The sequence below is a fragment of the Primulina eburnea genome, chromosome 14 (genome assembly GCF_022965805.1).
Source record: "Primulina eburnea isolate SZY01 chromosome 14, ASM2296580v1, whole genome shotgun sequence".
Taxonomy (NCBI): Eukaryota; Viridiplantae; Streptophyta; class Magnoliopsida; order Lamiales; family Gesneriaceae; genus Primulina; species Primulina eburnea.
In genome coordinates this window covers 20,124,196-20,196,284 of record NC_133114.1, presented here as the reverse complement: position 1 = coordinate 20,196,284, position 72,089 = coordinate 20,124,196, and the positions used below count along the sequence as shown (strand labels likewise).

At 36.6% G+C, this 72,089-nt stretch overlaps 5 protein-coding genes and 1 non-coding gene across 12 annotated transcripts in view; 3 read left to right on the top strand and 3 right to left on the bottom strand.

Annotated features, from left to right (window-relative positions):
- Positions 1-6,488: 6,488 nt before the first annotated feature.
- LOC140812204 (endonuclease III homolog 1, chloroplastic) lies at positions 6,489-12,953 on the top strand. Its single transcript, XM_073170426.1, has 10 exons — positions 6,489-6,663; positions 6,770-6,891; positions 9,122-9,185; positions 9,688-9,806; positions 10,430-10,496; positions 11,162-11,253; positions 11,436-11,573; positions 11,668-11,772; positions 12,281-12,364; positions 12,693-12,953. The coding sequence occupies exons 1-10, from the start codon at positions 6,534-6,536 to the stop codon at positions 12,831-12,833; spliced, it is 1,062 nt and encodes a 353-aa protein (XP_073026527.1). The 5' UTR covers positions 6,489-6,533; the 3' UTR covers positions 12,834-12,953.
- A 3,721-nt stretch (positions 12,954-16,674) lies between these two features.
- Positions 16,675-22,607, bottom strand: LOC140811845 (zinc finger protein CONSTANS-LIKE 9-like). 6 transcript variants are annotated; one of them, XM_073169948.1, is made up of 5 exons: positions 22,473-22,607; positions 20,792-21,484; positions 18,178-18,387; positions 17,245-17,537; positions 16,675-17,008 (listed from the first exon to the last, which is right to left on the bottom strand). In XM_073169948.1, the coding sequence occupies exons 2-5, from the start codon at positions 21,350-21,352 to the stop codon at positions 16,879-16,881; spliced, it is 1,194 nt and encodes a 397-aa protein (XP_073026049.1). In that variant the 5' UTR covers positions 21,353-21,484; positions 22,473-22,607; the 3' UTR covers positions 16,675-16,878. The 6 variants fall into 6 exon arrangements, with proteins under 6 accessions (XP_073026049.1, XP_073026053.1, XP_073026051.1 ...); XM_073169952.1 differs by having other exon boundaries at positions 20,792-21,477; positions 22,473-22,529; XM_073169950.1 differs by having other exon boundaries at positions 20,792-21,482; positions 22,382-22,513.
- A 10,911-nt stretch (positions 22,608-33,518) lies between these two features.
- Positions 33,519-35,373, bottom strand: LOC140811240 (uncharacterized). The gene is made up of 3 exons (XM_073169108.1): positions 35,295-35,373; positions 33,914-34,282; positions 33,519-33,607 (listed from the first exon to the last, which is right to left on the bottom strand). The coding sequence occupies exons 1-3, from the start codon at positions 35,371-35,373 to the stop codon at positions 33,519-33,521; spliced, it is 537 nt and encodes a 178-aa protein (XP_073025209.1).
- Positions 35,374-42,027: 6,654 nt separating this feature from the next.
- Positions 42,028-47,682, top strand: LOC140812312 (uncharacterized). The gene is made up of 6 exons (XM_073170552.1): positions 42,028-42,560; positions 42,643-42,788; positions 45,859-46,030; positions 46,543-46,641; positions 47,081-47,163; positions 47,248-47,682. Exons 1-6 carry the CDS (start codon positions 42,147-42,149, stop codon positions 47,378-47,380), a joined length of 1,047 nt encoding a protein of 348 aa, XP_073026653.1. The 5' UTR covers positions 42,028-42,146; the 3' UTR covers positions 47,381-47,682.
- Positions 47,683-63,558: 15,876 nt separating this feature from the next.
- LOC140813373 (small nucleolar RNA R71) lies at positions 63,559-63,664 on the bottom strand. The gene has a single exon (XR_012113908.1). It is a non-coding gene; the product is annotated as a small nucleolar RNA R71 (small nucleolar RNA).
- Positions 63,665-72,039: 8,375 nt separating this feature from the next.
- Positions 72,040-72,089, top strand: part of LOC140813253 (uncharacterized) — a 12,232-nt gene continuing 12,182 nt past the window's right edge. The window contains exon 1 of one of the 2 annotated variants that reach the window (XM_073171744.1): positions 72,040-72,089. This exon is cut by the window's right edge and continues 371 nt beyond it. The gene's annotated coding sequence lies outside the window, so the exon portion shown is untranslated. The other variant, XM_073171745.1, reaches the window with a different exon arrangement.

Genomic DNA, 72,089 nt, shown 5'->3' with positions numbered 1-72,089 from the left:
TATTTCCTCCATAATTTGTTAAATTTCACTTTACTCCATCGATAATGATAAAAAAAGATTGTACACACGCATCGCGTGTGCAGAGTAACTAGTATATATTAAGCAAGAGACCTTTAGAGTAACTAAATTTTGATGTCATGTTCTGTTTTACTAATTATATATATTATTAATGCAAGTCACATGTAGTTTAGCGGATAAAATTTTTGTTTCTTAGCCATGAGATTGTAGGTTCAATTCCTACTTGGATTTATTTTATTCCTTTTTTCTATTTATTTTTTTAGTTCATATATCAAAACTACAGTGTGGCTACTCACTATTTCTTATAAATATATTTTGATTTTCATTTAAATATAAACCAAATAAATTATTAAAAATATCGTACAAGCACGCAACGCGTGCGTCGGTGTACTAGTTATAAGAATTAGTAAAGTTGGATTTAACATCAACCAGCTCTAGTTAGACAGACCGAAAACTCATTCTCACCCAAAAAAATGATCCACGTCTGTCTTAAACACAATCTACTTTTCTCAGACAAGAATCCACTGGGTGAAATTTAGATAGCTAATTAGATTGAGTGCCAAACTTTTTGAGTATATCTTTAGTATATTTGGTTTGGCTGATGAAGATACCATTTTCAAGCTGCTTAATTTTTAATCAAAGGAAAAATTTGAGTTCTCTCATCATACTCATTTTGAGTTGTTCCTGCATTATCTTTGCCGAAATGTAGGAGTAAATTTTTTTAAATGTTCCAACATATCTAAAATCTCACTAAAGAATATGGAAAGTCATGAATGTTTTACGTTTTCCTCTGAATATGAAAAGTATAAAATCTAAAATCTTTAGTTTCATAGGTTCCAGTTGTGAGCTAAAGTCGAGGCAAGGGCTGGGACCACAGCTTGTGAGCGAGGAAGCGAAGGTGAGCGTAAGGATGCGTTTTACGTGTTGCTGGTGCGTGAGCTTCAGGGCCTTGAGCATCTGGTCTGAGTCCAAAAGGGCTTTACCATGGTCTTATTTATTGTCTAAGGAAGGGGTCTAGGGCCTGGTTCGTGGTCGTTTTGAGCCGTGGTCCGTTCGGAGTCGTAATTTGTCCGAACATGTCAAAAAAGAGCGAATTGACCTTAGGTTAAATTTTAACTCCATGTTTCTATTTTTGGCTTGGACTTGGGGACTTCCAGCAACTTATATTAAGTCTTAGGATGTTAATAAGGATCTAGTCTCGGGTTGATTCGAGTCGGGAGGGTAGTTTGGTAATTTGTTTTACCAAAACGCGAAAACGGTGGTAAACGAGCCATCCAGGAAGCGAATTGAGTCGTTTTTGAAACGTAGGTCCTAAGATTGAATTTCCAGCAATTTACTGGATATTTTTGGGTGTTTTTAAAGTTTTGAAATCCAATCGTCTCCTTGAGTCAAATTTTAAGGTCGTCCGGGTACGTATAGCATTGAATCTTGTGCGGTCGGTTCGAGTAAAGTCGATGGCGGTTTGCAACTTCCTAAAACAATTCTAAATCATGTTAATGTTATTTTCATAAGTTTTAAATTATATGCATGATATATGATATTTTTAGAAGTTTTAACGTATTTTGCACATACATGCTATTTTTAGCAATCTCGGTATATATGAATGATATAAAGCATCTTTTTGGAAAATTTTAAAAGAATATGGAATGTCATGAATTTTTTATGAAATGATATAGTAAAGGAAAATATTTTTGGGGAATGTGAATTGATCATGAAGAAAAGATAATAAGGGATCCGTTGAAAACGGGAACGTTGAACTTACAATGAAAAAGGAGTGAACCATCGAGAATGGGGGCGGGAATCTCAATGATAATGGATCCGTTGAAAACAAGAACTGTGAAGTTATTTTTATGATAGTCGGTAGGATCTTCGAAAAAGTGGACGTTGAACTCGGCAACCTAGTACTATGATTTATAAATTAATCAATCGAATAAAGGTTGTCACTTTCGAGGATCGGAATTCACACAGAAAGGATAATTTTAAATGTAAAATATTCATATCTACGCATGATTTCAAAAGTTGCATATTTTGAAGGTTTTATGATTGCATGGAAAAATCTATTTTCAGTAAAAGTAGTTTTTATGCATATGATTGTATATTTATGTACTTGCTATATGAGATTTGAGCATGCTGAGTCATTAGACTCACTAGGTTTGAATGGTTGTAGGTAATGATGATGTTGAGTCGTGAGGTGCGGACTATCGAGTTATCCGGAAGGCACAGTGCATACCCGAGGACCTAGAAATTACGCATATGTGAAAGACTTTTGATGATTTTATGGATAATCGCTTTTATTTATTGACTGTTAGGATGCTAGAATTTATTGAGTTGAATTTTAGAGTTTTATTGTTTTATTTACTTATTCTGCATGAGGGGTTTTGGATATTATGGAATTCATTTATTTGATTATTTATGCTAGTTTATTTATGATTAATCAATTATGCATGATTTAAAAAAACTACTGTAAATTAATCTAATTTGAAGTAGGTCGTTTTAGTTGGTATCAGGTGCGATGGTTTTTAAAAGGGTTATGCCTGATGCTGTTTCCGAGGATCTCGAGAAGTCACGCATCAATGTTTGTGAGTTTATTACTTTAATTTTTTTTATTATTTATCTTATTATTGATTTAATTGTTTAAATGTACTTGCTTTTACTGACTGTCAAAAATAAAATAACTTAAGGTATTTTAAGATTTATAATTGATAGAGGATGTAGAGTTAGTTAAAACTTTGATTTCCTTGAGACTAAGAAATTTGGTATAAATGTATAAAAATGGAAGACTGACATATCAGAGTACGCGGCGAAAGACGTGATAGAATGAAAAATTTAATCCAAGCGGATTAAACATGAAATGAATGAGGGAGCCTAAACTTTTCAATAATCAAAACTAGAAAAAATTTCGAAAACAAAATTTTATTTAAGGGAGGGAAATTATAATGCCCGAAAACCCGAAAACACTAACCACATGCATGCATGAAAATTTATTTTAATTTATTTAAATGAGTGGTCTAGAATAATGTTTTAGTATTTACATGGTTAAATGATTATTAATCGATTGTTAAGAATGTAAACTTTCTACAGTCGAATACGCGATGTACGGCAAAAGGTGAGAAAATCGGGGACGATTTTAATAAGGTTTCTATTTTTAGAAACTTGGAATTTAGTAAGTCCAAATTGGGATAGCGACAAATTTAATTATAGTAAGAGACGAACTTAATCGGTAGCAAACTTTCACTAGAAAATAAGAAGTTCAGGTTTACGAAACTAGAAACAAGTGGCACCGAATATTTTTAGATATTATTGGGACTTTTTAGTGAATTAAATATGTATTTAATTAACACCTTAATGAGCCTAGTTTGTTGGTGGTTAATTAATTAGTTATAGGGCTCATTATGAATAATTAAGCCCAATTAACAACTTAATTGTTTAATTAAATAAAACCCCACCCTACATCCCCAATAAACTCACGTCTCCCACATTTTTCAGCAGCACACACACTCATGCACACATCACACACACAACACTAGGACTCTAGAGGCCGAACCATAGAGGAGAGGAAGGAAGGAGATTTCGCGTCCCGTTCATCTCTCGTCGCGTAGTATCTCGTGTATCGTATAATTAAAAGATCAAGGCATGTTTTCAAACCTTTTTTCAAGCACCATTCAACATGTATTATTGCATGTATGCTGATGTGTATGAAAAATTTATAAAAGTGTTGTTTTTAATCTCATGCATGTGCATGTCATGTTTTCATAAAAGATTTTTGAGGTTTATTAAATTGTTGAGGGAAGGATGCAAACCGAGGGTTCCAAAGGCTGGTCTAGACATTTAGGAAGAGAATTTAATGGACAAAAGATGACCAATGAGCCACAAGGGGTTGTGCACACCTGCACGCCAATCCCATGAAGGCCGAGAGGGTAAGGGTGCGGCTTTGGGGTCCATACAGCTAAGGGGGCTGCATGGGGCCCTAGCCACGGTGATCATATGAAGGGCTAGGATAGGTCCGGTCAGGGCTTGGATGAGTTGGTTGAGTGCTGGAACCGAAACTCCACAAACATGCGTTGGTTGGGATGTTTTGGGGCGTGTGGTTCCTAGGGATAAAGGTGTGGTGCAAGGCCTGGTCTAGGGGCTAGGGACATGCCTTAGGGTCCTGGTGAGGGTCTAGTGTGAGCCAAAAACCGAGCCAAGGGCTGGGACCACAGCTTGTGAGCGAGGAAGCCAAGGTGAGCGTGCAGATGCGTTTTACGTGTTGGAGTGCATGAGCTTCAGGGCTTTGAGCATCTGGTCTGTGTCCAAAATGGCCTGACCATGGTCTTATTTAATGTCTAAGGAAGGGTTTTAGGCTCTGGTTCGGGGTCGTTTCTAGCCGTGGTCTGTTCGGAGTCGTAATTTGTCCGAACGTATCAAAAAAGAGCGAATTGACCCTAGGTTAAATTTTAACTCCATGTTTCGGTTTTTGGCTTGGGCTTGGGGACTTCCAGCAACTTGTATTAAGTCTTAGGATGTTAATAAGGGTCTAGTCTCAAATTGGTTCGAGTCAGAAGGGTAGTTTGGTCATTTGTTTTACAGAAATCGCGGAAACGGTGGTAAACGAGCCATCCGGGAAGCGAATTGAGTCGTTTTTTAACGTAGGTCCTAAGATTGAATTTTCAGCAATTTACTGGATATTTTTGGGTTTTTTTAAAGTTTTGAAATCCAGTCGTCTCCTTGCGTCAAATTTTAAGTTCGTCTGGGTACGTATAGCGTTGAATCTTGTGCGGTTGGTTCGAGTAAAGTTGAGGGCGGTTTTCAACTTCCTAAAACAATTCCAACTCATGTTAAATATTATTTTTAGAAGTTTTAAAATATATGCACGATATATGCTATTTTTAGAAGTTTTAACGTATTTTGAATGTATATGCTATTTTTAGCAATATCGGCATATATGACTGATATAAAGCATCTTTTTGGAAAATTTTAAAAGAATATGGAAACTCATGAATGTTTTATGAAATGATAAAGTAAAGAAAATATTTTTGAGGAATGTGAATTGATCGTGAAGAAAAGATAGTAAGGGATCTGTTGAAAACGGAACAGTGAACTTGTAATGAAAATGAGTGAACCATCGAGAACAGGAGGCGAGAATCTCAATGATAATGAATCCGTTAAAAAGGGGAATGGTGAAGTTATTTTTATGATAGTCGGTGGGATCGTCGAAAAAGTGGATGTTGAACCCGGCGGCCTAGTATTATGGTTTATAGATTTATCAATCAAATAAAGGTTGTCACTTTCTAGGATCGGACTTCACATAAAAAGGATAATTTTAAATGGAAAATGTTCATATCTACTCACGATTTCAAAAGTTGCATATTTTGAAGGTTTTATGCTTCCATGGAAAAATCTATTTTCAGTAAAAGTAATTTTATGCATGTGATTGTATATTTGCGTACTTGCTATATGAGGCTTAAGCATGCTGAGTCATTGAGTTGAATGGTTGCGGGTAATGATGATGTTGAGTAATGAGGTGCGGACTATCGAGCTATCCGGAAGGCGCAAGTGCATACCGAGGACATAGAAATTCCATATATGTGAAAGACTTTTGATGATTTTATTGATTATCGCTTCTATTTGTAAACTGTTAGGATGCTAGAATTTATTGAGTTGAATTTTATGCTTTTATTGCTTTATTTACTTATTCTGCATGAAGGGTTGGTCTTTGGATATTATGAAATTCATTTATTTGATTATTAATGTTAGTTTATTTATGATGAATCAATTATGCATGGTTTTTTTTAAAAAAAAACTAGTGTGAATTAAATGAATTTAAAAGTAGGATTGTTTCAAGTAACTCCTCGTTGTTGTCACATTTTAAGATTTTGTGTAACTACAGTTATTTTTCTAGTCATTGATGAGATAAATTTTAAAACGCATAATTAACTTATTTAAATGTTTATGATTATGTGTATTTTCAGTCATAGCTTTTACAAAAAAAAAAAAAAAAAAATCAGTAGAATTTTATGTAGTTGATGTTTCATCTTATACTCTCTCACTTTTTTTTGTTCATGAATAATTTCATTAGAAGGTTTAGTTAATACAACAAACCAAGTTATGTTAGTTAAACCCTAATGATTGAAACTCTTATTAAATTATTATAAATCTTATTAATATGTTCAGAAAAAACTTCCAACATTTTACAAAGATTTACTCTTGTATCAGCATTCAATAGTTTTCAATGTCGAATGGACTGCTCTTTAATTACTCGACTTTTCCAAATTTAATTTAATTTTTTTTTAAAACGGTCCTCTTTTGTAGGATAAAGGTTCTAGATCAATAAAAGATTTAATTTTGAGTAATTTGTTCGATAAATAATTTGTTAGATACATAACAAATTAAAATAAAAAATTGGTTTCAATTCAATTCCCATCTGACCTATTATAAATTCACTTCCAGTACATTATACTCGACTCGACTCGACTCGACTCGGCTCGACTCGGTGTGTATCCACGAGTGCATTCCCTCAGTTCCCCTCAAACAGAATGTCTTTCCCACTCCTCAAAAACATTACTTCACATCAACTAATCTTCTCCTCTTCCTCTGCGAAAATGGTTAGAAGATTCTCAGCTTCCGAAAGGGAAATCTCTTCGGTTGTTCAGTCGAAAGATTCAGGTTAGAATTTGCCAATTTTCTTTGCTATACGCCACTAATATTTCGTTTATTGTCCTTTTACTTTAGAAAGGGTTTGGACAAATTTGAGTTTTGATGATTCTTTCAGGCTCTAATGTTCTAGATGAGGGCTCCGAGAAAAAAATTCTTGTCTTTGTTCGAAAAAGGAGAGCCATGAAAACCCTTCAAGCTAAAGTGAAAGATGTTAAGCCTGAGTTGAATGATGAAAATGTAAGCTTTGATGATATCTTTCTTAAAATTAACATAGAGAGTAATTTTCAACACGTTCTCTTATGTGTACATAAACTATGATTTATTTGTTAGTTGATAAAGTTGGTTTCATTTGTTAGCTGAGTATTATTTTCCAGTCGCGTGTGTTGTTTGCCAGTTAATTCTTCGTTGCTAGCAGAGACCACTTGAAAGGACTATAGTAATGACAAGGGAAAGAAGTAGAGAGGGAGTTGAGGTGGGAAGTGGAATTCGTAGAAGATTAAAGCCAAAAACTGATCCACGTCTTGAATTACATACCAAATTAACTAACTGATTGTCTCAGATCATAAAAATAAGCATGGCGATGACCATGGTTCGCCGAAACGGGAACGGAACGGGCGTTCCGGAACCGGAACGTCAGCAACCTTGACGAGGTTCCGGGTTGTGTAGGTTGATGGCTTGTATCGGCGTTTCATATACTGAAAACGGAGATATAACGGTGGAAAACGGGGATATAACGGTGGAACGGAACCGGAACGCAATTCGCGACGGTTTTGTTTTGAACAGTCGCTACTAGCGACGGTTTTATGTATGTAGCGACGGTTTTTATTCAACCGTCGCCGATTTAACATTGGCGACGGGTTTAACTATAGCGACGGTTTTATTAAACCCGTCGTCAATGTTAAATCGGCGACGGTTGAATAAAAACGGTCGCTAAATTTAGCGACGATTTTTCATAAAACCGTCGCAAATTCGTAATTTAAACATTAATTTCACTAGGGACATTGGAAAGCAAAACACATCGGTTGATGTGAGATAGTGAATCTTGAGTCTTCTTCCCGCTGCATCCATCAACGAAAGACTAATAAAGAAGAGACCGCAAGTTAACTATTTCTATTGAGAAATTTTCATTACAAAATGTGAAAAAAACTAAGTTAATTATAAAATATTTCTATTTTAATTTATGTTAAATAATTTGTAACATCACTTTATATAAGATTTGATGTTTATTATTAGTCCATCACTCTAAATTGATTAAAATTTGTGCTAACTTATATATATCCAATCGAAAATATTTTAAAGTTTTAATTAATTAAGTACAAATAATTTTTAATAGTATATTTAATTTTTGATATGGTTGGAAATATTTTAAATATAATGACAATATAAATTGTGTTCAATAAATTGTTTATAAAATTTTAAAAATATTTAAATTTCTTATTTACATCAAATAATCTATTTAAATGATATTTATTTTAATTTTTATATTTCTAAATATTTTCCAAAATTTTTAATTTTTATATATTTATAATATTTTTTTAAATACCCGTTCCGCGACCGTTCCACGAAATTTCATTGTAACTGGAACGGTAGCATTCGTTCCGATCTCCGCGACCGCGACAGCGAATCATGGTGATGACTGGTTGCTGAAATGATGACACGTCTGCCAAGTTTGTTGTCATTTTCAAAGGGTTATTGTTTGTAAATTGGATTGTCCTTTCTCAGATGAAAGTTGTATAGGATAGTGTCACGCATCCCCTTGATATATCATCAAATTTGTCTTAAATCAAATGTATCGTATAAGCAGCAAAGACCTGCCATGATGGCTCAGTATGTTGTACGTTTTATGAATATTTGTTGCTATATTTAGCTTTTAGAGGACAAGGTCAAGTGTGTCATATAAGCAGCAGTGACCTGCCATGATGGCTACCGGCTACGTATGTTTTATGAATTTTTGTGACTAAATTTAGCTTTTAGATGAAGGCATTATATAGTGCTTTTATTAATGTACTCAAATATCTCATCTATCCAAAAAGTTGTCTCCTGACACGGATGAATTTGAGAGGCACTAGTTTAAGTTGAAAAACACCAAGGAGTAGCATCTAATATCATGTATTAAGAGCTAAATTAGTCTAGTTTTTCATTTGTAGAATTTTGGATTATTTAATGTAAAAATTAGCTTTGGAAAATCATGTATTCGCGATCATCATAGATACCAAAAATACTTTAAGATACTATTTTGTTCCCTCTTGTTTGAATTACTGATACCTTCTCACATTTACTCGCCTTAAGCGTTTTCTGCCTTGTATGAATAAATCAATCCAAATAGGCAAGTCATGTGTCTTTCGAAGTCTGCACGCTGAATGCCACTTAATATTTAGACATGTCAACCATGTAATATGCCTTTATTGACGGCAGCTGTGCCTTAGATTTACTCTTACTTTGAACATGATTGTAACACTTGATGCAGCCTTGCAGCCTACCTGAAATTGAAGATTTTGCATATGGAAAGGCTAGCAGTTTTTCCTCCTTGAGTATGTATCTGGTGTGAATTTGTTACATAATCTATTTAAATTTTAACCACAATAATTGTATTTATTTATTTTAAAGGTTTTCTATGATATTTAAATTCGTGACTTCTTGGTGTCATTGAGTAATTGGTGGTAAAAAATTTCCCACATTTGGAATGACTTTCCCTTGGTTTTAGCTTGAAATCAATCCATCTTTCGCAATTTTAATTAAAACTGGGCAACAATTTTATAATGGTTATATTTTTTATGCTTAGGTTAGTTCTTAAAAATAACTGATAGATTGAAAGATTTTGTAAATATTAATGACAGTCTATGATTTAAAGTCTAAAAAAAATTTGGATGCTTTTAATGTACTAAGATAGGTTATCTAATAGACTTCTTTGATTTGCATGTCCTGCTTATTTATGTGAATGACCTAGTTGATAGTGTTCATTGAGTGGGGACGAAGAATTTCCCCCATTTCATTGACAATCATGCTTTAATTAGCATTGTTCCCCCATTACAGCACATTCACCGACAAACTGGAAAAATGTTCTTGAAGGAATTCGTAAAATGAGGTCTTCTGAAGATGCACCAGTAGACTCAATGGGGTGTGAAAAGGCTGGAAGTTCCCTTCCTCCTGAGGTAGTTTACTTATGATGATTTTCAGCTCATATAATCTATTAAAATTTTAATGGTGTGGCACCATGGAATTTTATGCGTTGTTTTTGGCTGACAAATTTTATGGTTGTTTGCATGGAATAGCCATTTTATTGTGGATTTTGAAACTCAAAGAAACAATGTCTGCCATATCTAGGTTATCACGACTTACTGCTGACGGTTCAATCTACTCTCTACTCGACTCTAATTCTTTTTCACACCTATTTTGAAGTTTTAAAGTATCACCTTGTTAATCATTGGTCTAATTTGGTGTATGTCAGCAGCCAGCCTTCCTTGCAGTCGTATGCCTTTGTTTTATACTGACCTTTGATTCTTTTGATAACGTTAGTGAGATATCTGACCTCGGTTTATTATCCCACATATTGTCCTTTGTTATCTAATGTTGGTCATTTAACCGGGATTTCAAGGTTTTTATTTATTGAAACAATGGCTATATAGGTCACAAGAATTTCCTCGGACTCCCGAAACATTGTCATTGCATGCAGTCATGGTGCATAAATAGTTTTTAAATCTTTAGTTTTTGGTTGATGGACGGAATTTGTGTTTGGCATGGAATTTGTCTGTATTTCCTTTTTATGGTTTGTCAGGAACGAAGATTTGCGGTTCTGGTATCTTCACTCTTATCAAGTCAAACAAAAGATCATGTTACTCATGGCAAGTACTTATTTATTATCAATATCTCAGAGGAATTACCTTTTATATCTTTAGACTTGTTGAATTCAATAAGTAATCATGATATGATGGGGCTGGTGATGCATTGTAAATTAGATTGTACACTGCTCACTTTTTCCTGTATCTATGTTGTTTGCTTGTCTTAGTCTAATCCGTCTTCTTTTCAGAAGTTTTATTATTAATATTTTTGTGGAGGAATAGCTCAACAAAATTGAAATAAACAAACTTGACATTATTGGTGAATTTAACCAGCGTTTGTTGTGCAAGAACAAGAATTCAAATGATAAGATTTGAGCTTCTTTTGAATTTTTTCGGCATGCAGAACATCTTTGCTAGTATCACATTGGAGAAAGTGTTTGAAGAAACATATTAGTAGACTTAATGGTAGAGAAAGGCAGGCTACTGCTAGCTACTAAGCATTTTTAAGTGTTTGGATTTAATGGCTATTTAAATTTCAAATAAATGACAGTTGAAAATAAGGATTTCGTGTTGGAAACTCTAGTTGAGACTTAATTTTGCTTGGTGATGTCATTTATGTATTATTGGGATCTCTGACACGAAGAATGCATATTTAATAATCTTTATTATGGGTGAGATATTCTACCTCGGGTTTGTGTACTAATTTTATTGAGCACTTCGTATTGTAGGTGCTATTCAACGGCTTCTCCAAAATGATTTGCTCACAGCAGAAGCCATGGTCAAAGCTGATGAAGGTGCAATCAAGGACATAATTTACCCTGTATGCTTCTTTTTTTGTAGGTTATTTACCGATTTCATTTTTAATGTACAACATCTAGACGAGATGAAATGGGATTCAATGGTAGATTTTGTACAAAGAAACTGTTAATATATTAGCGAATAGAAACAATTTCACCCCACGTGCTTTGTGTCATCTACTTGGTTCACTTTGACTTTGAGCAGGTGGGATTTTATACAAGAAAGGCAAGCAACTTGAAAAAAGTCGCAAAAATTTGTCTCTCAAAGTACAATGGAGATATTCCTAGTACACTAGAGGAGTTGCTCTTACTTCCAGGAATTGGCCCGAAAATGGCTCACCTGGTACGAGAAGGGATCTATCATATTATTTAAAATGTTTATTTCTTATAATCTTTATTAAATATTTTTCGGAGATGTAAGGTGCTTGCCCTTCTAGATCATGAATGTAGGTTGGAATAATGTTCAAGGTATATGTGTAGACACTCATGTGCACAGGATTTGCAATCGGCTTGGATGGGTTTCACGTCCTGGTACCAAGCAGGTATAATTCATTGTATTTTGAAGATTGTTACTAAATCACTTCTAAATAAGTAACTTCTATGCTGATCAATGTCAACTATCAAGTGTTTGCTAGGAAATTTGGCAGTCATTTTCCTATGCACAACTATTTAGTATACTCTGAGTAGCGGGAGTTCTGTCAAGTGGCCATTTTGGAAGGAATTTACTTAGTATAGGTTCTGAAAATTAACAAATGAGCTTTAACGCCATGAGATTTAGATCTCTCATTCTTGCACCACGTACATCTAATAGATCTGCTCATGTCCTCACTAGTATGATAATGGCTGATCATAATTTTCATAAAGGCTTACTTTCAGTCCCTAGGTGTTCAAGGTCTGTTATCAAAAGTGATGTGATTAGGTTCTGTAATTTTCCCAAAAAAAAGAAAAAAAAAATATATACAAGATACCTGCCAATGACAAATGAGCCATGCAGCAGAGGAATGATATCGATTCACTAGTAATTTACATTGCAATTTTCTTTTTTCTTAGAAAACCTCAACGCCAGAGGAGACTAGAGTATCGTTGCAACTGTGGCTTCCTAAGGAGGAATGGGTCCCCATAAATCCTCTTCTGGTATTTTTACATTAATCTTTACATGGGTACAGGACTGGTTTGCATACTGGTATCATCTTTCAGCTTTTGTCGAGATACCTATGTTCTGTAAACTCGAGTAAAATTTCACCTATCCTTTGTAGGTGGTTCATTTTGAGAAATCGTGCTTTTATTCTCCAAAACGTTGTCTTTCAGGTTCAAAATTTTTAGATGGTTCTAACGATTCATAACCTGAAAGACAGATGTGACCAGTTATTTCTTGTTTGGGCAAATGAGTATCTCATCAAGTTTATAGCACTCTGAACCATTTCCGCGAATATCAATTTACTGCTAACTATTTGGAAAGCAGGTTGGCTTTGGTCAGACCATATGTAAACCACTTAGACCTCGTTGTGACAAGTGCACCATAAGCGGTTTTTGTCCATCGGCATTCCTAGAGGCCAGCCCTTCATCAACGCCTAAGAAATCTCGATTATGCAAGCAGTTGTAGAGGAGTTGCTCGTGAGGACTTTGCTTCCTTTTAACCGCGAGTTATCTGGTCATTGTTTCCTCTATTTGTAGGCAAATCGTGTAATTTGAACTAACATTTCGTGCGATTTTACGTGTTGGCTTAAAAGCTTCGACGGTTAAGCCGTCGAGTGCTCTAGCAACAAATATATCTTTTGCTGTAACTGGATTATTTGTGTAAAATTAAATTAGTTCAATTATTACGAAGTTGCAGACTGCTTTTTATCAATTAATTGATGCAAAAAAATAAAGTTAACAAACATAGATTCCACGTAGTTGGGCTCTTCAAGCTTTGTAACTCATAAATTATTAGGTACAATACAATTTTGTGTTATATGTGGGAGTTGGTTCTCTAATTTTTCACAAGAAAAGCTGATTTTTAGTTGCCAATATCTTGAGGGAATTTTAGCTTGAAGTGTGCTTGTATTTTATGTACGAAACACTGAAAATTATGGTGTGACATAAACAATTGATGACATAACACTTAGGGATGACAACAGGGTGGGTTTGGCAAAACCTAAGAACTGTTCTTGTCCCGTGAAACCCCCGAGTCTCAAGCGAGTTAGATCAGTGAACCCATCATTTTTTTAAATACAACATAAATTAATCATTAAAGTTATTTTTCACCTTTATTATTAATATTTGAGGGAAAAAATATTATTACAAATTAAAATATATCAATTTTTATTCAAATAATAGTTATTAAGAAAATAAAATTTCTAATTATATATTTACATATTCAATTTTAGATATATATTTTCAACATTGGAAAAAATGTAATATATTATTAATAATATATATACACAAATTTTCTATGTTGTTCACATGTCCCCCCGACGGAACATGTTTAATTCAGGGTTTTGTTTAGATCCCACCCGTTGTCCTCTTGAATAGCACCCATCATTGTTTACGTCCGCCACTTTCGTCACTGGGTCTCAGCCAAAAGTGGAAATACGATCGTCGGACTCCCTTTGGGGCCTTCTTCCGTAAACGGGCTCTCTCTGGAGCATTTTCCCTCACGATATCCCTAATCATATCATATCATATTTTTCACAGTCCATTCACATCCTTCAAAATATTTTCCTTTCCTTTTATAAAATATTGTATCTTTCAAACTCGTAAAATATCATTTTCATGAGAAATCGTAAAACCTTTGCATATAGCGGAAAAATATCATATTTTCATTGTAAAAATTTTAAAATATAATTTAGTATATATTATGATTACTTGGGACACTGTCAGACCTTTTGTACTACCCAGCACGTAAAATGATCATTTTATCCTTGGACTCCAAAATTCTCAATTTTGACTTTTTCTCACTTTTATTGACTCGAGCCTATGTCAAATCATCATATAAGCTTAAATTTGAATTCTAACATTTTTCTTATACGTAAACAGGAGAATTTTGATTTATTTACTTATTAACTAAATCGTGAAGCGTTTAAATCCCGAGTTAATTCGAAACATAATATTGTCTTCCCAAATTTTAAACATAAGATTTTCATACTTAAACTACCCTTATGAACCATTAACCAACTCTCGTGGACCACGGTTCGAGAGCCCACACTCTTTCACTAGCAAAAACCGAACCCTAAGCCCTGATTGATCCACGTTTCTCCAAATTTCTCGAACCACCCTCGAGCCACCTAGGACCAGACCTTGCCCAGACCCTTCTAGCCCTACACGAACCCTGCTAGACCATCCCTAACTGATTTGCTCACCATCTCCATTCAGAAAACAAGCCGCGCACCCTAACCTCTCTTCCCACGGCTCGCGACTTTCCTCCCTCCGCGCGTCCAAGAGTCCAGCCATGTTAGGACTCTCCCTAGATCTAGGACACAGTCATCACAGTGCCTCCACCGTGCCTTGTTGAGCCCCTGGTCCAGCCGCCCCCTAGCCGTCACTTAGCCGAAGGGAAACCCTAGGTTCTAGCTTCTATCCATACCACCCATTAGGCAAACTTCCAGCCATCGTTCTTTGCTTAAACGACTTATTTTCCAACCCTTTAATGTCCTCTAGTGGCATCATATCCTTTAGAAATCATAATACATCTCAAGAGAGCATAAAAACGTCAAAACTTTGAAAAATATTCATTCAATCATCAAATAATTTGATCAATATAATTTTCATGCTTAAAAACATAAAACACACATATTATGATTTGAATGGTGCAAAAATAAGGTTAAGAAGTGTGCATTTGCGTTTAAGACGCTCGAAATACGAATAACGAAGCAGTGGAACGTCGGTGACGAACGAATGACGATTTCTATTTTTTTTTCTACCCTTTTTTCTTATCAAAACCCTACCAAAAACCCACCTTGAGATGCAAACGAGTCGGGTAATCGTTGTTAGAAGGAAGAACGGGGAATAAAATCAAAAAATGAATCAGAAAAAAATTGAAATATTCCCTTGCTAAGATTCCTAATTCTTGGCCAGTTTTCCTTCCAACTTACGTGATTGTGTGTGTGTGTGTGTTTTGGTGTGTGTATGTGTGTTTTGGTGTGTGTGTGTGTTTAGGTATATGTGTAAGACTCTTTTAAAAAGAATTTAAAAAGGTTCCTAAACACCTAATTAATTAGCTCAATTAACCATAGTTTAAAATAATTAATTAGGTCTATTAAGATTAATAAAATCATTAGACCTCAAATTAAAAGATTTAAAAATATCCATTTCAAAAAAATCTTTTATAAAATACATAATTTCTTTGTTGCCACTAATTAATTTAAATTTGACCTTAAAATAAAATAATTTTTAAAATATTTAAAATTTTCTTAACTAAAAATAAAAATTTAAATTAAATGTTTAACACCTTAATCGTCTTTGATCCTCCGTCCCCGACCACCACCAATATTCGTCTAAAAATCTTTAAATTACGCAATCGAGCAAAACTCACAATCAATCATTTAGTTACTCAAAATATGTCATCAAGCATCTAAAATCATTTAATTAAAATATTTTAGCAATTTAATAATTTTCATACATGCAGTTTACGTGGACTGATTTTTGGGCGTTACAATTATACTAGTATTGATTTCTGTGTTTTCGTTGAGATAGTCAAATTTAGTAAGTTGAATTTTGATAAAGATCAAATGTTCGACTTATAAAAGGGCTTATATGTGGATTTTGATAAAGATAAAATGTTTAACCGGTAAAAGTTCTACTTGGCTACATTATAAAGAGGTGTTTACACTCGTCACATGATAATATCTGGTCGTTGACCGAGATTGTGATGAAAAAACGAACATAGATTATTTGATCAATAGAAGTGAAGTATCCTATTGAAACGCTAACTAGAATAAATTCTAGTTAGACATAACAGACATTTTAATCAATCACTAACTACTAATAGTTTTGAAATATTGCTTTGGAGCCTCATAATCAAACACCAACTAGTATATGTCCCAGTTGTTCAAATCACCTAATCAGAATCCTAATATGACTATAAATCCATGTAATATAAATAATTGAGTCTAGAGTTTTGACTCAATAATACAGCAATATTTGACAACAAAATATTCTCTCCCACAACCAATTCAGCCGCCCCCTCTCCTCAACCAAGGGTTTCGACCGCCTCAGACTACTGACTCCACTATATCTCCGTCATGCTTCCGCCGCCGCTGTTTGTTGTCCCTCCTCAACTTAAAATCTCTCATGGTTTTCTAGTGCAAACTTGAAGAAAAATTATGAAATCAATTGTGAACTTAATTTTGGAGATAGAAGAAAGTTGTTTACTTCAGTTGATTGTTCGTAAATATTTACAAAATTAATTATCTCCGCTAATCTCAAAATAATTGGAACCAAGTGATTATCAACGAAAGGTAAAATTCAATAAACACCTTATTATTGAAATAAAACTATACATCCAAGTATATTGTATATTACAATTTTTGTACATATTTTAAATTCTGTCGCGTGCTTGAAACGATGCACCTACAATAACAACCTTATGTCCATGTTTACATTTCAATAGCAATATCAAAATCTCTAATTTGTACTGCGTTCTCCATTTTCTAAGGAGAAGATTTCATTCAGCAGCTTCGGCTTTGGCTCAATGGATCGTAATCATAAGCATCACCAGCCTTGACAAAACGACCCTTCACACGTCTCCTTACATCTGCTCTTGCTTTGCGAGATTCATACCTTACTTTCTTCTGAAATCTGTCAAATTAATGAATTGAAATCAAGTATAAGAGGCAAAAAAAAAGGAAAATTTTATCACCAATTTTAGGAGTCATCGTGTCATATGGTATCAACCAGTATTATTCATTGCCTGTACACAAGCAGGGGTGGTGGATTGAGCAGGGGTGAGATTGCCCCATCCCCTCTTGAATTATTGCCTATGATCCATTTTTGAGCATATAAAAGTTGGAGGAAAAATCGAACAAAATTCATACTTTCGTGCTTTCTTCTTTTCCTTGTACCGCATAACAGCATCACTCCTGCTACAAAAGACAGAGTTCTTGGGACCTGGAGGAGCCCACAGTGGTTCTTCCGGAATCGGGATTGAAGAAACTCCACAATCTTGAAAATCACCGGCACTGCTCTCACCGGTGAGACCAGAAAATGAAACGCCAGAATGTGCCTGCTGTGCGAAACGCGTGTTTGGTTCCGTCTTACAACTCATAACTGAATCTGCAGAAGCTATATTGCTGCATACTGGCATATTTACCCTTCCACCCCACGATCCCTAACATGTATCACAAAACAAAGAGCATCAAGAGAAGGAACCAGAAATAAATTCAAGGAAGGCCTCATATTACTTCTACAGATAAAAAATCTGCATCTTTTCGAGGTATACTGTCCTTTTTATGTAAGGAAAGCTTAGCTACAACCTCTTTCAAACTTTCAACACTTGGAACAATTTTAAGGGAAAAATTTACCTGCTATTTATATTTATGGGGGAAAACATTAAGCCACAACAATAAAAAATAACCTTATTTTGCAAGTTCGTGCTTGATAGTGAGTCGTGGCTGCTACAAACAAAATGCTTTGATAACACATCTAAAGTTGAAACGCAACAGATGAGCCAGAAACCAGAAGCACAGAAAGCTTCCAGCTACTGAGTAACCAAAATATTCCCAGGCATAAAAATAAGTACAGATTCGCATAATAACCCTCCAGTCTTTGAACAAAAGGAAAGACAACTATAGTAAATGAGAAAGATATCAAATCGGCTATCAGGATCTAACTTCATGAACAATAATACCTCCCTCAGCAACAGTTCCCTTGGCAACGGCAAAGTTTCCTTATCCACTAATAGATTGTAATGAAGTACATCCATGATACAACCAGATAAGTGTAAATCAGTTCCGGTTTTATTGAATTACCTCATCAGCGTAATCACCCAGACAGTTGGATCCTGATACGTCCTTTGTCCCAAATAGTCCATCATCAAAAAGCTGTTCAGGATTATTATGAGTTACACCAAAAAAATTTTCATAGTTCTCTATATTTAAATCGATCTCATCCATATCAAAATCATTGTAGAGACCATCATCTTCACATACAGCAGGCCCCTTAGCTTCAGATAAAAAAACCTGCAGATAAATGGACAATACTTGATAAGGTTCTAAGCCAAGTAGATAAAATATTTGCACGAAAGTGCGTTAATAAACATGGCACCTCATTGTGAACTGCATTTTGTTTAAGATTTGGGTTTTAAAAAGTGCATCAAGCCAAAAATATAACGGAAATTCTCAGTTTTGAGATTCAACATGAGTTCTAGGCATCTAAAATGCATTTCGAGTAATTAATTGGAATTTTCGGATTAAGGGACTATAGTTATTTTTTTATTTGGTTGAAGTCTTTATCTGTGCATATAGGTAGTCTCAGATTTTAATCAATTTGAGTTGATTAGATGCTTCTGTTGGCAAGGATCTCTTCTTTTGTAACCACTGTAATTCATATTTCACCTCAAATTTTGGCGATTTTTCTATAAAACACTTAATCTATCCCTCAACTGAGCATAGTAAGTTGAATTGCTCGGAAAAATTAGAAGAGTGCAAAAGTAAGATTTTAGGATAACCTTAAAATTTTACTTGTAGTGCCCCGAAATTCTAAGCTGAGCTATTGGAAAAAGTGCAGTTAAAATGCCAAATGCACGAGGAGTCAAGAAATATGAATACTTGGGAATATAAAGTGTTGAGGAGGTGGGAGATCAACAAACGTCACAATTTAAGGGAATTAAATGTGTAATAAACATGTAACAAGTGAGTAGGATGATTTCTTCATGATGAAGAATAATCTACCGCCTGAGTATACCTATAAGTAGGAAGTGAATGGCGAAATTGATATCTACAATAAACATTACACAAAAACTCTGTTGCATAAAATAAGGTGAAAACAGCATAAAATTTAAACCTTAGCCCTTAGGTTCAGAAGCTGGTAGTGGTTGAGGTACATGGTTCTGCCCACTGGGAGTGTTCTTATAATAAGTACACTTGCATAATGTGGCAATAAACACAACATACAGGTGCGCGTCATAAATCCGGGCAAATGTTTGAGAGCATGGTTTAATGTAAGGGATCCTTCCGTACTATTTTTTCGATAATGCAGAGTAGCGATGAGCTATGTGAGGATACAAGTTTGGGTTGCATCCTTAGAATGGCCATTCTGGAACAAATGTTTATCAGGGAGACAAGAAAACATATCTTGGGTGGAGGACCTGACATTCTGAGCACAACATTAATTTATTGTTGCAGTTTTTCGATGCTTTACATCATGAATTTTACATCGAATTTATAATTGTTACCCTAGTTAGGCGGCGATGCAGTAGGGTGAGATAGAACATCTAGCAAGTTGGCCTCGTGTTTATGTATTTTACAGCTTCCAAGAAGTCGGTATATACTTGAACATTTGTATCAGAATTCCTCTTTAAAACTGTCTTTCTTTTGCAGATTTCCTCAATTTCATAAAGAATCATGAGAAGAACAGCGACTCACTTCAACGCCTGATTCTCAACTTATTTTATGTAAATATATTTCTGGCGATAATTAAAAAATCCACATGGTTTAATATTTGTTGGTTAAACTTTTACTTCCATTTGAATTTTCTTCTACCGGTAGAATTTTGTTCTACCTCATGAGATTTATTCAACTGGTTATGTTTTATTCCTTCCAGTCTTCTTCCGGTTAAATATTTGCCTTCCGGTTGACTCAGTTTCTATTGGTTGATCCCAGATATGTAAAATAGCGGTAATCTATTCTGGGTCATACATTGGGCCTAGCTCCACTATACTGAATTCTAATCTTCTGTAAGTCTCCTATTACGCTACTTTAAATTCACATATAACAACTTTTATGTCATTATTGTGGAGTAGATCAAGAAATAAGAACTTGTAGAAATATCAGAGGGAACATTTAAACGATGTTAGATAGTGAGAATGTGCATTATGAAGCTCAAATCATTCTGACATGAGCAACTAAAGAATTAGAGTTAACCAGAAGGACTTATTCATGCTACTGTTGTGATAATGTTGCTGTCATTAACACATAAAGCTGTCTCACAGTTTTCCTTTCCTTGGTTGCATACAGCACTTTGTATAATTTTTATTGATTTTCACTAAAACCTAAAACAAATCTGATTTGATCAAGTTGGATCTACATCGTGAAAAGATTATATAATTGCCGCCTCAACCAGTCAAATCTACAGTACACAAAATCAAGAAAGTAGTTTGTGAGAAGAAAGGTTGCAAATTTCCTACTTTTGTTACTATGCAGCAACTTTGTTATTCTTAGAACATACGACTAATCTTCCCAGAGCCAGAACTCGCATAAAGGAAGGGAAGAAGAAAACACTTTCACAAATTTATACAACGGCTTCACGGAAAAGTCCAGCAATGTCCATTCGGATGCAAAAGTATATGCAAAATTAACCCTGGTAAAGATGCAGGCATATTGTATTCTGGAAGTGCTCAAAGAAAAATTAAGAAAAAACGGTTACCTTGGGAGTGGTAGAGCAAGAAGATCCAGCTAGCTGATCCACATTATGTAGTTTTGGATCAAGCAAAGGTCTTGCTGATTCCATCCAAACCGTAGATTTATCCATCAAAAGGCATGCATTTTGAACATTGTTCTTTCCTAGGGAACCTTGGCAATCTTTTGGCCTGTTATCTGTAATGCTCATCGAACCCATTCCCTGCTCACAAGTAGAATCTCCTACTGATGGAAAATCTAGAAGAAACGACCAAATTTCAGAGAGTTCAGCAGCTGAAGGGCAGCCAGAATAACAGTTAACTGGTTGTCTTTTGTGCGCAGAACCTGTATTTGAACCAGTATGTCCCATCCAATCACAATTTTGGCAAAGAGACAACCTTTCTTCCATACATCTAACAAATGATGGCTGAGAATTACATCTTTCACACACAAGTGTCCTTGAGTGACGTCTTGAAAGTGCATTTGCAGAATGGACATTACGGTCGCAGGATAAACACAAACTCGCTGCATCAGAACGACAGTACACAATGGATTTTTGCTCTCCACAGAAATCACAATGATATCCCATATTTTCGTGGATCAACTTCTTCCCCGGGATTTTTCCGTCAATCCTAAATGATGTTTTTTTAAAAACAATAAACTGTCTTCAACTTCAAAGTTCATTCACTTTTAGCCACAATTTGGTTCAGATACCTGTACTCTATTCCGCAAGAAAACCAATCTTAATTCAACATTCAAGCATACATATTGTTATCCAGATATCAGCAACAAAGTGCGCAAAAGATCTGGCATGCTATAAATTGGATATTGTACAACATGAAGCTATGATAGGAAAAGTCAGGAAAAGCAGTATAGAATGAATTTTCAACCCCAAGCAAGTTATATACTTCTGAAACCATAAAAAGAATTCACAGCTATATTCCCATATACAAACAGAACAAATTCTCTTCCGATACGGAACCCACCCCGTAATGTGGTAATGATAAAGTTGCAAGGACAAATTCCTTAAGGATATGTATCACGATAAATTGCGTTATATTAAAACTCAACAACGGCATGCCTAATCACACCAAGAGAGAGGATATGGTGTCCAAGTCTCCAGTATATTGGGAATCAAGAATCCAAACAAGAAGTAAACATTAATTAAACTTAAACCAATCTGCCTCGAAGTATAAGCATCCCTAAGAATATCAGCAAACATAAGACCTCTCCAAGAAATAAATCACAAAATAACCTCTCCAAGGAAAAGGAAAACATATAACATCCTCCCAGAAGCAATCAACAGAATCCCAGCTAAAGATAGAAAATTCCAAGCATTTCACCAAAAATACACCCCAATTATAACAAGAAAAACAAGCTCAGACAAATACAGAATTTTTCCATATGCCTAAACCACACATTAACATAATTCTGAGCTTCAATTCCCCAATATTTCTTCAAATTTTCAAAAACCAACAAACAGGTACATCTCAGAAAATAAAAACAACCCCAGGAAAAAGTTATTAGAAAAATAAATGCAAGCCCATCTGCCAAGAACAGGTTTACTTGCAAAATTTATCATTAAAATGCAGCCTAAACACAGCAAAATCACAACTACACGATGGAAAAGAAAACCGACTTTTGTGTGACTCACACAATACTTCCAACAAAGAGAAAGATCGGACTTTCCGACAAAAATCTTTCCATACCTGGCAGAAGATAGATGGGTGAAGTGTAGTTGAGTTCGGACAAAGCCTTTCCCGATAAATAATTAATGATATAAAGTCATAAAAAAGTGCAAGAAAAGAGAGAAGAGAAACATGTAGGGGATGTGAGGTAGGCCCCTGTCCTTTTCATGAAAACGAAATGTTAGGCCCACACCTTTTCATGGAACACATTATTATACTTATAATTTATTATTAATATTTTTAAATATTTCAATAAAGTAAAATTTTTAAAACTATCACGCAATTAATCCCTATCTTTATGGAAAAAAGGTTAGAGTTGAACCAAATTTCGTGATATTTTTAAATTTAAGCTACGTTTGGTTGAAGGATAGAGTAAACTAATGATTAGTACGTAAATGATAAAGAAAATGATTGTGATAGGATTGTAATATATGGTGTAAAATAATATTATGTTTGGTAAGATTTTTAAGTGTAGGATTATTTTGAATTTTTTGATGAAAAGACGAATTTGCCCTTCCCCTTCGCGACGGCGACAGTGGCGGTGGTGGCCGGCGGTCGGACGGAAATGGTCTGCCGGAAAAGGTCGGCAGGTGAGAGGGCCTGAAACGTCGCTATTAGCGACGGATTTGCCGGAAATGGTCTGCCGGAAATGGTCTTGCGACGGATTTACCGTCGCCGATCTTGTTTAGATCGGCGACAATTTCTGAAAAACCGTCGCTATTAGCGACGGTTTTTGAGAAAACCGTGGCTATTAGCGACGGTTTTTGAGAAAACCGTCGCTATTTGGGACAGATTTTTACAAACCGTCGCTAACTTGAGTTTGAATTTAGGAGAAGGGTAAAAATGGAAAAATAGGAGGTATTAAGAGTGGGATAATTTATCACACCTAAATTGTCAGTATTATTTGTCCAACAAATAGTAGCTACAGTGCTGGCTTTTCAATTTTATCACGGGCCTTCGTATTTCCTAAAAATCCAACCAAACGGGTGATTAGCCGGGATAAAATAATCTATCCCGGCTAATCTACCGAACCAAACGCAGCCTTAGAGTGAAATTATTAGAATGAGCAGTTTAAATTTAAGGTGAAAGTAAAATAGAATTTGAAGTTAAATATCCCTTTCGTTTTCGATTTTAAATAATCTTATATACATATCGGTTCGAACATGCTAAATGACCATCTATAATCATCGGCTAAAAGACATTAGATAGACTTTTACGATAATAATTGCACTAAGTGGTCAGAATTATCTAAACTTGAATGTTCACATATGAGCACTTTGCTCTAAATTCTTTTGAGAGCGTACCTAAATTCAACGAGTGGGTCTCATGTGAGACCGTCTTACGGATCTTAATGTGTGAGACGGATCAACCCTATCTATATTCACAATAAAAAGTAATACTCTTAGCATAAAAAATAATACTTTTTCATGAATAACCCAAATAAGAGACACGTCTCATAAATACGATCCGTGAAACTGTCTCACACAAATTTTTGTCAAATTCAACAATAAATTTATGTAATTTATTCAAAGTATTCAATGCTCTCTGTAGGACTAAGTCTTCGTAATTATATAATATATTTTAAATAACCACATTTAGAAAGCATGCCCACTTGCTCTCCATCAATCTCACTCAAAATTAAACTCCCGTGCAATTCATGATATCAAACACAATATCTTAGTTTTGATATTAATTGTTGAATCGAGCGCATATCTTTTTACTAAAATTTATATCTTTTGATAAAATACAACTCAGAATTTTTGAAATCATATAATAACATAGATATCATTGTTATTTTAACATAAACCATTATTGTTTTTAATACTTCTTTGGTTTTAATGTTTAATTCAAACAAAATATTTAACTTATTAATAAAATATTTGGTAACCGTGGCATATTTGTTTCTAGGGATAATTGTATCAATCCCTTTTGATAAAGGTATAAAAGACACAAAATCTCCTAAAAGATATTAATAAGCTAATATATCTATTGGGTTAAGCATCCATGAGAGAAAATAGTATTGAATGAGTGACCTCCTGGGAATTTTACGTACGTCAAAATGTTGATATTGCGCTGCTTGATCAGGTTGGTTGGCTGTACCGTTAAAGAGTGACATCATATCTTAATATGTGATATTGTCTCCGTTGGAGACATTGCCGATGATAGAGAAATAATAAAAATGATCTCTAAGAGATATAAGATACTACCAATAAATAGACACACACACATTTCTCTAGACTCATGAACCTAATAGCCTGACCCATTTGCACCCAAGTAGATGTGTACTTTGCGCTGCCACAAGTATAAAAAAAAAAATAAAGTTACGTTTTGGCTAACGACTATAACTTTTGGCCTAATAGAAAACGCTTTATCCCAACATCTTTATTTTTTTAAAAAAAACAAACATATTTCACTCACATGTTATAAAACTCACTACATTTACCCCATATAGCAGGAAACTATATGCTTAATTTTAAAAATACATGGTCTATGATATTAATTATGCATCTACTTCCCACATATACATTTTAAATAATCATTCAACTACTAAATAAAAATGCTGAAATTATATAGTTTAACTTTGTCAAATTCCTAAACTAGTGTTTTAAAAGAATTCAAATGTAACAGTCAAAACCCTGCCAAACCATCAACATATAAGAAGCTGTAAAATGAATAAAATAAACAATGTTTCACTCCTGACTTATAAACATATAATGTGCGAAAAAATTATGGTCCTCGGGTTAAAATGCTCAGATCCAGCTCTGCCTACTCAGTCTACGGCGCCTCCAGTGCCCACATCATAATGCTCACCTGTATCATTCACACCTATTAAGTCTAAAGACTCAAAAGCCTGAATCGTGATAACAAGTACATATATGTATCATGCAACAGTGAATAGTACTGTAATAAAAAATACAATTCATGATCTTAAAAGAATGACCTTAAACATAATAAGTCAAAGCATAAACATATCCAAAACATAAATCATCACATCAACATATACATGTTCATTTATTTTTATTGAATTTAGATCATTAGTTGTCACTTTTGTATCAGCTTTAGTCGATGAATCCATCTACGTATAACCGCAGTACCCGGCGGCGGGGATATCAGCGACAGTATTACCCATCCACTAAGACTTGGCCTTACATGTTCGTGTTCATATTAGTCACAACTAACACCCCTCCTTCAAAACATGTCATTGTATACATCACTTAAAAAAACACATGCGTATACGTATATTTTCTTAAAACCAAGCATGCAACATATTTTCTTTCATATTTTTCTACAAATTCATGTTCATATTAATAAATACATTTTAAAACATGCAATTTTGTTGATCAGGGCGCTGCCAGGACTGCTAACTCGACTCGATGCAAAATGACCATTTTTCCTCTGGAAACTCTAATTGATCATTTTACCCCCACACCTCAAAAATTCGACTCGAAGCCAACCAAAATTAAACCACAGTTCAAAGACTCCTAATCAAACCCCGTATGACCCAATTTAACCCTTACTAATCTCGATCATAACGACATATCAATACCCCGTATGACCCAATTTAACCCTTACTAATCTCGATCATAACGACATATTACACTTGCACTAGAAAATGTAAGGTATTTTTCTTTGAGAAGTTTGCTATCAAATCATCAAAATGAAGAAGCAATTTTTTGAAGAAAAATAGGAGCAAATTTCGGCCATGGAGGAGAGGGAGAGAAGGGAAGCCTTTTCTTTGTTGTGTAAAAGTGATGTGTATTCCAAAGGCATGCTAGCCTTTAATTTGAAAAAGTTGACTCTCAACCTTTCATCTCCCAAGCATGCGATTTATTTGGGCTTATAACAATTACAAAACCCATGCACTTTTATTTAAATATCTCAAACACATTTGAGATCAATTAAACTCTGCTTGAATTTACTCAAGCCACTAGTTAAATAATTATTTTCAATTGGACTCTAAAAGACCCAATGTTATTTAATTAATTCAACACTTGAATTAATTTAATTATTTGGACTCTACTAGGTCCACTATTGTTTAATTAATTCAACACTTGAATTATTTTAATTTAGCCCATAATAATGTTTATGAAAATCACAATTTTCAAATATATTATTTATTTGGCCAACTTTTAAGTTAGGAACACTTCTTAAATTAAAAGTTACATTCCCTATATAGAATTCATACTTCTAATTTTTCCTTGTGCTTATAAACTACTTTATAAGCCGTTCAATACAATGAACTAATTTTCTTCTCAACGGGATCTAGAAAGCTAGTTCTTATGTGGCCCTCAATGGTTCATTGATACAACTAGCAGTGAGTTCACATCTCAATGTGATTCAGGACTAAACATGTCATTATATGAGTGAAAGATCATTTGCAGAGCACCTTGAGGTGCTTCAAACAAAATATTCTCCAAGAGCTGCAATAGCTCGTGTTCTAAGAATATATACACCGATGAATTAGATCGAGTTTGTTATAGAACCAAGCGGAAAACACTCGAAATAATCCTTCGTTAAGAAATACTGATATATTTGTATATCTTGTGTAACTGAATAACCAAAAGACTAGATTAGTTTTTTCATTCATTAGTTCAGTTATGGTGAGAACTGAACCAACGGATGCTCTAACTAGTTAAATCAGTTTGAAAGCAATAGTTAAATACACAAGATATGTTTATGGATGTTTGGAGACTTCAACTACTCCTATGTCACCCCGTCTACCACCCCAGGTAGGATTCACTAGAAGACTTTGATCGATACAAATACTTGTATAAACCCACCCAGCTTAGGACTTATCTACTGCCTAAGTGAACTCCTAAACTAGACTAAAGGCAGCACCTTCCAGTCAACACTTCTTTAACGTCTATGTGAGAAAGACTACATACACAAGTTTAATGTCTTTGTGCAAGACTGTATTTGAGTGGCGGTGTGTGTGAGGAAACTGATCTGTGAAAACTACCCAAAAGTGTTCTCCCACACTGAGGGAAATATGTAACGTACCGTACTTTTAAATTACTTAAAATTTGCGGAAAAATTAAAAATTTTCTTGAATAAGAAATAAACTCTCAAAATTCGATGAAACAAACTGTTCATCCCAAAGTAGTTGCATAATAGCTCTCAAAGTAAAGTTGCCAAAAGTATTTGATTAAAATCTCATAACCCGTAACATGAAATCAGAGTATGTTGGACATTCATAAAAACTTAAAATATGGCGGTCCTCGGGTTTAGCCTCCCGCTCAGTCCAAGCCAGCTCCTTGGTCCCCAACCCTAGTCTTCTCCAAGTCATCCTCACCTGCATCGATCAAGTCTAGTGAGTCTAAAGACTCAACACGTATAAACTGGAAGTAACGAGTAATACGTAATAAAACCACATGCAACTTTAAAATAGAGCGTACATACATGAACTTGCACTTAAACTTACATACGTACATACATAGACGTGCCATAAACATAAAACTTTTCTAAAAAGTGCTTGCGTACTTGTACATACATGAACATACATAAACTTCATCATTTTGCGTATAGGCATGTTTCAAAGCAAATAACCCATAACATAAATCGCCTGATCAGACTAAATCACAGTACTGGGCTGACAGGAAAAATCCACTGCCACATACATGAGATCTCCGTTAATGCTTTAACGGGTGGATTGGTCCCCGTTCATGCTTTAACGCTTTCCAATCCTGATCTAAACCCGTTCATGCTTTAACGAGGTGAATTGGTCCCTGGTCATGCTTTACCGCTTTCCAATTCCTATACATAAATTTGGTCACAAAACATTTAGCATACCTCAAAAACTTGAAATATTTTCTTCACGTCGAATATACTTACTTGGCGTTGAAGGATTCGTTGGATCTAGCTTGGGGCCGCTGCTACTGTAAGAACCCGAAAATAATCAAAAGAATTATTCTAAATTTTTAATATAGTTGTGTATATATATTTATTATATAATACTTATAGTAACCCAACAAATAAGAAAGAGACAAAATGTACGCATATATATACGTATATATTAACCCTACAAATGAGGAAGAGGCAAAGTATATATATATATATATATATATATAATAATAGATTGGGGAGATGAATAAATTTTTACTAGATTTAATAAATATTTTACCCATATCAATTCATGATTGCATTCTACAGCAAGTGGCCTTCGGATGAGTATAAAAGGGAGGGATAGGAAAGAAAAAGAATCAAAACAAAACCATGTTAAGTAAATAATAAAATTTAAATTTAATAAATCAACTTTCCTATCCATCTCTTCAAGCGTCTTCTGTAAGGTAAATACTTCATGTTCTTTGTTGTTATGCTTCCTTGGTTGATCATATTCTATTAGTTATAAATGAGTTAACTAATAATACTGTGAAGTGTTGTTTGGAATTGAAGATGTTTCCTATAATATATACTATATTAGTGCACTACGGTCAAATATATATACACCTTGATGGAGCATATAGAAAAATAATATGAATAAAATTATTGGCTACTCTTGAATGCTATAAATTTATGAACCCAACCTTAAAATATTTTGGTAGAAGATGACGTAGGTACAAGGAGTTTACGAGAATGAGCTTAAAATTTTTAAATACAAATTTTAGTACCTTGTACATGAATAGACAATAAAATTTAAGAACCTATTTTGGACTCAATTTTCATGGACGTCAACACCCCTACTTAATAGTTCATTATTTAAAGAAAGTTACAATTTAAAATCATTTAAGTTTTAAATGGTAAATTTCTGGACAAAATCAAGGAGTTTTTTTTGTATAAATTAACATTTTAATATATACGTTTTGAATATGTATGTTAAATTAATTATGGTTATTAGAGTTCTTGAGTTAACTTTTCCAGATCTTAAATTTGTAAGGATTTTATGATGAAATATTACAATTTAATAATTTGCATAAGATGTTTCATACTTTTAGAGGACCCTAAAAACGAATGAAATGATCAAATAAAGCTTCTACATAATCTATGTTATTTGCTGAAAATATTAAATTAAAATAAGGAAGGAGAAAGTGAGATAATATAGAACTTCAAATTTTATAGTAGAAAAAAAAAATAAAAAGACACATGGTTTACTGATAAAAAAAAATAATTGATAAATGTTATGTTATTTCTCAGCTTGATCTCCTGTATATTTCATCTTGTCGTCGTTCATGAAAATAAAAGGTATGTTATTACAGGGTAACATACAACAGGTATTTATAAAGTTTGATATTTGTTGAACGTGAATTACATGACATTAAATTGTTTACATGGATTATTTGTGACATTACACACATCGATGCACTAAAACAAAAATATTTTACACACACTTATTTTCTATATATGTAGCACTGATGCATGACATGACATTGCATTGCATATTGTGCCTCGATTCCAGTTTTTACTTCCTTCGACATGGTGTTTGGATTCGAGGAGATTGTTTGGATGGTACGGAGCTGCGACTAGCCCGAGAGATGTTGTAGGCCGATAAGGCGCAGTACGTCCGTAGTCCTTGGCGAGCTGACCGGCATACAGTAGTAGACTGGGGGAGGAGTGGTCGCTACGGTAGTGTAGCCGAGCCTTGCCTGTTGATTGAGCTGTTATCCACTGCATTTACTGATTGTGCAGCTTCCGCTATACTGATTTCCCGTGCATGTGTATATACCCTGATCATGCATTGCATACATGTATCATTCGTTACAATTCATGTTGTTTTTATTTCGGTATTTCATACTGGGCTATTGCTTACCCCTCGGGGTGATTATCTTCTGTGTGTGGTTGATAATCAGGGCAACATGGCATCCATCGTACTTCTGAGTGAGGAGCCGTATGAGGAAAGCACTTATACTATCATGTTCATAGATGGAGCTTTAGCACTAGTAGAGGAGATCTTTTACGATTGCCCTGGGTTGATGTTAGCGATGGGGACAGACCCCATTTTATCATACTTCTCAGTAAGGGTGACTTGGTCACTATACGTGCCGATTCAGATGCTGTGAGGGAGGAGCTAAAATAAAAATGCACAAATATAATTATAATAATATATATATATATATATATATATATATAATTAGGCTCGGTATATTTTGTTATGTAATATTTATTCGAGCACTAATATGTAAAATGGTATGACGTTTAACTAATCAGGGATGATATGCGTTTTGGTTAAAGACAAACATTAACAATATAAATATTTATATGAATTTAGTAAACATGTTAATTTCAGTGTCTCAGCTAATAATTATACGTATTATATTTTTATACTATATAATACCGAATATCTTATGAAACGAACTGTCTGGGCCCGCGTTGACATTAAATTTTAAAATTTCATTCTCCACTGCAGAGTTAAAACGGTAATTAAATAAAATAATTCATGATAAATACCGTTGAGAGTCGAGGGACCCACAGCTACAACATACTAACATGGATTCAACACTTAACTTGCATAACTTAGACGTATTACTCGTACTCAACCACCAAGTACATAAATAACTTATGACGTTCTAGATCACTCGGGACTTGACCTCGTTAAATCATCGTACTAACCCATGACATCGAACTCCGAAAAGTTTCTAAAATGATGTGTGAATATTTCCCCAAAATAAAAGACATGAACTTACTATTTGAACTTGAAAAGAGGTGTAAACCAAACACTCCTTACACAAGGGTCCGCGCTCGGGCTGTAATATATTACAGCTCGAGCGCCAGGTCTACTGGACACTACTCTCGGACAGAAAAGGTGGCGCCGAGCTTACAAAAATAAAACTCTCGACAGTGAAGGTGGCGCTCGGGCGGTAAGAAATTACCTGCTCGGGCGCCAAGTGTACTATGCTTCGCGATTTAGAAACTTATTCTCCCCAAATTCGATGACACCGACAGTGAAAAACGCATCGATCCATCCTAGGACACTAAGACACCGACTCCACAAAAATGCCCCAAACATTCTCAAAGAAAAGACGCACCACACGTAACGCAATGCACCCATAAACTCAATTTTTTAACACCAAAATAGTTTTCACGACTACTCGCTCTCCCAAGTGCCTCGAAACAAAACGTCAATGACCTTCCCAACATCATTAACCACATACCTAAACGCAGCAGCGATCACCCGTCAATCCCCAACGAAGCCTGCAACCATAAAACTTCAAGAACAAATCAATAGCATATATTTTCAGAAAAACGCAGTTTGAGCAGTCCCACAAAAATCGCCATATCTCACTCAAATTTTATCCAAATGCTTTGAATTTTATATCAAATCGAAGGTATCGAAAAGTCTTAAGATTTTCATGTTGAAAGATTTCTAAAAATCGCGACCGAAAAATCTCAGTTTTTAAAAGAATAGTAAATTTCTGGTTTTAGATCTAAAAACGTTCAAAAACGCAATCTAAACAATTTCTGCTCAAACTTTACACATCACACATGTATTTTTATGCATAATAAATAACACAATGCATAATATGACGAGATCGATGCGTAAAATAAAGAGTATACATGCCTTTGAATTAAAATTTACCGACACAGCGATATCGAAGCGGAGATCATGCGAGGCTTGATCCGGGACGACCGTGACAATATTTTCTTGCGACGAAATTAAAGAAAAGTTGCTTGAAAATTCGAAGGAGAGGGGCGGCTGATACAACTTGAGGAACCCTAGTTTTCGCTCTCAAATTTCTGAAAATAAAATGTGTAGGTGTGTGTTGTGTGTTTTGGTGTGTGTAAAAACATGTAATTGTGTGTGAGTGTGTGTAACGTGTGTGAGTGAGTAATTAGGGGAAAAAATTGCTTAATTAAATAATTAATCAAGCTATTTAAAAAGTTAAATCAATTAACAAGCTAATAAAAATGGTAAACTAATACCCAATTTACTAAAATCCTTTAATTTAAAATAAAACACACGATTGATAACTTTTAAAAATCTTAAAATCACCTAATAATTAAATTAGGTTTTAAAATGCTAAAACTTAATAAATTATTTAAAATACCTCAATCCGGACAAAAAATAAAATACTATGCTTAAAAATTGCCAATATTGTCACCGGTCTCTATTCCTCGATTCCGCCTCGAATAATCATCTGAAACATGAAACTCGAAAAAAGATATTTTAACTTGCATCACGTAAACATTAAAATAATACATTTGAATAAATCATGCATCGCTAAAACTCATTTTAAACTTAAATAAATGAATTAAAAATTAAATAAATGCATGGGTTATACGTGTACTGATTTTGGGCTATACAGTTCCTCCCCCACTTACATAAATTTCGTCCTCGAAATTAAATCTTACCAAACAACTCCGGTTAGCAAATCCTCACATCTGCTTCAGTTTCCCAAGTGGCTTCCTCCACTGATTGATTCAACCATTGAACCTTGACCAACTTGGTCACCTTGTTCCGAAGTCTCCGCTCCTGTCTGTCTAGGATTTGGATGGATCTTTCCTCATATGACAGATCTGGAGCAAGCTGCAACGGTTCATAACTCAAAATGTGCGAAGGATTAGCTAGGTACTTCCTCAACATCGAAACATGGAACACATTGTGTACACCGGCCAGATTCGGCAGAAGGGCAACACGATAAGCTAGTGTCCCAACTCTGTCAAGAATCTCAAACGGTCCAATGAACCTCGGACTCAGCTTGCCTCTCTTCCCAAATCTCATAACACCTTTCATGGGTGCTATCTTTATAAAAACGTGATCACCTACGGCAAACTCGAGATCTCTTTTTCTCTTGTCAGCATAGTCTTTTTGACGACTCTGTGCGGTCTTCATCCTGTCTCGGATCTTGACCACCACATCTGCAGTGTGATGAACTATATCCGGACCAAGTTCTGCTCACTCACCGAATTCATCCCAGTGAATCTGCTATCTGCACTTCCTTCCGTACAATTCCTGGTAGGGAGCCATACCTATGGATGATTGGAAACTGTTGTTGTAGGTAAACTCCACTAGAGGTAGCTTCGATTCCCAAGTCCCCTGGAAATCGATCATACAGGCTCGCAATAGTTCCTCCAAAATCTGAATCACTCCCTTATATTGGCCATCTTCGTCCCCATGGTTGCATGTAAACTCTTCTAGAAGGGCGAAGTAAATCTCGGGTCCCTGTCGGACACAATGGAAACTGGGATTCCATGCAAACGAATTATCACCCTGATATAGAGCTCTACATAATGCGTCATAGAGAAAGTCGTATTCACTGGCAAGAAGTGTGATGACTTAGTGAGTCGGTCCACTATAACCCAAATGGCATTAAAACCCCCGACTGATCTTGGCAACCCAACGACGAAGTCCATGGTAATATTCTCCCATTTCCACTCGGGGATAGGGAGTGGCTTAAGCATCGTTGCTGGCCTCTGATGTTCAGCTTTCACTTGCTGAAAAGTAAGACATTCTGATACGCGTCTGCGGATGTCTCTCTTCACACCTGGCCACCAATACAAAATCTGCAGATCCTTGTACATTTTGGTACCTCCTGGGTGGATGGAATATGGAGATTCATGTGTCTCTGATAGGATATCCTCTCTGATTGAATCAACATTAGGCACCCACATTCTACCTCTGTATCTCACAATACCATCTGAAACTGTGTAGAGTACAATGACCTTGGCTTCATCATTCAGTCTCCATTTCTGCAACTGTTCGTCTGAAGACTGTCCCCGACGGATACGGTCTAGCAAATTAGACTTGACTGTCAGATTAGACAGTCTGGGGGCTCTGCCCTTGGGATAAATCTCTAAACCAAACCTCTGAATCTCAGACTGAAGAGGTCTCTGTACTGACAACTGTGCTATGACTGCAACCTTTCGGCTCAAGGCATCTGCCACGACTTTAGCTTTTCCTGGATGGTAGCTAATCTCGCAATCATAGTCTTTCACTAATTCTAACCACCGTCTCTGTCTCATATTCAGCTCTTTCTGCGTAAAGAAATACTTGAAACTCTTGTGGTCAGTAAATATATGGCATTTCTCGCCGTACAAGTAGTGTCTCCAAATCTTCAACGCAAAGACGACGGCTGCTAACTCAAGATCGTGAGTCGCGTACTTCTTCTCATGCACCTTCAACTGTCTGGAAGCATAAGCTATAACCTGACCATGCTGCATCAACCCTGCGCCTAACTCGAGCTTAGATGCATCGGTGTATAGCACGAAATCCCCTGGCCCTGATGGCATGGCTAACACTGGCGCTGAAATGAGAGCTTGCTTTAAGGTAAAAAAAACTCTTCTAACATTCATCTCTCCACAAGAACTTGGCGTTCTTCTTGGTCAGTGAAGTAAGCGGCACTGCTATCGACGAAAATCCTTGAATAAACTTCCTGTAGTAGCTTGCTAAGCCAAGTAAACTGAGAATCTCTGATGCATTTTCGGTTCAACCAATTCCTTAACGGCGACCACCTTAGCTGGATCCACTTCAATCCCACTACTAGATATTATATGACCCAGAAAGGCTACCTTCTCCAACCAAAATTCACATCTACTAAACTTCGCAAATAACTTGCGACTCTGCAAGATCTGTAAAACCGTCCTCAAATGTTTGTTGTGCCCCTCATGGCTCTTTGAGTAAATAAGGATATCGTCAATAAATACTATGACGAACTGATCGAGGTAAGGCTGAAATACTCGGTTCATGAGGTTCATGAAAATTGTTGGAGCATTCGTCAGTCCAAACGGCATCACTAAGAACTCGTAATGCCCATACCTGGTCCTGAAGGCTGTCTTGTGCACATCTGCATCTTTCACCTTCAGTTGGTGATATCCTCATCGAAGATCTATTTTAGAGAACACTGTAGCTCCCTGCAACTGATCAAACAAGTCTTCGATTCTAGGAAGTGGATATTTATTCTTGATCGTTACCTTGTTCAATTCTCGGTAATCGGTACACATCCTCATGCTCCCATCTTTCTTCTTTACGAAGAGTACTGGCGCGTCCCATGGCAAGAAACTAAGGCTGATGAATTCCTTGTGAAGGAGCTCCTGGATTTGCTGCTTGAGTTCTAACATTTCAGCTGGAGCTAATCGGTATGGTGCCTTAGAGATTGGCACTATGCCTGGCATGAGCTCAATCACAAACTCCACATCTCTCTCTGGTGGAAGGCCTGTAACATCGTCTGGGAAAAAGTTGGGGAATTCTCTGACCACTGGTACCTCAGATATAGATGGAGTGGGCACATCAGGTGAAATGATGCTGGTCAAGAAAGCCTAACACCCCTTGGAAATGTTCAAATATTAAAAGAATCACCAAATGATAATATCAAATGACAAGATGGACCTACAGACCATATGAAGAAGTGACATATCACCAAGACTATGTGAAAATTAACTTGCCACCACTATGTGTAAGAAATTACATATCACCACTATGTAATTTACTCTTTCAATTTTTTTTTTTTTTGGAATTCGAAATTTGAAATCTGCTTCTATTATATATGAATAGGTATATTTGTAAACTTAGAAGGAGACGGTTGAGTTTGTTCTCCTCTCTCTCTCTTAAAATCTTCATGTCTACATAATAAAGCTCTGAGATTCTGATATACAAAATTGTAAGTATTTATCTTTATATTTGTTTAAAATTTTTAAAATTTAAATATTCAATTTTTATTTCTAGTCTAAATGATAAGCTAAATCATTTATAACAGATCATAAGCTTATTAAATATGGTTTAATTTTATTTAACTCTGAAATTCAGATTGATTTATTATTAGTTAAAATAAACATATTCGAGTTTAATCAAGAATTTATAAAGTTCATGTTGTAGATCTTTGCCTGTTTTGCCGAGAGAAAACGTTTAAAACTTTTATGGGTAATTTTTTATTAGCTTATATTCTTTGAGATGGTTATCAGTAAAATTCTTGATTTTTTTTGTAAAAGATATATGTATAATAAAGCAAACCAAATAATCTGGTTTAGATAATTTATCCTCATTTTTAGCTCTTATCATGATCACTTATCTTTCCCAACTTTGGATCTGATCTCCATGGCTTTTAAACTCTTTACTCCATTACTTATGAATCAATCGAACATATTTATGCTTTTATGTGTTGGTATTATTTATATTTGCTGCAACCTATGCCGCCACGGACATCATCATCGACCTCACACTCTTTAATTTTATTTTTCTTGTTATTCTTCGATTTCTTTAATGTTGATTTTTGGAATCTGATTTAAGGTCGGGTCAGTTTTTTTTTTTTGTGAGTAGAAACGTGGGTAGTTTAGTAATAATCATAAATGGGTATTGTGGGTTTTGTTTATGCAATGAATACGAGTAATACTCTTATCTACTCTATTGCGCAGAGTGCAATCATGCATTTTTGTATATTGAAAATATATGAGAACTCAAGTCAGTTTACAAGGAGGTCATCGATCTTTATACATCGAGTGTGATCACCACTCTTAACTAAGTGTTAACTAACCAACTAATGAGTAGTTAACTAACTGATGACTAACTAATAAACTCTAGTCTAATAGCCCCCCTCAAGAGGTACTATAAATGTTTTTTATAGACATCTTGGACATCAGATGCGAAAGAGTGGAGAATGGTAAAGGTTTTGTAAACATGTCAGCTAATTGAAGATGAGAACTGATCGGTAGCAATTTAACGAACCCATCCTTGATCTTTTCGCGAATGAAGTGACAGTCAATCTCGATATGCTTGGTTCGTTCATGGAAGATAGGGTTGTTGGCAAGGTGGATAGCCGATTGATTATCACAAAAAATCACAGCTGGGGTTGAAACCTTAAATTGTAAGTCCTTGAGCAATTGTGTGAGCCATAGTATCTCGGTGGTAGTAGTGGCCAATGCTCGGTATTCGGCCTCGGTTGAGGAACGAGAGACTGTCAATTGCTTCTTTGATTTCCATGAAATGAGAGCATCACCAAGAAAAACACAAAAACCAGTTATCGACTTGCGTGTGTCTTTGCAAGCTGCCCAATCCGCATCAGAGAATGCCCGTAGCTGGATGGAGGATGATGCTGAGAAAAAAATTCCTTGGCCCGGATTGGATTTGATGTATCTCAAAACTTGATTTACGGCATGCATATGTGAGGTACGTGGATGGGAAACATATTGACTGAGTTTGTGAACTGCAAACATTATATCCGGTCGTGTTAGAGTGAGGTACAAAAGGCGTCCAATGAGACGTCGATATGTTGTGATATCAGCAAGAGGTTCACCATCATCAGAATTAAGATGTGATCGAGGGTCCATCGGGACAGTGGTAGGTTTACATGCAAGAAAACCAGTGTCTTCAAGAAGATGTAATGCATAATTACGTTGGGAAAGATAAATGCCAGTCGAAGATTTAGCTATCTCAAGACCAACAAAATACTTGAGATCCCCCAAATCTTTGAGTTTGAATTGGCTTTGAAGAGTAGATTTCAGCTGTTGAATAGCATGGATTGAGGGACCGGCAATGATGATGTCGTCAACATAAACTAACAAAGTAATAAAGCTAGAGCCCGAGCCCTTTGTGAACAATGTATTATCGGATTTGGATTGAACAAATCCTGAGTTGAGCAAGGCATTGGAAAATTTGGTGTACCATTGTCGTGATGCTTGACGTAATCCATAGATGGACTTATGAAGATGACAGACAGATTTGATTCCTGTTGGGAGAGAAGTATCACTCGACTGGTAGCCTAACGGAAGGTCCATATAAACTTCTTCAGAAAGGTCACCATTAAGGAATGCGTTATTAACATCTAATTGGGCAAGGTGCCAATTTTGACTTGCTGCTAATGCTAGAATGGTTTTGATGGTGGCCAATTTCGCAACTGGAGAAAAAGTTTCAAAGAAATCCACTCCTTCACGTTGAGTATATCCTTTGGCGACTAATCGAGCTTTATATCGAGAAATGGAGCCGTCAGAGTTGTGTTTGATCTTGTAGACCCACCGACATCCAATGGTCTGTTTGCCCGAAGGAAGCGGAATCACTGACCAAGTATTATTTGCATCCATTGCATCAAGTTCATCTTGCATAGCTCGTCTCCAGTGATCAAAACGCACAGCTTGATGATAGAATTGTGGTTCAACTTGAGATGATATGTTAAGCACCAAGTTCCTATAGGAAGGAGATAAAGTCGCATACGAGATGTAGTTGCTGAGAGGGTATGTAGTTGATGATGAAGGAGCAGAGTGATGCTGTATCATATGGCAGTGATAATGTTCTAAATAGGAGGGTGGTCGAGATATTCTTGTGGATGTACGAGTGGGAACTAAATGTGTTGGGTCAGGTGAATCAACAGAAGAACCAGGGAATGCATCAGGAATCACGGCTACTGGTGGTATAGATGACAAGGAAGTGATGCCCAAATGAGCAGAAGCATCCATTGCTGCTGATCTAGGAATGACAATATCTGGGAATGGATCACAAACACTGTCCTTAGGAGAAAGATAGTGAAAAGGGAAGATGGATTCCTGAAATTTCACATCCCGTGAGATGAAAATTTCCTTGCTCTCAATGTCCATTAATTTATAACCTTTGATGCCCGGAGGATAGCCAAGGAATACACATATACGAGCTCTTGGCATAAACTTATCTCGATTTGCTGCCAAAGTGGACGAAAAAGCGAGACAACCGAATGTTCGAAAATGTGCATAATCCACCGGTTGGTGATAGAGAAGTTCATATGGTGATTTATTTTCCGTCCATGGTGATGGAATGCGATTCACCAAGTACGTGGCTGTTAGTATACATTCACTCCAAAATGATATAGGGACTTTGGATTGGAAAAACAGTGAACGAGCCACATTAAGCAGATGTTGATGCTTCCTCTCCACAACAGAGTTCTGTTGTGGAGTTTGAACGCAAGAAAACTGATGTAGAATCCCTCTTTGTGCACATAAATCAGTAAAGGCTAGTTCTTTTGCGTTATCAGTTCGGAACATCTTAATTTTGGCATGAAATTGTGTCTCAATCATGGTACAAAATCTGGAGACAATCATGTTTGCTTCAGATTTATGTTGTAGAAGAAAAACCCATGTGAATCTTGTATGATCATCAACCAACGTCAGAAAAAATCGCTGATTATTACATGTAGGAACATGGTAAGGCCCCCAAATATCACAATGTATTAGTTCAAAAGCAAAATCAGATATTCTATGCTGTGAAACAAATGGTAAACGGGTCTGCTTAGCTAATGGACATATATTGCAGATTCTGGAATGACAGGAGTTATTTACTTCAAACTTTAGATGAGACTTCAGAAGTTGCATGACCTTTATTGAGGGATGCCCAAGTCTTTGGTGCCAAGTATGATGAGTCCCAACCAGATTAAGATGAATGCCAGAATGCATCATTTTTGAGTCCAGAACATATAGCCCTTCTATGCGCTTACCCTTGCCAATCGTCTTCTGTGTGTTGATTTCCTGAATCATGAATGAGTCAGAATTAAAAATTATCATATTCGGTGTGCGATCAAGAAGGCAACTGACGGATAGCAGGTTAAACTTAAACTCTGGAATATATAGAACATCCGAAAGGACCAGAGAATCTCCCAAACAAATATCACCATAAAAGTGCACATCCACATATTCATTGTTAGGCAGAGTCACTCTTGAATCTTGGGTGGCCTTAAGAAAAATGAAATTATCCTTATTGGAGCAAATATGTCTAGAAGCACCCGAATCGACTATCCAGCATGTAGGAATATTCAATGCACCTGGAATTGAGATGGAGAGACAGGTACCTGATGTGGATGGAGCACTAGCAGTATCATGTATATCCATTTTCTTGTCAGATGTCGAGAGTTGTTGAATAAACATTGCCATTAATTGTTCCATATGGCCTTTGTTTAAATTTTGAAGAATGTTGGAATTGTCCCGAGTCTCGGATGCCTTGTCATGTCCAGATACATGATTGACAGAGACATCAGTACCTCTATTTCCCTGTCTATAACGGGTCTTGTATCCGGGTGGGTAACCATGAATTTTATAACAGGTTTCAATTGTGTGCCCCGGAATATTACACGTTGTGCAGTGTGGCCTTCCTCTTTGAAATTTTTGTGGTTTTCGAGTGCCCAGAGGTGCCTGATTATGTTCACCCTTGAGTATAAATGCCATACCTTGATTTTGAAGAGGTGTGCCTTGATATGCTCCAACCTCCCGTTGCCTTTCCTCTTGGACAACTAACGCAAAAACTCGACTAATCGGTGGCAGAGGATCAAGTAATAATACTTGGCTCCTAACTTGTGTGAATGAATCATTTAGACCCATGAGGAATGTCATAGTATAATCCATCTGAACATATGATTCGATGTTCTTCACCCCACTACAAATGCATTTCCCACAGTTGCACATTGGACGAAATTGATTCAACTCTTCCCAAAGAGCTTTAAGCTTGGTAAAATAAACATTGACAGAATCCTGATTTTGACGAAGTTGAAGAAGGTCTCGGCGAAGCTGGAAAATTCGAGGACCATTACTTTGTTGAAATCTCTCTTTGAGATCGTTCCAGATTTCCAAAGCGGATTCAGAAAACAAGATACTTGCTGATATGTCCTTAGAAACAGAATTTAACAACCAAGAAATGACAATGTTGTTGTTGCGATTCCATGCATTTATTAAATTTGACTCAGATTCTGATGGCTTTGTAATCGATCCATCAATGAATCCTAATTTGTTTTTAACAGATAATGCAATTTTCATTGACCTACTCCATGATGCGAAATTATCACCTGTTAATTGTTGAGATACAAGAGTGAGCCCTGGATTATCGGCATGGTGTAGGAAGTAAGGGCTTGACGGATCATCAATCACAGATCGGATTGGTAAATTCCATGCTTGTGGACCTGTGTTCGCCATGAATTCTGGAACGATTAAAATCTGCTTTGTTCAGAATCTACGATCGGGAGTCCTGGTAACTGAATTGTTGAATCTGCAATCGGAAATAATCTTCGATCAGAAATGAAAAACTTCAACCGATCGGAAATGGAAATCTTCGATCGGAAGCTGGTAACGCAGGAGTTCAGTTTGGAATTGGCGTTTGCTCTGATACCATATTGCGCAGAGTGCAATCATGCATTTTTGTATATTGAAAATATATGAGAACTCAAGTCAGTTTACAAGGAGGTCATCGATCTTTATACATCGAGTGTGATCACCACTCTTAACTAACTGTTAACTAACCAACTAATGAGTAGTTAACTAACTGATGACTAACTAATAAACTTTAGTCTAATATACTCATCACATAATACTTGTGCTAACTCATAAATTATTATCACTTCATCATTCAGCACACGTGTGTGTGCTGAGTAAATGAAAACACTATTTATATGAATTACATCTATCAAACCGATTGTGATAAATTAATCCTCCTATATTGAGGGATACATTTTCCAACCTAATCAGTACATTTTCCTGGGTTGTTATTGATGAACTAAATAAAATCGAGCCAAACAAAGGATAAAACGGGATTATTTAGCAATCCAGCCTTTACCAAAGTTACCAAACACAGCCTAAAGAATTGTTTTCCCCAAAGGTGAATTTTTCACTAAATTTTTATTTTGGATGTTAATATTTGTACCAACAAATTCATTTTATTTTCTGCAATAAATATGTTTTATCGAAATGAAGAAGATTAATAAAGTTTTCTTGGGACAGTCCACACAATACAACGTGATCGAATCTTACAAGCGTTTCCATTTTCTTCTCTCAAAGCACTCTCTTTCCAAATTTCCGGTATCTTGAGAAGAAGAAACACGAAGAAGGATGATTGCGAGTACCAATATTATCTCTTGCAACTTCTCTACTCTGCCATTCAAACCCAATTCTTTGCTTTCAAAATCTCCATCTTATCTGAGAACCTCATCCTTTCTGTGTTCCAATTTGAAAAACAGCGAAAATATCTCCAGAATCTCTTCTTTTCTTCACAGGGAGAAGCTGCAGAAAAAGGGTCGCCTCCACACATGCCAGAGCTCATCCAACACTAATATTCCACCGGACCCATCTCTTGTTTCTTCTTCGGAGGGGGAAGAAAATGAGAATCTTGTTGATGGAGTTGAAAATGGGGACGGTGGTAATGGGAGCGGGGAGGATAGGGATTGGACGACGTCGTTTCTGCTCTTTGCTTTCTGGGGTGGCCTAATGTACTATGTCTTCTTCCTCGCTCCTAACCAAACTCCGGTACAATTGCGTTGTTTTTGTTTCATCTTTATTTTGGGCATCAGTCTGATTCTATAATGTTTTGATTTTGAACAAATTTTAGGCGACGGATTCTTATTTCTTGAAAAAGCTGTTGAATTTGGAAGGCGATGATGGGTTCAAAATGAATGAAGTTTTAGTAGCTTTATGGTATATTATGGGACTGTGGCCTTTGGTGTACAGTATGCTTCTCCTTCCTACTGCTAGAAGGTACTCTATCCAAAACTTTTCTTCCAATGCTGCTAGGAGAATCAAGGTTTTGTGGATATCTATCTCTGTTCTTCAAGTTCATAAAACTGGAAAGCATTTTTTGGGCCAACTTTTCGAAGAAAAGAATCTATGATTCTTGGGATTTTTTTCTCTTCCATTCTTATTTGTTATAAATCTAGAGAACGGAGTGGAATTGATTCGTTTTTTGTTAAACTTTTTAATCTTTTGTCCGGGCTTTTAAAAAGCTTTAGGCGGACCGTCATCCACCTCTACCATATTTATCCGATAATCTTCAATATTTGATTCAAATACAAAATCAAGGATATATTCTGTGAGGCTCGGGGCCGAAGAGGGCGTGGGTAATCGCCGGTACCATGAGGTTGCACAGACAATGAGGGGCTCCTGACTGACTTTTAGACGAAGGAAACATGAATGAACCGATCTCGCACTGGAATGAGAGGGATTCCAAAACTGTTCAGGTATCGGACTGTGCAGTTGAGGAGGGCTTAAGATTTGATTGGTACTCATATGAAGAAAGTGCATCTTCTTTTCGATAGCTCATCATATAAGAACTCCAAGGTTAAGCGTGTTTGACTTGGTGCAATTATGGGATGGGTGACCCCTGGAAAGTTTCCTGGGGTGCGTGTGAGTGAGGACATTAGCACGCTGGAAACACCCGTTTTGGTACAGTGAAGACAGTCGTCGAATTTGGGGCGTTTTAGTTGGTAACAGAGCCGATCTCTCCTAGTATGATGTGGTTTGGGAACGAACCAAGCGGAAGCTGGTGGACATGTGAGGCCCGGAGTCAAAGAGGGCGGGGGGCGATCGCCGGTGCCACGAGGTTGCATGGACAATGAACGGCTTATGGCAGGTTTCTAGCGAAATGAACATGAATGAACCGATCTCGCACCGGAATGAGAGGGATTTCAAAACTGTTCAGGTATGAGACTATGCAGTTGATGAGGACTTAAAAGATTTGACTGATACTACTCATATAAAAAAGGTGCATCTTCTTTTTGTTAGCTCATCATATAAGAACTCTAAAATTAAGCGTGCTTGAGTTGGAACAATTATGGGATAGGTGACCCCCTGAAAAGTTTCCTGGATGCGTGTGAGGGATGACATAAGCATGCTGAAAAAACGCCTAGACTAATTTTGAGCCACCTAGGCGGCTACTAGGTAGTTGATAAGCACGAATTATATAGCATTTTAGGGATTTTATTTTGTCGTATTCGTGCTTATCTGGCGTTTTTATTCCGAGTTTCGCGCTTATTTCGTCTTATTATTGCTGTTTGCAGGTTTGATCAAAAGATGATAAAAGCCAAAGAAATGGAGAGAAGTCAAACTTCGCAATGCCACGTCAGAAACACCCGGAAAAATAGGGAAAAAACACGAAGGCCAAACACAGACCCCTACACGGACCCCGAGTAAGGGTCCGTGTACATCAAACTCCAAAGAAGCGAAATCCAGAGACTACACGGACCCCACTCCGGACCCCTGCACGGGGTCTGTGTCCCTCATCATCCGAGAATCAAATTTACAGTGTGTGGACGGACCTATAGACGGACCCCTGCACGGGGTCCGTGTCTACCATTTCCCGGAAAGAATTTGAACAGCACATACACGAACCTGTAGCCTGATGCATGCACGGGGTGCGTGTAGCTTATGTCAACATCAGATTTTGGCGAAGATTTGCCCGTGATTTTTGGGAGGAAATAAAAAGGAAAACCTAGGAAAGAAGATGGTTGTTGAATTTTTGAGAGAGCAGCCGACTTTGAGGGAAAAAGGGCGCGAGCTTTGAGATTCTTGAAGACGGCGACGACTTGGGAGAAACGGGAGACAAACAGCGCAATTTACACGCAAGATCCGCGCACCATCATTGAGAATTTCTCCTCTCCTGTTTTCTTATTTTTAGTCATGAATTCAAACATTAAATTTGATTTTAGTTTTGAATTTATGGAGTAGTTTCTCTTGTTATCGGGACCACGATAGGGACAAACGACTGATTTTGTTTATTCGTTGGATTGTTTGATTTATAAAATTATTTTATGTTATTGATTAATGTTTGCGTAAATTTCGTGCTTTTAATCTGGCCAATTATTTGCATGTTTGTTGTTCAATCTTGACTCGAAAGAGAATAGATTGAGTTTAGCTTCAAATACATTAATCAACGCACGGTTAAACCGACTAGAAGTAGTATTCGGTTTCAGTGTGTGGTTTTAGGCGACAGCTGTAATTCTACCGTTGTTAAATGCATTTTTGTTTAATTAAATTCAATTAGAAATAATTGGACTGTTAGATAAAAATAGGGTTATAAATTCTAGAAATAGATTTATAATTAACTCAGAGAATTGCATCGTGACATCGAAATAATCTGTGGTTAAATAATTCCAGTGCATGATTTTAATCAGAGTTTGTTACCGTCGTGTGTTTCCGGTCATTTTATTTAAATCTGAAAATCCCCAAGTCCAAGCTTTTTTGAAATTTGATTTTAGTCGTTAATTTAGCATAAATTAGTTTAAAATTTGCTTAGTTTGAATAATAATCAAATCGATCGTTATTATTTGCCTAGATTAAATAGAATAATTAAATCTTAGTAATTAAATAATAGTACCTGTGGGATCGATACTTGGACGTTTCGTTCATTTACTATAACTTGACCTAGTCCGCTTGCTAGAATTAATTCCAACCGAAATCGTCGGTCAGTAGTCTAACGATCGATTTTTTAAACATAGCCCAAAGGCACCATATTTTTAAAAATCGGGGCGGTGGACGACTGCGACGCCTTTTAATTAAAAAACACTGGTTTTGTTAGTTAGTATCATGTAACAGGGCCACCATTAGTTGGTGAAACCTATTATCTATGTCTCATGGGAATAAATAGGTGTTTGAAAGCAAGAATTGGTTGCCTATTCTCTCCTTGCTCTGTATGCGAAACAATGATGGAACATGTTTGAACTATTGTACAGCTACTGCCTACTCGAATTAGCTGTAGTTTTTATTATAACAGCAATGTCGAGGAATAAAGGTAAAAGTATTGTATTGACTATTGGTATTTGTTCGTATTCAGCGGCTCAAGAAGCAAGATTCCTCTATGGCCGTTTCTCATACTTTCATGTTTCGGTGGTGCATATCTCTTAATCCCTTATTTTGTTCTGTGGAGACCACCAGCTCCAGAAGTTGAAGAATCTGAGATTAGGAGATGGCCTCTGAATTTCTTGGAATCAAAGTTGACTGCTGGGGTGAGGAGATTCTTAATCTAGGAGAATCTTTCTTTTATGTTAGCATGTGGAATCTTTGTAATGTTTCAATCAAGTCTTATAAACAGTCTTTACCATAATGGGTAAGAAGTCCATACTCCTGACCAACCGAAAGAAAACAAACACTTTGATAGCCATGATGGTTTTTACATTGTTGGAAACTTTAAGATTTGTTTCGATTGTTCTGAAAAAAGTTGGTTAACATTGCATATGATTTTACAATGCAGTAAATAGCTCCGACACTCTCTTGTAGACTGTCATGTCTGAAGTTTTTCTTCAAAATCGGATCAAATAAATTTCTGCTCAACCAATCATCATTGTATGATAATCCTATTACATTTTAAAATTAAAGTTGTTTCTGATCTGTTATTTTTCGTTTTTATGCCCAGTTTTATTAATTTCTTGGGAAAAATTGTAGTCTGTGTTATCTCTTGGTTTTCACCCTTGTTTCTTAATATCTTGGGAAATATGTTGCCTGAATTGTTGCATATCAGCTTACATTTACTGCAGGGCTGGCTATCATAGTTTATGCAATGTTATCTGGAGGGGATGTGTGGAAAGAATTTTACCAATACTTCCGAGGAAGCAAATTTGTGAGTATTCTCTCTCTTGCTGGATACTTTTAGATTAGGAGGATAACTGGATCGATAATCACGATATTTATATGAAATGTATCGAGGAAAACTGAATTTTCGTGCACTGATTATTTTATATATGCGGTATGTCTAGATGTGAATCAAGTCTCACCTAGCCAAAATACAGATATATCTTGTATATGCAATTTCAAACTCATGCATCTTTATGAGGATCCTGGCCCTGTGCTTTGTAAGGATCACATTGCGAATAAGTCAGAAATCAAGATGTTTATGCCAACCAATTAAGCACGGCAAAAGGAAGACTGATAAGTTTTATTAAAGTTCTTAAATGAATGATTTACCAGTTAGATTAGGCCCCGGTTCATCATTTTGCGGTTAATTCGATGCAACTTTTATCGAACATCGGATAATTGGAACTGATACCCTTGTTATCCAGATTCATATTACCGGAATCGATTTTTCTTTGCTATCAGCATTCGCCCCCTTCTGGGTCTACAATGACATGACTGCTCGAAAATGGTGAGATTTCTGTTTCAACGATTACTCATTATTATTCGGCCCCCAGCCCCGTTATCAGAATGATATATCTGATCGATCTTTTAGGGATGGCAAAGGCTCGTGGCTGCTTCCTTTATCGCTAATTCCATTCTTGGGTCCGGCCCTATATCTTCTCCTACGACCATCATTACCAGTAGCTTCAACCTCATTACAAGGGGCTTCAGTAGATGACGTGTGATTCGAAAGTTTTCTTTTTACAGTCTGGATTAGAAAAAGAAGCTCTGTAGGACAGCTGAAATACAAATCTGTATCATCAAGAAATTACCTGGAACTTTGTTTTTGTAATCCGAGAGGCGAAGCCGAAGAAGGCGACATGCTGCAGCTATCCTCATACTACATTGTGCAAGAAAAACCATGGTAAAAAATGAATAATATGTGCGCAAAAATAGAACAATTACAGTTGTAAAACTAGAATCTTGTATTATTTAGACAGATTTGCGGACCTTTCTCGCTTGTATGCACTTGTGATTATTTGTTTTCTGGGGTGTTTCAAAAATTGGCTTCTATTAAGCTGCACGGTGAGTAGATGTGGCTTTATTATTAAGTCGTCTATCAATCGGAGGGGACACAATTCTAAGAATAGCTTTATTGACTCTTGTATAAAACAATCTTTATTTTAATAATATTTAATTAATGTATCTAATTATACTATTTATTTTATCTGTATATTCATGCAAACTGCAAAGATGAAACTCTTGAATATACTAAAGGTACCATGAGATCTGCTTGGTAACGTAAAACTATGAAACTCATTAGAAAGTGTATTGTATATTCTGAAGAGATTTTTAGTGGAATCAACTGGTTTTGTAAGGTTCAAAATGCGATAACGTAATCCAATTGCGTGCAAATCTAGGAAAAATGAAAAATGACTAGTTAAATTATTTTAATTGCATAAATTGAATATGGTAGACATGTTACATGTTTAAAATATGGCTTTCTATTAGAAAGCATAAAACTATGTTTTAAAGGTTATTCGAGACGTGATTGAGGAATGGAGACCAGGACCGTAAAAGAAAAAATATTTTTATTAAATGATTATTTTTAATTATTTAATACATATTGTATATTTAATGTATTATGTTCGAACATGAAAAATTTTGAGGTGTTTTTACGCGCCGAGTCGTATTTTAAACTGGTAATCGATTTTTGACGAAAATAGAGAGTTTTGAGAACTCGGCTAATATTTTCGAAAACTAACCTAATCGAAATATTAACTACTATCTAATGGGTCTAGTATACCTAGGTTATTGGGCTTAAACCCCTACCCAAATATTTTATTTAAACACAAGTTTCCAAAACCCTAAACTATAATACAAAAACATGCACACCAAGCCTAAAAAATACTAGGACTTTCTCCCTACCACACGACCACACACACACTGTCACGCCCCATGATCGGGGTTAGTCGACACCGGCGTTGTTCAACAATCACATAATCGCCAAACAACAAGCCTCGTAGTTCAGTATAAGCCAAACCCAGTCTATTTCATAATTAACTCAAAATAATCTTGTCTTACAGTGATAAATCCAAAACGAAATAAAATGTGCGGAAGCGGTGTACAACTTGATTCGAAACTTAGGAAGAACATAAGCGAGAAATCTTCATATCTCAAAACTTCGTCACCAACTCCAAAGCATGTCTTATTCATCCTCGTCTACTTGATCTTCATTCTTATCTGGGGAGAAATGTAAGGGGTGAGTGTTTGGGGAAACACTCAGCAAGTGGAGGCCGATCGATTACCACAAATACATATAAATATAATTTAAAACCCATATTGCAAACTGATTTTCAAAACATAGTATCTTATATCAGATCAGAATCGGAATCGAAATGCGAAACAGAGATTATCAGACAATTCAGAACAGAACGAATCAGAACAAACCAAAACACTGTTATTCATCTCGTTTTATATGTTCAAATTGTCCCCAATATGTTAGTCCTTTAAGGGGTGAGGCCAAAACACAGTTCTATACCCACTGATGGGGGTCGGAACACAGTTTTATACCCACTGATGGGGCCGAAACACAGTTTGATACCCACTGATGATGGCCGAAACACAATTTTATACCCACTGATGGGGGCCAAATAAATTTACAATCGGCGTTCCATATCCCACTCGAATCATAACAGTGCAAAATTTACAATCGTCGTTCCATATCACACTCGAATCATAACAGTGCACCACAGAATCAGATGTATCAAACAACACTTATCGGAATTTTTGAATGAACTCATCAGAATCAAAGAACATCGGAAATAGAAGAAACATATCGTACATCGATCGAGATTTTATGAAATATATAATAGCATTTTCGATAAATGGCTTGACACACATACAAGTATGTCATGAAATACTTATACAAAGTTTAAGTTACAAAGAAATACATAGCAAAAGCCCACTTACTTGATTTCGTTTGGATTAAGGCGCTAGAAGGACATGCTAAAAGAACTTCGTTCAAACAAGGTTGCGGTAGAGCTTCGACTAGGCTGCTGCAAATGCTAAATTTCGAATTTTTGAAGTTATGGGGAGGGAGTTTGTTTCTTATATAGGCTTGAATAATCAACTATAAAGTTAAGCCCGTATCACTCCAAGAATGTCGCTGATTGCTTAATCAACGCGATGATTGCACTTTTCTCTCCCGAATGAACGTGGCCTCTTCTTGATTCAAGATACACACCCGAGATTCATGAGTGATTTTGGTTTTCCTTAAGTTCAAATGGAGAGTGATTTTGGCTTCAAGAATCTCTTCCAAGATTGGTGCACTTCCATATAGTGATAAATGGTCAGTAATGAAGGAACAATGATCATTCAAATTTTAATGATTATGATTGTATGGAACTAAAACAATGTTGTGCCAAAAATGAGCTGAAATTTCCTATCACATATATAGATTTTCTCGTTGCAAGATTTCAGGTCTTCACATCCCTCCCTCCTTATTAGAAGTTTCGTCCTCGAAACTTGAGTTAACTCGAGGTAGATATGAAATAATTGATAAATTCGAAATTTAAATCCATGTTGAATAATCTATGGTTCGAGTTCAATTGATTCAAGGAAAAATTTAAACTTGAATTCTATAATAAGAATATGTTTCAAAACACAAATAGTGAGATGGAAAAGAAATAATATAGACAAGAGTGTCCTTATTCCAAAATACTTATGAGAGCTTAATCTAATCAGTAACGTTTCCGTCTCCTAACTCCTCGTTAGCGTCTTCTCCTTGTGCATTTAGTGGTTGTTGCTCATGCTCGAGTGCAATTTGTTGGTTGGCGATTTCTGCACTCAAGTTTTGGTTGTTGAGTTCAAGTTGTTGCACATAGCATGATGATAGGCATTGAACTCCTGTTCAAGTTGATCACAAAACCATTTCTTAGTATGATAGTTGTTGCACCAAGCTTCGGAGGTGGCAAACATTTGTTGACCATACTTTTGCGACTCTTGCAACTCTTCTTTGTAATCTTTGAGTTGCTTTTCCGTAAATTTCTTGTCGAAAGTGAGTTGTCTCACTTCTCTTGAAGGTGATCCCTAGCATCCTTCAACTCTTCTTTGTCACGAAGTAAACTCATAATGGTACCCTTGAGTTGCTTTATTTCGAGCTCGAGTTCCCTAAAGATCTTAGCTTGCGTCGTCATTTGCTAACATGAAATTGAGAATCTTGCTTGAAGGGGGGCACGAAAATATGAGAGGATTGTGATTTTTTTTTGTGTGTGTGTGTGTGACTTTCTTCATTTATATAACTACTTTCGGTGAGATGTATGGTAACAAAAAATTTTGGCCATTAATTCATTTTAATTGTTATAATTAGTACTTAATTGAGTGCTAAATTTTGGGTCAATGGATGTTTCTAAAGTTAAACAAATAAGAAGCCTTAAATCACAAGATAATTGTAGGACACGGTTTTTGAAAATAAGGCTACGGTGGATTCGTTTTTTTTTTATTTATTATATATTATTATTTTTTTTATAGGTGAATGTACAGGCTAAATTATAATGTTTAAGGTGGCTTTCAGAATTTAGAGATCGATAATGACATTACAAAAATTGAAGGTAGGTAAATGATGAGGCTTGATTCAAAGATGCATCATGGAATGAAAATCCTAAAATATGGGTAGAATTGTATATGAACAATTACAATTTTAGAAAAGAGGCACAATATAATCCATCTAAGAAATATATTATATATTTAGTTCTTAGTAGATAATTGGCAGCTTACAAATGAGGACAAAAAAAATTGAGATGTGAATTGTTCTTTTGTTCAAGAAGAATTAAATTAGAGATTGAAGGCCGAAAGGTGATATGTTCGATCAATTACATTGATATATTAGTATGTACGTTAAATGATTTGATTGCAATTAATCCTATTAAACAAAAAATTAGTAATAGTTTAAGACCATATTAAAACAAATGAAAATTTATTATTTGACATTAAAAATTAGAATCGGGAATGGCTTCTCAAATCAAGAACATATATTTATATCTATATATATATATATATATTTTCTTAAAATTCTAAATTTGTTCAATTACCTTCTTACTTAAATATCAATCTAACTCAAGCCCAAAAATCAGGACTTAAAACTTTATATCGATGATTTAATCAGATACTTGTCCCAAAATTAATCTAACTTAAATCCGAAAAATCTCAAATTTTTGATTGACCATTTAATATAAAGATTAGTCTCAAATCAATTTCATATAAATCCCAAAAATCATATCTTAATCTTTTTTAAACATACTTATGCATATAGATAACAAATTTCGATGGAGAATCAATGGAATATTCGAAAAGAAAAGTCAGAATATTTTCATATGAATTTAAAATAATTCATGAGGATCAATGAACGATTGGCAGATTTGGATTTATATTCTCCTATGCGGAATTATAAGTTCTACGAGAATTTCAAAATTGGCAAAAATTGAGCGTGGTTACGAGGGGCGTATGAAGCCATTTCCTGAAAAACACTGGAAGGCTTACAAAATGATAAGGTCGTCAAACAGTAAATTTCAGAGTCATCTCGTTCGAGTTTTAATTCAGGAAGGGTTCAAAGATGGAAAATTCGATAAATGACGTACGATTTGAAGATTATACGTCGAGAGAAATAATTAATGGAATCGAAATCTGAGTTTACTATGGGAAGTCACAATTTTCAAATCAAAAATTGGGGTGGATATGAATGACTTGAGTTTTCACCAAAATCTAACTTCGTCAAATTTTCTCTATCGAAATCCCCAGCCGGATTATAAACCTGGAGGCTCTGATACCACTTAAATATCACGCCCTGTGACCGGGGTTAGTCGACACCGGCATTGTTCAACAATCACATAATCGCCAAACAACAAGCCTCGTAGTTCAGTATAAACCAAAACCAGTCTATTTCATAATTAACTCAAAATAATCTTGACTTACAGTGATAAATTCCAAAACGAAATAAAATGTGCGGAAGCGGTGTACAACTTGATTCGAAACTTAGGAAGAACATAAGCGAGAAATCTTCATATCTCAAAACTTCGTTACCAACTCCAAAGCATGTCTTATTCATCCTCGTCTACTTGATCTTTATTCTTATCTGGGGAGAAATGTATGGGGTGAGTGTTTGGGGAAACACTCACCAAGTGGGGGCCGATCGATTACCACAAATACATATAAATATAATTTAAAACCCATATTGCAAACTGATTTTCAAAACATAGTATCTTTTATCAGATTAGAATCGGAATCGAAATGCGAAACAAAGATTATCAGACAATTCAGAACAGAACGAATCAGAGCAAACCAAAACACTGTTATTAATCTCGTTTTATATGTTCAAATTGTCCCCAATATGTTAGTCCTTTAAGGGGTGAGGCCAAAACACAGTTTTATACCAACTGATGGGGCCGGAACACAGTTTTATACGCACTGATGGGGGCCGAAACACAGTTTTATACCCACTGATGAGGGCCGAAACACAGTTTTATAACTACTGATGGTGGCCATATAAACTTACAATCGTCGTTCCATATCCCACTCGAATCATAACAGTGCACCACAGAATCAGATGTATCAAACAACACTTATTGGAATTTTTGAATGAACTCAGCAGAATTAAAGAACATAGGAAATAGAAGAAACATATCGTACATCGATCGAGATTTTATGAAATATGTAATAGCATTTTCGAAAAATGGCTTGACACACATACAAGTATGTCATGAAATACTTATACAAAGTTTAAGTTACAAAGAAATACATAGCAAAAGCCCACTTACTTGATTTCGTTTGGATTAAGGCGCTAGAAGGACATGCTAAAAGAACTTCGTTCGTACAAGGTTGCGGTAGAGCTTCGACTAGGCTGCTGCAAATGCTAAATTTCGAATTTTTGAAGTTATGGGGGGGATTTTGTTTCTTATATAGGCTTGAATAATCAACTATAAAGGTAAGCCCGTATCACTCCAAGAATGTCGCTGATTGCTTAATCAACGCGATGATTGCACTTTTCTCTCCCGAATGAACGTGGCCTCTTCTTGATTCAAGGTACACACCCGAGATTCATGAGTGATTTTGGTTTTCCTTAAGTGCAAATGGAGAGTGATTTTGGCTGCATGAATCTCTTCCAAGATTGGTGCACTTCCATATAGTGATAAATGGTCAGTAATGAAGGGACAATGATTATTCAAATTTTCATGATTATGATTGTATAGAACTAAAACAATGTTGTGCAAAAAATGAGCTGAAATTTCCTATGACATATATAGATTTTCTCGTTGCAAGATTTCGGGTCTTCACACACACGTCTTCAAGGAATTCTCGTCGGTTTTGTGGCTCAAAAACGTAGCACGTTTCTTCCTCGTCTCTCTACCAATGTCCCTCGCGTCAAGGATTGTTTTTTGTGCATGAAATACGCAAAGACACGCCTTAATATTTTTTTACTCATCGTTCATGTCATATTATATGTGTAAATACATGTGTGCTTGAAAACATGATTCACTTTTTTTTATTTACGATTTTATGACAAAAAATGAGTTTTTATGTTTTTAATTTTTTGTTCAAGATACACAAAGGGGCTGCCATGATAGTGTAGAGCCCAAAATCAGTACACGTAAACCCATGCATTTATTAAATCGTTAAATTATATATTTAACGATGCATGATTTATGATTTGCATTATTCAAATTATTACATGTTTATTTGATGCATGTTAAAACGTTTTCTTGAGTTTATGTTTCAGACGAATATACGATGCGAGATCGGGAAAAGCGACCGGTGACGATTTAGGCGATATATGAATAATGTGATATTTTATTTCAAGTCGAGAAAATTGATATTTTCAATGTTTTATGAAATTTTAAGCATTTTAAAGCATAATTTAAGTTATTAGGTGATTTTAAGCTTTTCAAAAATACTAATTTGAATTTGAGAATTTTAATATTGAAAATTTGGTACTTAACTATTTCATTAAATCTTTGAGTGAGATTAAATAATTATATTAGTATTATTTTTATCACTAATTATTTAACTAAGTATTTTTTTAGCCCCTAATTAACCCCCTAATCAACACACACACACACCCCATCGACACACACACACACTTTGTATTTTTTTGAGAGGAAAACTAGGGTTGTTGAGCCCTCCAGCAGCCAACTCCTTTGCCTTGCGATTTTTTAGCAGCCTCACATTTGTTTAGTAGCAAGAAACGTACCACAAATCGTCCCGGAACGTTTCTCGCATCTCCTCGCTTCGATATTCGTCGTATTGTTAGTATTAATCATCAAGGCATGTACAATCTTTCATTTTTCCGCATCCATCTTGTCATAGTAAATACTTTGACGTATATTGTGTGTAAATCCGTATATGTTATGCAAAGTTTGAGCGATGATGCTTCGAACGATTTTGGAACAACTTTTAGATCTTAAAAACCGAATCTTCTATAATTTCGAATCCTGCGAATTTTCGATCAGTTTACTGGAAACACTTTCAACATATTAAACGTAGTACTGTACAATATCTTCGATTTGGCAGTAAATTCGTAATTTTCGGAAAAGAGATGAATGCGTTATGATCATTCTCGTGTGACTGCTCAAAATGTGTTTTTCATGATTTCTTGAGGTTTATTAGTTGCAGGCTTTGTTGGGAACCACCAGGTGGTCACTGCTGCATTTAGTTATGTCGTGCGTTGTGATCAGCCGCTATTTGGTGTTTCGTTTCGGGCCGTAAAGGGCTTGGTTACAATAGAATTCTTAGGGAAGCGAATTATGACGAATTTTGATTTTATGGGATTGTGACGCGTTGTGGTTGTGTGTCATTGCTTAAGAAGGATTTTGAGCGAGTTTTGGTTGTTCCTCGGGTGTGGGCGTGTTGTGGCGTGCATAGGGCTAGGGAGGTGTGGTTCGAGGCTGGTCCGAGTTGAGTAAGGATAGGGTAGAAGATGATTTCTTTTGGTTTGGGTCGCACAGGGTTAGCACCGCAGCGCTGTATTTGAAATATAGCGTTGCGGCGCTATATTTGGAGCACCGCCGCGCCTATGCTTTGCACCTGGTAGCGCCACAAATATGGGATGTAGCGCCTAGGTACATAACCAGTGCTGCAACGCTGCACTTCAGGCTCCTAGGCACTGGTCTAGGAATTTGAGGAGCTTAAGTTTAAGTGATATTGCCTCGTTTGGGTATTAATACATCGTTATGACCAAACTTTGGGAGGGTTAGATTAGCTGATACGAAGCTCGAATAGGAATCGTTGAATTATGGTTTAAGCGGGTCCATGTCTTCCAATGCTTGGGAAATGTTCATACTTCATAACAAGATTGTTTCGGGGTTCGGTGTCATGGTCTAGTATGATGATTAAGCATGGTCATAAATTATTTAAATTACTTTGGTAGTGAGTACGATTGGTACGATTATGTTAGGCAATTTAAGTTGTATGAATAATGTGTTAGTATGTGTAGCAGTAGCCCAAGGAAGATCCAACGAAGCTCTCAACGCTATGTAAGTATATTCGACGTGAAAAAAGAAAATGTTTTATATTTTTGAGTTATGCGAATTGTCTTGTTATGTTACAGGTTTGTAAGCCGAAGAACGTATTCGGAGACCTCTCCACCCCGGTAAAACATGACCGGGTTTTGATCAGGATTGGGAAGCGATAAAGTATGACCATGGACCAATCCACCCGGTAAAGCATACCGGGGATCTTATGTATGTGGGAGTGGAAGTTCGGTTGAAAGGCTGTGATGATCCCTGCCAACCCAGTACTGTGGTTTACTCTGATCAAGCGTATTTTGTTATGGGTCACTAGCTTTGAAACATATCTCTACAAAAAATGATGATGCTTATGCATGTTTAAGTACGTATGATGCAACACGTTTATGAAATGATGGCACGTCTATGTTTATGTGAGTATGTTCAGAGTTTAAGTGTAACGTCCGAAAAATCAGTCAACGTAAACCGCACGCACGAAAATTATTTTAGTTGCTTAATTGCTTTTAAATGGTAGCATGATGTTAACTATATGATTAAATGTATGCTTGTATGATTAAATGATTATATGATATGATTACATGAAATTAAGGATTTTACCCGAATATTAGATAATAGGCAGGGAAAAGGAGACTAGGGACGACCAAGACAAGAATATGTATTTTTATTTAAATAATGACAGGGCTTCCTAATATGATTATAAATGATTTAATTTTCCCTAAAAATGTTAGATTTCGAATTATTTTACGAGTTGAGCTCGATTTTTCCCAGGAAGCCGGTTTTGGACAAACAAGGAGTTTTAAAAGATCAAAAATATTAAACTTATTTTTAAAAATTTTATGTTTTAATTAAATAAGTGTTATTGGGCTCAATTTAATTAATTTAAATAGACCCAATTATCCTTAAGCTTGCAAGCCCAAAACCAAAGCCCATTGATATGTTAATTAAATTATTAATAAGTGTTTTAGGTCTTCAAAACTTCATAATTCAGCCTCCAAAACAGCCGAGAAGACCTTGCACACACTCACAATATTTTCGAAAATTTGGGAAGGAAAGAAGCTTGTGTTCTTCGTCGTCCAAACGTCTCACCCTCGTCGAAGACCGAATAATCGAGCGTTATAAACGCAAAGGCACATTTCCTAAACTATTTTAACATCATACAAATCATAATATGATTGATTTCATTTTTTATGCATGAAAAATATGATGGTTGGATTATTTTTATGGTAGAACGTATATTTTCAAAAACGCGATGATTTACGTTTATTTGAAAAACGTTTTGAATCCAACGGACACGCTGCCAATACATGATAAAACATGAATAAAACTTGACCAAAACATGATAAATATGGAAGGAAATAAAGCTGGAACCGTGGGCAAGAAATCAGAATTAAAGGCCGAGAGTTTCTTTTGAGGTTGTGTGCATGTGGTGGTTCATGGACTCCCTTCTTTGCATGGGTTTGTGGGGCTCATCCAGGTCTCGTCCAAGGTCAGTGGGGAGGTCTCAGTCTAGGGTCAGGAAGGGTCATAGCCATGCTAGGACACCTCACGCGTAGCCTTGGAGGAGACCCATGGAGAAGGGGCTCCTCGCGGGATCTGTTGGTAGTGACAGCAGCCAAGAGGGCTGGCTGATGGGACTGGGTGGCTCAGGGTAGGTTCATTATGGTTCTAGGGTCATGGGCAGGGGTAGGCCAGGGGTTGGTGTGGTTGGGTTCGCTGTGGCTCCAGAAAACATGAGTGATCCATAAGGAGCGTGCATGCTGCCATCTTTGGTACAGGTGGCTCATGCGCGGGTTCTAGGGCCTGGGCTGGTATGGGTGGGGTCTGGACGTGGTCCAGGGATGGTTAGGGTCAGGTGGCTCGGCTGGAAGTGTCCAGGTTTGACTAGGAGCCTTTGAGCGTGAGTGAGCAGGAGTGCGTGGGTCTTGGTGGTTTGCGCAGGGACTTTCTGCGTGGGTTCAGGGGCTGGTCTGGGCTCAACTGGGTCAGGGCGTGGTCCAGGGTCGGTGAGGGTCCGAGGTGATCGTTGGTTAGGTTGTTAGAGGAGTCCTAGTTGGCTAGGAGTCTTGGGAAAGTGGTAAGAGTCAAGCACAAAACATGCAGAATTTGAGTCAAGTTTCAGGTGGGTTTGAGCGAGCTAGGGCCTGGTTCTATGGGCTAGGCTTGGTCAGGAGGGTGCCTAGTGTGTTGGCTAGGGTTTGGCTCGAGGTGGCTCGAGCGTGGCTCGAGTAAATCGGGAGATGGCTCGGGTTTATCGGTTAAGGGTCAAGAACGAAAATTAAAGGCTAAAAAATTGAATCCATGGGTCCACGGGTGTGGCTCATGACTTGGAAGGGTATAATAAATACTATAAACGCTGTGTTTAAAATTTGGGATCAAAATAATGAGTTTTGGATTTATCCGGGATTTTATCGTCGCACGAAACGCTAATTAAAGAATTAATTGAAAGGCCTAGATTTAAGCTTTATAAAACTATGAAAAATTATAATTTAAGCTTAAATAATTATTTAGAATAATCTCATGTCATTAAATGTGAGAAAAAGATAAATTCGAGAATTTTTACGTGCAGAGGCAAAACGAGCTTTTTACACTTACGAAAATACGAAAAAGCTTGGCAGCGTCCCGAAGGATTATAACGCATGTTAAATGATATTATATGATTTAAAATAATGATTTTTACGATAATATGTATTTTTATGATTTATGGTAAATCTGTGCAATTTATACTGTTTAAAATACTATTTTTGAAAAGCTGTCTTATTTTATAATTTTTAAAGAAAAGAAAAAATATTTTGAGGGATGTGAATTGACTGTGACAAAAGATATGATTTATGATATATGATTTGTGGGGGATCCGTTAATGTTTAGGACGGTGAACTTACAATTTTATGGGGATGTCATGAGGGAAAAAGGCCTCAGAGGGAGCTCATTTACGGGAAAAAGTTTATGTATTATTTATGGTTTATTTATGTCCAAAAGTTATTTTAAATAAAAATATGATTTTAATGTATGTGAATGTATATTTATTATTTGCTACTCATGTGTAAAACGTGCTGAGTTTTTAGACTCACTATGATGCATGATTTGATTATTTATGGGAGGTGCTGACGATTGAGTGGATCGAGTGCAGCAGCACACACCCGAGGGCCTTTATGTTTCTGCACTAGCTAGATAGATTTATGATTTAAGGATTTATGTCAATGATTTTTATTAGAGATATTTTATATGCTTTATTTTATTGTTAATTGATCTTCTAAAAGGTCAATTTAGTAATTTTTGGTTAGGTGATGATTTAGGATTTATTTATACGCTTGAGATTTTAAATTGTTAATTTATTTTGATTCATGATTATGTTAAATTATTTTATTAGAATTTATATTTAAGATTAGAAAAAAAAACCTAATTCTAATATAAATAAAATGATGGCACGTCTATGTTTATATGAGTATGTTCAGAGTTTAAGTATGTATGTGCTACTTTAAAATGCACGTGGTTTTATTATGTATTACTTGTTATTCTCAGTTTATACATGTTGAGTCTTTAGACTCACTAGATTTGATCGATTCTGGTGAGGACGAGTATGAGGAGGCGAGAGGTTGTGACCAGTGAGTTGGCTCGGACTATGCAGAGGCCTAACCCGAGGGCCTGTTATGTTTTCAAGAATTTTATGCATGTTAAATTCATTTTTACTCTGATTTTAATGAAGTTACTTCATGTTGTTTAAACAAGTACTCTTTGCAAGCTCGTTTTGATTGCGACATCGATGACGCAAAAATAGTTTGTACTCGTTTATATTTCAAATATTTACTTAAGCATTTTATTTATATTGCATTTTGAAAGATCATTACTTATTTAAGAAAAAATTTTAGTTTTCCACAAATTTTACGTAGTTTTAAATTACAGTACGTTATAGTTGGTATCATAACGGTGTTCTTGTAAAGGGTTATGCCTACTGCCAGTTGCGAGAAGTTCACGAAGTCACGCCTCAAGTCTGTAAGTTTTAATGTTTTAAATTCTTTCATGTAGTAAGAGTCAATGTCATGATTTCAACATGTGCATGTTTAAGTTCGATTTACGTTCATCTTATGATATGGATATTATGTTCTTGCATGTTAGTTTATGTGTTGGGTAAATTTTGGAACAGTATGCCTCCTAGATGTATGAATGCACGTCGAGCAAGTGAAGATGATAGAGAGGCTCGAGATGGGGAGAGGGCCACTCCTCCTTCTTCACCGCCAGATATGCAGGCACAAATGCTTGCAAGAATGACACATTTCTCCGTGCAGTTTGATGGAACAATGCTGGAGTAGATATGGGAGCGAGTCCCAGGCCAGAGGCGATGTATGAGAGATTCAGGAGAATGGATCTAAAGGAGTTCTCGCGGACTACTGACTCGATGATAGCTGGGGGATGAATTAAGTTTATCGAGGTGATATTCAGTTTTATGGAGCTGCATGATGCAGACAGAATCAGATGTACCACTTTTCTGTTGACAAGGGACGCTAGATTGTGGTGGAAGAGCCCGTCTATGTCAGTAAATTTGCAGACCATGACTTGGACTAGTTTTAAGGAGGTCTTCTATTCCAAGTACTTCACTGAGTTTGTAAGGAAGTTTGAAGGGGGTGTCACTTCGTGCCCCTAATTGCGAATGATGCCGAGAGAAGCTAAATCATTTCATTGCTGGATTACGGCCAATATTGCACCTTGATGTTAGAGTTGCTGTCATTTTCGTGTCGAGAGCCTTGGCGGCAGAGCAGGTTTAGAGGGATATTGAGAATGACAGGCAGGGAAAGAAGCTTTATCAGGCAACCCCAGCAGCATCACTTACAGCAACAGCAGTTTAAGAGACCTCTCCAGGGACAGTATGGAAATAGGTTGTTTCAAGGACCGCCGAAAGGCAAAAATCCTATTCCGCAAAAGAAGTTCCTCAGAAGCCTGGTGAGTATCCAGCATGCCCCAAAAGGCAACCGTCATCATATGGGACAATGTTTATGGGGTTCGGGCAAATGCTTCAAGTGTGGAGCCAGTGATCACATGCTGAAGGACTGACCGCAGAGGAAACAGGCGACCCAGGGGAGAGTGTTCGCCATGAATGCCGAGGAGGCCAACCCAGACACGAATCTACTGACTGGTAACCTATTTAATTCAACACGAAATTATTTTTTTCATTCGTTCTTCGAATTTTACTTGGGAATAATAGTATTTTGTTTTCGTATTTGGAGACTTTGAATAGAGATTTTCAACTATGCATGAGTTTAAGATTAGTATTTTTGGGTATAAGTTTATGTGTTGTGCTAACGTTCCTCAGGAAATATCTTCATAAATACTGTAGCCACGAAGGCCTTGTGATATAGGTGGATTTTACTTGTTTTTCATATCATGTTATGTCTCGTTGTGTTGCATTTATCATTTAGATTTCATTCATTTTGTGTTATTTTAGAGTAATTTATATCTTCGTGTTCCTCATGTGTTTAGTTGGTGAAAATGCAGGAGATTCGTGCAAACCTGAAGATCAAAAGGAGAAATTCGAGAGACCTCCGCCCGGGCGCACATTTATTTCCGCCCAGACGCCTCCAAGATGTGAGAAAAAGAATTTGTGCGAGATTCGTCCGCCCGGGTGGAAACTTACGTCCGCCCGGGCGCGTCAAAAGAAATGTGAAAAATAAAATCTGTGCAAGCCATCCGCCCGGGCGGAAACTTATGTCCGCCCGGGCGCGCTCGCTATTTTTGGAAAGATTTTTGGACGATTTATTCCCTTAATTCTGAATGGGGAGAATATGGTAGGGAGTAGAGGCACGAAAAAGGGGTCATTCAGACTTCATTGGAGAGCCGCCGCAAGTTTTGGAGAGAATTTTGTGCTTGGATTGAAGATTTGAAGATTTCCGGGCATCGCTCTTCATGTTTTCCGTTAATTCTAGGATTTCTAATTTAGTTTTTGTCACTTAAACTTAGTTTTGTCTATTTCTACTATGAATTCGAGTAGCTAAACTTACATTATTTGTTGGGATTTAAGGGGATCCTACCCCAAACTTTGATATAATTAATTTACATATCGATTTCTGATTTATTCTTGATTATACTATTGTTTTATCGTGTTGTTAGAGCGTAGCTAACTTTGACAAAGTTTTTATATTGCGAGTGAGTTCGAGAGAATAACTTGTGATAGGAATGAGTAGTATAATCCGTGGATCTACAATTTACATAGACATATGAAATTGGATACGCGCCGATAGTCATAGTCCTAAGGGTCGAAAACTAGGGGATTTCATAAATCGACATGCAATTTACTCTTGATAAATAATTAAAGACATTTAATTACTTCATTGAGTAGAATTAGTTTGGCATGGCTCGAGAGAGTATGTTCAATTGAATAGGAAATCCTGTCGGAAGCATACAATCATTATCGAACGAATTAATTAATTAACAAGGGGTAGGTAAACCGATATTCCCAACAAATTCATTTCTCATTGAATTTTTATTCAACCATTTTAGATATTAGATCTCATTAATCAATTCTTGAATATTTTTATTTTCATGTTTATTTGATCATATTAGTAATAAAACAACCAATCAATTTTTGTTGCTAAAGATTTAATAACTGAAAATAATAATGGTTAAATACAGTCTTCAGTGGAATGATACTCGTACTCATGTACATTATACTATTACTTGACATCGTGCACTTGCGATTAATTTTGAGCATATAAAGCCAAATTTTTATTAAGGATTTCACAGTGCAAGTTTTGCTCGACCAAGTTTTTGGCGCCGTTGCCGGGGACTGTTAATTTACAATTTTATTATTAGTTATTTTCTTTAGCATTGTTTCATTTTATTAAATTAACACTCCATATTCTGTTACAGATATCTCGTCCAGTGCATGCCAAAGTCACTTGACGTGGAGCTTGAGCAGTTCGACCCTGAAATTGAAAGAACTTTCTGCATGAGAAGACAGCAGCAGAGACTGAAAGAACTGATGGAGAGGCACGAGAACGATCGTGAGGAGGAACATCATGAAGATAGACATGTTGAGATGCCGCGCCGCATACCAATGCTGGAGTATGCCAAACCCTCTATGGATGGAGCACGCCCCAGCATTGTGAGGCCTATTGTGTGGGCAAACCACTTCGAAATCAAACCAGCTATAATTCAGATGATTCAGAACACAGTCCAGTTTGGAGGATATGCAGTAGATGACCCAAACACGCACATCGCAGATTTTCTCGAAATTTGTGATACTTTTAAATTTAATGGAGTTTTTGATGATGCTGTTAGATTGCGTTTATTTCCTTTCTCCTTACGTGATAAAGCTAAATCATGGTTGAATTGTTTTCCAGTAGGTTCGATCACCACATGGGAGGGCATGACGAAAGCGTTTCTCATTAAATACTTTCCTCCATCTAATACCATGAAGCTGCGGGCAGACATAACCACTTTTGCTCAGTTCGAGAAGGAATCTTTATATGAGGCGTGGGAGCGATTCAAGGATCTATTACGAAGATACCCTCATCACGAACTGCCACTTGGGTTAGTTGTTCAAACCTTTTACTATGGCTTGCTTACTCCTAATCGTACTATGATAGATGCTACTGCATGTGGAAACCTATTGAGGAAGACTGCTGAAGAGGGATATGAGCTGTTGGAGGAGATGGCTGCTAGGAGCTATCATCCTCAATCTGAAAAGGGACAACCAGCGGAGAAGTGCAGGAGTCCACCAGGTAACTGACCTTTCTGCTGTTACTGCACAACTTGATGTTTTGAACAGGAAACTAGATGGCTTGAACATGGGTGGCACCACTATGAGTCTTCAAGAGATATTTTGTAAAAAATGCGGAGGAGAACATTATGTTAAGCACTGTCAAGATGGAAATCCCTTTTATGTGCCAGAAGAGCACCAGTGAATCAAGTGGGAGTCCAAAACCGTCCAAGGAATGATCTGTACTCCAACACATATAATCCTAGATGGAGGCAACATCCTAACTTCTCTTGGGGTGGTTAAAACAGCCAGAATCGACCACAAGGAGGACAACCATATGTGAAACAACTGATGTACAGATCTGATCCTCCTAGAGAAGAGAAGTCAAATTTGGAGCAGATGATGTCTAAGTTCATCTCATCTACCGAAACTAGACTCCAAAATCAAGATGCTTCGATAAAGGGGCTAGAAAATCAGATTGGACAGTTAGCAAGGATGATAGCAAGTAGAGAGTCGGGAACCTTGCCAAGTAACACCGAGACCAATCCAAAAGAGCAAGTGAAGGCCATTGAGTTGAAGAGTGGAAAAATTTTAGAGTCGAGAGAAAAAGAAAAAAATCAAGTGCCGGATGAACTGACTGAGACATCAAAAGGTAAGTCTTCTAACTCTACACCAGCACCCACTGCACAATCTAAAATTGTTATACCTCCTCCTTTTCCTGCAGCACTGAAAAAAACAAAACTAGATGCACAATACGGTAAGTTTCTTGAGGTATGCAAAAAATTGCATATCAATATTCCTTTTACCGATGTTTTGATGCAAATGCCTAGTTATGCTAAATTTTTGAAAGACATATTAGCTAACAAGAGGAAGTTGGAGGATCACATGACGGTGAACTTAACGGAAAATTGCTCTGCTTTGGTGCAAAACAAAATCCCACCGAAACTAAAAGATCCAGGGAGTTTTTCTATTCGTTGCATGATTGGTGGTGTTGTTTTCACAAGGCTTTATGTGATCTTGGTGCAAGTATTAATTTATGTCCTTATCTGTTGTTAGGAAGCTCGGATTAGGAGAACCTAAACCAACAAGGATGTCCTTGCAACTAGCAGACAGATCTGTAAAATACCTGCGAGGGGTCATAGAGGACGTCTTGGTAAAAGTGGACAAATTCATATTTCCTGCAGATTTTGTGGTACTTGATATGGAGGAGGATGTGGAGATGCCCTTGATTTTGGGGAGACCGTTCCTTGCGACTGGCAAGGCCCTGATTGATGTTCAAGAAGGGAAGTTGAGATTGAGAGTGGGCGAGGAAGAGATTACTTTTGATGTTTTTAATGCACTTAAGCACACACTGCATTCTGATAGTTGTTATAGAATTGATGCTTTTGATGCTCTTGTGTCTAACTATGTGCAGGATGATCTTAGGGACCTGTTGGAAGCAACTCTCACTACTGAATTGAGAGCAGATGAATTGGATGCAGAGAAAGCTGAAATAGTGGCATACCTCAATGCCAACTAGCCATGGAAGAGGCCAATAAGGATGAGATTAGAGGACTTGGAAGATCGAAGAGACTTGATCCCACAGAAGTCAAGCTTGGAGGAGCCACCGACACTCGAGCTAAAACCATTGCCCCCACACCTAAAGTACGTATACCTAGGTGAGAATAACACTTTACCTGTCATTATTTCTGCTGCTTTGACAAATGTGATGGAGGACAAACTGTTGGAAGTTTTAAAAGCACACAAGAGTGCTTTTGTGTGGATGGTGGCAGATATCAAAGGAATCAATCCATCAGTCTACATGCACAAGATCTTGATGGAGGATAAGTACTCACCTCTTGTGCAACCTCAGAGAAGATTAAATCCAAAGATGCAAGAGGTAGTAAAAGCAGAAACTATCAAACTCCTTGATGCTGGTATTATCTATCCTATATCTGATCGTGCATTAGTAAGTCCTGTTCAGTGTGTGCCGAAAAAAGGTGGGATTACTGTGATCACAAATGAAAAAAATGAATTGATACCCACTAGGATAGTTACAGGATGGCGTGTGTGCATTGATTATAGGAAATTAAATGATGCTACCCGTAAAGATCACTTTCCACTGCCCATCATTGATAAAATGTTAGAGAGGTTAGCGGGTCATGAGTTTTACTGTTTTCTAGATGGGTATTCGGGGTATAATCAATTCATAATTGCGCATGAGGACCAAGAGAAAACCACTTTCACTTGTCCTTATGACACTTTTCCTTTCAAACGGATGCATTTTGGCTTGTGTAATGCCCCTGCCACTTTTCAACGATGCATGACCGCTATATTTCATGACATGATAGAAACTTTCCTTGAAATTTTTATGGATGACTTCTCGATTTTTGGCCCTTCTTTTGATAACTGTTTGCAGAATTTGAAGGTGGTGTTGATGAGATGCGAGGAGACAAATTTGGTCCTGAATTGGGAAAAGTGCCATTTTATGGTACAAGAAGGCGTAATGTTGGGGCACAAGATATCACCGCATGGGATAGAGGTGGATAAGGCAAAAGTGGAAGTTATCAAGAACTTACCACATCTGACATCCATAAAGGGAGTTAGAAGTTTTATAGGCCATGCCGATTTTTATCGGCGTTTTATCAAAGATTTTTCTAAAATTGCAAAACCTTTGTCTTCCCTACGTATGAAAGATGTGCCTTTTGATTTTAATTCTGACTGTTTACAGGCATATGATGACTTGAAGGAGCGCTTGGTAACGGCTTCTGTCTTGGTGGCACCAGATTGGGACCTACCATTCGAGATCATGTGCGATGCCAGTGATACTACAATGGGGGCTGTGTTTGGCCAGTGTCAAAACAAGGTATTTTATACAATTTACTATTCAAGTAAGACCCTTGATGAAGCTCAAGTGAATTATGCAACAACTGAAAATGAATTACTTGCAGTAGTATTTGCACTTGACAAATTTCATTCGTACCTTGTCTTGTCCAAAGTAATTGTTTACACAGATCACTCGGCATTAAAATATTTACTTGCTAAAAAAGATGCAAAACCACGCCTACTTAGGTGGATTTTATTGTCGCAAGAATTTGATTTAGAAATAAAAGATAAGAAGGGTGTCGAGAATGTTGTAGCGGATCACTTGTCTAGGTTGGAGCTGATTAGTAATGATTGTGTAGATCATGCTATAAATGATTGGTTTACTGATGAGAAGCTATTTGAGGTGAGACACTGTCCTTGGTATGCAAATTTTTCAAATTTTCTTGTCACAGGCACACCACCACCCAATCTATCGTTTCATCAACGTAAGAAATTCTTTTCTGATGTGAAACAATATTTTTGGGAGGAACCATGATCAGAAGGTGTGTTTCAGAGGAGGAGTTCGGTCAAATACTTAACCATTGCCATGACCGTGAGGTAGGTGGTCATTTTGGACCAATCAAGACGGCAACCAAGGTACTCGAATGTGGCTTTTATTGGCCAACCCTCTTTAAGGATGGTCGTTCTTATGTGATTACTTGTGATAAATGCCAGCGGACAGGTAACATCTCTAACCGTCATGAAATGACATTAAATAATATTCTTGAGTGTGAGGTTTTTGATGTATGGGGGATAGATTTCATGGGACCGTTTCCCAGTTCATTTACGAAAAAATATATCTTGGTTGCGGTTGATTATGTGTCTAAATAGGTAGAGGTAGAAGCGTATGCCACTAATGATGCTCAAGTGGTCCTGAAATTTCTAAAGAAAAATATTTTTAACAGGTTAAGGACACCAAGAGCAATCATTAGTGATTGTGGCACCCATTTTTGCAAAAAATTATTTGAAAAACTTTTGAGCAAATACGGTGTCATACACAAGATCTCTACCCCATATCACCTCCAAACGAATGGTCAAGTGGAAGTGTCTAACCGAAAAATCAAGCGGATTTTAGAAAAAGTGGTAGGTGTCAGTCGAAAAGATTGGTCTGTAAGGTTAGATGATGGTCTTTGGGCATATAGGACTGCGTTCAAAACACCTATAGGCACTACACCATATAGGTTAATGTTTGGTAAAGCTTGTCATCTACCTGTAGAGTTAGAGCATCGGGCATATTGGGCAACAAAAGCCCTAAACTTTAACTTTACTGATGTAGGTGAACAACGACTGCTTCAATTGGACCAGTTGTAGGAATTTAGGAATCTGGCATATGATCTCGCACTACCGTACAAGGAAAGACAAAGAGCGCTGATGACAGGCGAATCATTGAAAGGGAATTCAAGGAAGGTGAAAATGTCCTGCTCTACAACTCCCGGTTGCGATTGTTTCCCGGAAAATTGAAGTCACGATGGTCTGGTCCATTCGTGATTTCCAAAGTTTACCCATCGGGAGCTGTAGAATTGCAACATGGAAAGGATGGGACATTTACGGTCAATGCCCAGCGATTGAAGCATTACTTGGGTGGCACAGTCGAGCCACAACTTGGAATCACCCGGTTCCAAGACAATCCGAACTGAAACTGACCGACAATCCAGCTCTCGACTATAAATGGAGAACTACATCTCGTTCCCTTATCTTGTATTTAATTCGATTTTTAGTTTTTGTTTTTATTGTTTTACTTTAAAAATATGAGTGTAAAACCGTGAAGCTTCCGCCCGGGCGCACATTTATGTCCGTCTGGGCGCGCAGATTTCCCAAAAATTTTCAGGAAAGCCGTGAAGCTTCCGCCCGGGCGGACATTTACCTCCGCCCGGGCGTGTCCCTTATCAAAAAAATTTTCAAAAACCGTGAAGGTTCCGCCCGGGCGCAAATTTACATCCGCCCGGGCGCGCCCTTTTCAAAATATTTTTTTAAAATTCGAGAGTTATCCGCCCGGGCGGAAACTTATGTCCGCCCTGGCGTATCGCGCAGATTTAAAACCTGCAACTTTCTTTTCTTCTTCCCCACTCGAAACCTAGCCGCCCCCTTCGAATTTTTTCGCCCCTCCTCTCTAAATCTCGCTCACATAGCTTGTTTGGTACCAATTTCAGGTACAAATCGTGGGTCTCCATATGCACCAAACATCAAGAAGTGATTTTTCCGGTCAAGAATTTAACTTTCCGGCCACCTCTGCAATTTCCGACCGCCGCTGCTCCTTTCCGGCCACCACGACGTCCGTCAACGCTCCTCCTACTCCGGGATACTTGTGCTTCTCACATAATCCACGATGGCGCCTAAGAAAGCTCGGGTGAGTAATGCCTCTTAATCTTCATCGCGTATTCTCAATTATTTGTGAATGATATCGCTAGGGAACGCTATGAACACGCGAAAATACATAGAGCTCCGCTTCGCGAACATGGTTTCCAGCTTGTGCAAACATATATATTATAAATCATATTGAGAATATAAGCTGGGGAAAATTTTGTAGCCAACCGCAAGCCACGGTGGTGCCAGTGGTGAGAGAATTCTATGCTAATGCGGCTGAGAGGAGCGATAATAAAGCATTTGTGAGGGGAAAACTGGTATATTTCAGTTCGGTAGAAATTAATAGGGTGCTTGAGACACCGGCTATGGATGACTCGGTTTATGTGGCATGGGCAGCAGAACCAAAATTAGACTTGATGATGCAAAGGATCTGCTATCCGGGGTCTCCGTGGAAGACACCTGGCTCGCACACCTGTTTTGCAGAGAAATATTTGCTTGTCCCGGCTGCGATGTGGTATGCATTTCTGGCCACACGTTTGATGACAGTCGGGCACACTAGCGAAGTCCAGAGGGAGATAGGGCTGCTGCTTTATGCACTTATCACTCACATGCCACTCAATGTGGGCAGGATAATCCATTCGCATATCCAGCTGAGCATTCATAATGCGAATGTGGCATTGTTCTTCCCCCACATTATCACAGAGCTATGTGCGGGCGCTGGGTCATTTTTCAGGATGACGATGAGTGATTGCCACCGACCAAGGCCCTCGATGACGCTAGCTGGATACAGAAAATGGCAGTACGGCGGAAGGATTTCCCATAGTTTGGCCCCATCTGCGACGGTTTTACTTCTAATCCCGTGCCAAAGCAGCACCCACCACCGGTCCCGCGACCTCGACGTCGCCTTCTTCAAGACCGGATGGACAAATTTGCTGTCTTTGCGGACCATCAGTTACAGTGGCATTCTTCGTGTCCAGTCCACTGTAGTTTTAGATTTCAGTATAAAAATCTATCTACATCAATAACATATTCATTTCAATCAATAAAATCATTCAAAATCAATAATATAAGTTTCAAATATCTTTTGAAACTTTGAAAATTCATATCAATTCAAAATCATATCCTAATTCAATTCCGACTTCAAAACTTAGTTTCTTGTCGGATATTCTACCACATATATGAATCTCGACTTCAAATATACGCCATTCCAGCATTTCACCAATTAAAGATGTTGAAATCAAAAGAATCTTACCTCAAAAGAAATCTCTCGACATGAGGATTCCAAATATATAATTTGTTTCGCGTTTGGATAATGTTTCGAGGTAGATTCGGACGATATAATCAAGTTTCTCTAGTAGTCTCTCGAAGTTGATGAGGAAGAATGAAAGAAAACGTAAAGCAATCTCATTCTTATCACCTCATTGATCTCGCGCTAGGATGGTAACATCTCGCGCTAGGATGGTAACATCTCGCGCTCGAGCGCGAGACGTTCTGTCCCCGAATGCATATTGTGCCGCGCTCGGGCGCGAAGTGTTATGTCCTCCGGATAGTCATTGTATCGCGCTCGGGCGTTAGGTGTTATGTCCAACATCCTCGGGTCCAAATTAGCCAAAGTGGTCAACATGAAATTTGTAGATCTATGTCTTAGCTTTCATTTGCCACCAACCTAACTCAATTTGGATAGACGCGAGAGTTATGCTCATTCTCTTATAATGTGTCACTGTGGAAACTACAATGTACACGTTACACTTCGGGATTATTTTGCCCCTATTTCCAAATGGATTTGGACAAAACTCAGAACATGAAAGTTTTAGTATTATGTATTAGCTTTCTAATGAAATTAATCTCATTTCATTTGGACTAATACTCAGATAAATATGCTAAGAACCGTAACATGTATCATTTTTTCATTGCGGTTCAGCATACTTTTCAAACACAAATCAATTTCTAATAAAATCTTTCATTTTCACCACCTATTTTCTCACTTTCATTGTCAATTATATACATCATACACTTAATAACATAAATATTTCATGAATTATCGATTATCAACATAGGATTTACGATAATACGATATACGGTCCTTACATGTGTGCCTCAGTCGCTAGTACTTATTAAAGTTTAATAACTAAATTGAAATGAAATCGCTTAAGTTTAAATTCAACTAACTTAATAATACTAATTTTTGGTTTTAAGCAACTCAATTAATTCCAAATGGAATACATAAAAATATTAATATTCGAGTTTGGCCAATATTTAATGGATAAAAGGGCAATTTTCACCCTTTTCATTTTTAAATTGGATTTAACCCTATGATATTAAAAAACATATTTTAGTACAATAATAAATTTTACTTTAATTTTTAGAATCTTTATTTTGTTTTTCTGCCACAAGTTAACCTAACAAGGAAATGCGTCCAACGTTGTATGAGCAAGAACGTTTTCAATTGAAAAATATTGAAAAATCCAAAAAAAAAAAACAAATTGAATATTTACACTATAACCTAATTTTCACTTCCTAATCAATTTTACTATTCCGATTTTGTTGAAAAAAACACACCAAAGGAAATAAGTTACTGTTTTGATTTGAATGATCTAAAGGACTTTTCATAGTTTGCCATGAAATATTTGAATTTAGAAACGCATAACTTACGAGACCGGGTTTAGCCCAGTTGTTTGATCTCACCCTATCCTAATTCTAGGTTTGGGTCCTCTTTACAATAATAATAATAATAATAATAATAATAATAATAATCATAACAATAATAATAATCATAATAATAATAATAGTGAGTTTCATGTGAAACCGTCTCACGGATCGTAATCTGTGAGACGGGTCAACTCTACCCATATTCACACTAAAAAGTAATACTCTTAGCATAAAAGTAATACTTTTTCATGGGTGACCCAAATAAGAGATCCGTCTCATAATTACGACCCGTAAGACCGTCTCACACGAGTTTTTGCCAAATAATAATAATAATAAAAAGCATAGGTACATACATACATATACATACAGATCCTATGAAATTACAAAAACCCTTTTCTTTCCAGTCAGTCTTCTCTGTCCCCAAAACATATACACAAATACAATCACAGT

Coding starts and splice junctions, on each gene's coding strand:
- LOC140812312 (XM_073170552.1), top strand. CDS start 42,147: ATGATTGCGAGTACCAATATTATCTCTTGCAACTTCTCTACTCTGCCA. Junction 46,031..46,542: donor AATCAAAGTTGACTGCTGGG/GTGAGGAGATTC, acceptor GTTGCATATCAG/CTTACATTTACTGCAGGGCT. Junction 47,164..47,247: donor GACATGACTGCTCGAAAATG/GTGAGATTTCTG, acceptor TCGATCTTTTAG/GGATGGCAAAGGCTCGTGGC.
- LOC140812204 (XM_073170426.1), top strand. CDS start 6,534: ATGTCTTTCCCACTCCTCAAAAACATTACTTCACATCAACTAATCTTC. Junction 6,664..6,769: donor TGTTCAGTCGAAAGATTCAG/GTTAGAATTTGC, acceptor TGATTCTTTCAG/GCTCTAATGTTCTAGATGAG. Junction 11,254..11,435: donor TCAAGGACATAATTTACCCT/GTATGCTTCTTT, acceptor GACTTTGAGCAG/GTGGGATTTTATACAAGAAA.
- LOC140811240 (XM_073169108.1), bottom strand. CDS start 35,373: ATGGGACGCGCCAGTACTCTTCGTAAAGAAGAAAGATGGGAGCATGAG. Junction 34,283..35,294: donor ATTACCGAGAATTGAACAAG/GTAACGATCAAG, acceptor GCTACCATCCAG/GAAAAGCTAAAGTCGTGGCA. Junction 33,608..33,913: donor ATATTCCATCCACCCAGGAG/GTACCAAAATGT, acceptor CGCATTATGTAG/AGCTCTATATCAGGGTGATA.
- LOC140811845 (XM_073169948.1), bottom strand. CDS start 21,352: ATGGGATATCATTGTGATTTCTGTGGAGAGCAAAAATCCATTGTGTAC. Junction 17,538..18,177: donor TGGGTGATTACGCTGATGAG/GTAATTCAATAA, acceptor GATACATGTTAG/GGATCGTGGGGTGGAAGGGT. Junction 17,009..17,244: donor GAAAAGAAGAAAGCACGAAA/GTATGAATTTTG, acceptor TTAATTTGACAG/ATTTCAGAAGAAAGTAAGGT.